At 34.6% G+C, this 56,700-nt stretch overlaps 5 protein-coding genes across 6 annotated transcripts in view; 1 reads left to right on the forward strand and 4 right to left on the reverse strand.

The window, feature by feature from the left end:
• Positions 1-3,730, reverse strand: part of LOC146158097 (uncharacterized) — a 9,646-nt gene extending 5,916 nt beyond the window's left edge. Inside the window, exons 1-2 of the mRNA XM_083383778.1 lie at positions 3,606-3,730; positions 950-1,067 (exon numbers count right to left, since the gene is read on the reverse strand). Of these exons, the coding sequence (XP_083239904.1) occupies positions 950-1,067; positions 3,606-3,730 (243 nt within the window). The remainder of the gene's footprint in view (positions 1-949; positions 1,068-3,605) is intronic.
• A 5,625-nt stretch (positions 3,731-9,355) lies between these two features.
• LOC146158098 (sorting nexin-25-like) lies at positions 9,356-26,427 on the reverse strand. Its single transcript, XM_083384193.1, has 19 exons — positions 25,874-26,427; positions 25,041-25,220; positions 24,410-24,585; positions 23,928-24,114; positions 23,470-23,563; positions 23,007-23,089; positions 22,182-22,254; positions 21,798-21,902; positions 19,448-19,642; positions 18,677-18,818; positions 18,129-18,253; positions 17,359-17,506; positions 16,131-16,267; positions 15,591-15,716; positions 14,063-14,295; positions 12,474-12,605; positions 11,556-11,682; positions 10,274-10,429; positions 9,356-9,592 (listed from the first exon to the last, which is right to left on the reverse strand). Exons 1-19 carry the CDS (start codon positions 26,425-26,427, stop codon positions 9,509-9,511), a joined length of 3,057 nt encoding a protein of 1,018 aa, XP_083240319.1. The 3' UTR covers positions 9,356-9,508.
• A 36-nt stretch (positions 26,428-26,463) lies between these two features.
• Positions 26,464-28,166, reverse strand: LOC146158099 (vacuolar ATPase assembly integral membrane protein VMA21-like). The gene is made up of 3 exons (XM_083384194.1): positions 28,103-28,166; positions 27,213-27,326; positions 26,464-26,617 (listed from the first exon to the last, which is right to left on the reverse strand). Exons 1-3 carry the CDS (start codon positions 28,123-28,125, stop codon positions 26,464-26,466), a joined length of 291 nt encoding a protein of 96 aa, XP_083240320.1. The 5' UTR covers positions 28,126-28,166.
• Positions 28,167-30,738: 2,572 nt separating this feature from the next.
• LOC146158100 (glutathione hydrolase 7-like) lies at positions 30,739-50,464 on the reverse strand. Of its 2 annotated transcripts, XM_083384092.1 has the most exons (15): positions 50,330-50,464; positions 48,479-48,511; positions 43,780-43,948; positions 43,244-43,352; positions 41,765-41,919; positions 41,041-41,253; positions 39,838-40,042; positions 39,455-39,599; positions 38,806-38,921; positions 38,065-38,150; positions 36,237-36,389; positions 35,653-35,779; positions 35,094-35,220; positions 34,609-34,716; positions 30,739-32,849 (listed from the first exon to the last, which is right to left on the reverse strand). In XM_083384092.1, the coding sequence occupies exons 3-15, from the start codon at positions 43,845-43,847 to the stop codon at positions 32,686-32,688; spliced, it is 1,776 nt and encodes a 591-aa protein (XP_083240218.1). In that variant the 5' UTR covers positions 43,848-43,948; positions 48,479-48,511; positions 50,330-50,464; the 3' UTR covers positions 30,739-32,685. The 2 variants fall into 2 exon arrangements, with proteins under 2 accessions (XP_083240218.1, XP_083240217.1); XM_083384091.1 differs by lacking the exon at positions 48,479-48,511 and having other exon boundaries at positions 50,330-50,457.
• Positions 46,934-50,026, forward strand: LOC146158101 (CMP-N-acetylneuraminate-beta-galactosamide-alpha-2,3-sialyltransferase 1-like). Its single transcript, XM_083383512.1, has 4 exons — positions 46,934-47,467; positions 47,963-48,092; positions 49,220-49,376; positions 49,654-50,026. Exons 1-4 carry the CDS (start codon positions 46,934-46,936, stop codon positions 49,907-49,909), a joined length of 1,077 nt encoding a protein of 358 aa, XP_083239638.1. The 3' UTR covers positions 49,910-50,026.
• Positions 50,465-56,700: the final 6,236 nt, after the last annotated feature.

The following is a 56,700-nucleotide window of genomic DNA, read 5'->3' on the forward strand; positions in this document are numbered from 1 at the left end:
ATTTCTTGACAGTTTTTATTACATTGCCAAAAATAAAAAATAAAAAAGTGTTATAAAATATATGTCCGATATTTTTTTAATACGTTTTCCGTTTTTCCGAAAAAATTTCGCACTTACGTAGTTAAAATGCTCAAAAAGTATTTAAAATGGACTCGTGTCTATAGTTTGTCAAAGAGGCGGCGGGCCGTAGGCTGCCGACCCCTGGGCTATACGTTTCTCAAGTCATTGGTCAGTTAGTTAAAGATTCAGTTTAGTCTATAAAACTTTGTACAACAGACACCTGGAATCGACAAGGAGTCCGAGATACATATCTCAGATACGTCACTTAACAGCTTGTGAAATGCGGTTAGTTCCTGTGACTTGAATGCTAGAGCAATTATTTTCTTCTTTGAACTTTCCTTATAACATTGGTCTTTATTTTTGTTCAATATTTTATGTTGAATGTACTGTATATCTTGCCTGCTATTAGTGCAGCTAACCTTTCTGTACTGCCAGACTTAACAGTTCCGACTGTTTTACGGTCTTGAGAAAATATGGGACTCCAAGAACTCAAAAATATTAATTCCATACTTGCAAACTTAAAAGCAAAATTATTGGCCCTTTAAAGCGCTTTCAACGCATTAGTTGACTTTACCAAAACAGAGTAACACTGTCATGAAAAACTAAGTTTTTAAACATAGGAGGGCCCACCTTTAAAAAAAAATTGAACCTTTTAAACAGGTGTTGTTGTAAACCCATTTTGCGAGAAATTCTTCGTGGATTTTTTTTTTCAAATGATCTGATTTTTTTACCTCGGTAGTTTGATTAGATCCATTTCTCTATTTCACGTAAAAAGCTTTCACCGTTTCATTAACTAATGATAATGCAAGTTCGTATTGAAATGTCTTTATTAAGATGAAGTTGGTTTCTTCGAACTTTCAAGGTTTTTAAGTTTTAATGGTTCGTTTACCTCGTTATTTTGATTCGATCCGTTTCTCCATTTCATGTAAAAAGCTTTCACCGTTTCCCGATCTGAGATGCTTATTGTCACATCCTTTCGGTAAATGTCTTCAATCGTTGTCGGCCCACTACCAAAAGTTGAAACACAAGTTAATTTGCATACCGAGAATAATGATTAAACATCCGGTTTAAAGAGAGCAATTCGTGTTAAAAGTTATTTGGGGTTGTTTGGCAAATATAGAGCTACTGGCATATAGGGGCGAATCCTGAATTTTGTTGGGTGGAGGGAATGACAATTTTCAGAGATTACGTCAAGTCATTTGTGAAATAACGTAAGTTCAAGTCAAGTCTTTTGTAAAGTAACTTAAGTCCCAGTTAAGTTATTTGTGAAATAACTTAAGTCGAAGTCACGTCTTTTGTGAAATAACGTAAGCCCGGGTCAAGTCTTTTGGGATAAATAATTGAAACAAGTCATGTACCAGTCCATGTCACAATTAGAGCAAGTCATATAACTGATGTAATAACAAAACGATAAACCATTAAAACTGGCAAACTCGACGATTATGAGCAATAATTCAACTAAAACATACGAAAAAAACAACAACAGGTAGCAATCAAAAAATGGCCTGGCGCCCCCACTGGATCCGCTCCCTGACCGACTTTTCGCTTAAAATTTGAGATGTTTTAAACGTTAACGTGTTTTCCGAGAAATAACGCGACCCTATTGCTTACTCACTGATATTTTTGCGAATGTTGACAAACGAATTAAACTGCTTAATTATACCATTTCGAACACAAAGCATGACGTTGGTAAATTTGCTGTTTCACAATGACAATGATAAACGAAAAAGTGATGAAAAAGTGATGCAATCCACCTATTTTAGGGTGTTTTTCAATCAAACAGCGACACACAAAACAATCTAAAAGTTTAACTGTAGATATTTAGGAAGCGTGATTAACGCAAATTCGAAAATTTGAATGTAGTTTCACGTCATGGACTATTGTCATGTGATGTAAATGAAGTCAGTTTTATAAATACAAATTAGATGACAAGAAAAATATGAATGAAGTAATGTGTAAGTTTTACATAAGGCCAGTTGTATTTGTTAGTGTTCAAAAAGCACGAAAAGTGTTGAAATTAATTTGCCAGTGTCACAACCCCGATACTTTTCGAGAAACGCCACACCTGTTTTTAAACCGCCACGTTGCTCTCTTGTTTTAACTTGCACATTACAATACAGTACCATAGTAATAATTTTACCTGTTCGAGCATAAATATTATGTCGTTTTGTATCGGGCCGAATCGTGATGCTTTTTTGTCCAAAATATCGTGTAGTATTGCACTAAAAAGCATCGCACATTGCGAACTTGAACCTGGTCCCCGTATAGCCACCGATCCGTTAAAAATTAGAGCATTTTTAAGCAGAAAGGTCTACGACAATTAGTGCATCCAAAGGATCAAAAAGTCCGACTTTTAGACTTCGAGGTCTCGGACAATGCACTAATTTGACTTAACAATGTGCTTCAAAAGATTAAGTTAAATAATACTTGACCCACCTAAACCCAAACGCTAACCAGCACCCTAACCCAAATAATGTGCATTGAATTATCAATTTGTGACGTAACAATCCTATGGTACCATAGACGAGAAACTATCTTATGCCCACCCGAGTTTGGGCTTTTTCACCAGCATTCAAATAATTATTACATTAACGCACATTATTTGGGTTCGGGTTCGGGTTAGCGTTTTGGTTAGGTAGGGTCAAGTGTTATTAATGCCATCTCACACTTTTTGTAATCTTTTGTGAATGTTCAACGAATATTTTCAATTTATCTACGCCGGGAGTTTACCTAAAGGTCCAAATTAGTGCATTGCCAGGACCTCAAGGTCTAAAAGTCTAGACTTTTCTGCCATTGGATGCCCTGATTGTCGTAGACCTTTTTGCTTAGAAATGCACTGATTTCTAAAGGATCGGGTAGTATAGAGTCAAAATCTCGGAATAAACGTAATTTTCTTATTGCAGCCAAAAGCGGGCACTTTTCATAATGCGACCAAAAGCATGAAATTCGCACGCGCTAAATGGTTATACCGGAAACACATTACTCATTCTGTAGAGAACGGCAAACAAACAAAATAACTAAATTAGAGCAAGCCAAATCATTGTTACAAAACTATAACGTTTAACTCTTTGAATGTGTAAACTCGTGGGATTATATGACCAATAACTCAACTAAAACTCCACAAAAAAGCAACACAAAGCAAGCAAAGTGTTTTACATTCAAAAATTAAGATAAATACCCCAAAGAGACTTAAGTCAAGTCAAGCCATTTGTCCAAAATACTTGAAGTCAAGTCAGTCATTTAAAATCAGTGACTGAAGTCATTTTATGAAGAATTTTACGAAATTTGTGTTGTCTAAAAACGCCACACATAGCAAGCAAATTGTTTTATGTTCGAAAAATAAGATAAATACCTCAAACAGACCTAAGTCAAGTCAAGCCATTTGCCCAAAATACTTAAAGTCAAGTCAAGTCAATTAAAAATAGTGACTTAAGTGACCTTAATTAAAATCAGTGACTTAAGTCATTAAATGAACAATTTTACGAAATTTGTGTGTTCTAAAAACTCTAGTCTGGTATAATTAAAGCGGTTTGATTTCTACTTACGGGTCTGTGTGATGTTCTGTCAAATATTGCAGAGCCATGCTGGACTTTCCGACCCCTTTGGCGCCAAATATTCCGATTTTGATTGGTCGCTGGCAGATGTGTTCCGATGTAACGCCTGACTGCATCTTGCAAAAGCTTTTTGTTAAAAAACCAACGTGCAAAAAATCATAAAAAAATAAAGGTGCTAGAGTTAGACTGGTTAAAATAATTTGCGGGTAATATTTTTAACTTATAATTATTCGAAACAAAACCTGAAACAATTGTTTTTTTCAAAGTTTCACAGATCATGTTTAAAAAAAGCTGATGATATACAAATAGGTGTCGAAACGTCTTTATCAAAATGATGTCGATCTACTCGACCTTTTTTGGCTTTGAGGTCCATTATCAAGCTACATGAGAGATTCGTGCAAAGTGGACCTACGTTTAAAAAATGAAGGTAATAAATATAATTTATACTTGCAGCATACTGCCTTGAACCCAAACAATAAATCGGCTCTTGTATAATTCAATGTGGTCTGGTTATTTTAACAAAGATAAACTTTCCTAATCATTTTTAGGTGTAGTAACCTTTTTTATAAAACAGCTACAGTCTCGCGTAATATTTTTTCTAAATTCTTAATCTTGGTCAGTCTCGTAATTTTATGCTGAACTTCAACATTGTCTAGATCAGGGTGGTCCAACTTCTTTTCATCGCGGGCCAAAAACTAGGTTTATTTTATTTTCCGGGCCAATGTTTTTAAATTGCGATTCTTAGGCTTATTGCTGGCAAATTATACATAGTCTATGTCTATGGCATATATACTAACTTTATGGAATGTATACCTTTGTTCAGTTACGGAAGTTATGAAATAATTTCAACACCAAAAAATTAAAAAAACAAAAATTGAAGTGATATTGCCAGATTGAACCAAAGCTGACTATCAGTTCGCGGGCCAAAAAAGCTGAACTCGCGGGCCAACTTTGGCCCGCGGGCCTGCAGTTGGACCACGCTGGTCTAGATACTAAAACAACCGGCTAAAAGCAAAAAAAAAGGTAAGAGCAAATGTAATTAGCATTAAAATAAAGGTAATAGCCCCGTTTTTTTTAACCAGCTGATTGATCTAAGTTAAATTATTTTCACGGAACTTATTTTACAAAACTTTAATTTGTGCCCGAATAAACTATTCGTATGCCGCTAACTTTACGTGTAACACAACTTCTGTGCCACTGACAACCATAAACAAGATAAAAAGAAAAGAGCGCATAAATGCCTGTAGACCAATATTTGAGATTGCGCCGCCGTTTGATTTTAGTTGACTGCATTAGTCTAGCTCAGTGGTTCTCAAACTTTTTTAGAAAAATTGCGCAACGGTCCCTCAGCAACTTTTTAAATTTCTCACGGTCCCTTAAGAATATACACAAAATAACATTTGTTTTTAATGGCATCAATGGGATGGGTGCACTTGCTTCTTTGCTATCAGCTCGGCTATGTTAACCTCTAACGAATCACTTTTTTGTGTGAAGCAATCACGAACAGTTTTAAAACCGTGACCGTACAGCTCACAGTGACAGTGCAGTAAGATGTAAAAACGTAACTTTCATTAGCACAATGCAATACTATGACGTCACAATGGACAATTTAACTCAAAGTGTACAATAACGTGAAAGAACAACTGTGGAAAAGCAAGTTTCCAGAATTTTTTTGCACAAGAGACAGCGGACCCCAGTTTGAGAACCACAGGTCTAGCTCTATATGCTTAGATTCATTGGGGTCAGTTTTAGGAAAAATCTTTTCAAAATTTTGAACAACAAGACTAATACGAAGGCGTGGCGAATAATGCCTTACATTCCTTTCACGTTACGTTCAGTGAAGAAACTGGGTCGCCAAAGCTTCGTTGTTGTTACGCTTAAAAATGTTGAGAAACACTGCGCTAAACGTCTAATTAATATGACTAGACACATGGGAAATTCATTGGTTTAGCTATCACGAAAATCCTTGACTGATCAAATAATTTCGTTTGGAACCAGTAGGCACCTGATGTACTATGATACGTGGCCGTTTATCGTTCGCCAAAAGGGCGGTTTATATGGACTTAGATCACATTAGTATTATACATAAGTCATACCTGACTACAAATTTTTTCAGGTAAGTGACTACACTATTAAATGTAAATTATTCTGACGTTTGCAAGCTTGGAAATTAAAGATTTTTACTGACTTTTTTTAAGACATTAAATTAAAAAAACAGCAATTTATCGATTTTATAAACGCACAAAACACCCAAAATACTAAACTGAATTAGTTTCGATGCAATCGGCTACACATTTATGACAGAGAAATAATTGACGCGAAATTACTTTGACGCGGCAAAATATAACATCATTATCTGCCAGCTATTGCTAGCTCTGCAGAAAAAACAATGGCACCAGCAGCCCGCTATACAGCATTAGTATTGAAACGAGAACAATGAAAACGGAGCATTTCTGTGAAGTCAGCGCACATATCGCACCGGAAAGGCAAGGGTGACGTCAAAACACGTAACCACTACAAAGGGCCCTGCTGTTTCGCCGCACGCGAGACACACTTTATGACGTCACTGACGTATAAGGCCAAGCCATTTCACGCTTTTTGCATTGTGCTGGGGCTGGAAGACGTTTCGGTGCCGGCGTATAGCAGCGCTTTTAATCCGTGGGTCGCAAACAGGGGCGGATCCAGGGGAAGGGGGGAGGGGGTTGTGGCTATGCCCCCAAAATTTAAAACCATTTTTTATATATTTAAACTACGTATTTGCACAAAAAAATATATTTTCGGAAATGCAAAATATAAAAATTAAATTTGAAGTTTTTTTAGGGAGTCTGAATTACGTTTCAATGATGTCTTAATATACCTTTTGTATTAAAAGCAAGTATATATTTTTTTCAATGATGTCTTAATATACCTTTTGTATTAAAAGCAAGTATATATTTTTTTTAAAAAGTATATTTATTTTGACGTTAAAATCATCTGCCAGAAATATTAGACTGACTAGCCTTTGGTATATCTGCTGCACTGTTCGCAACAAAAAGATCAGCAAAGAAAGTTTACAAAATCTTCACTGTTATATCTACGCCTAAGATTTGGGTGGCCGCGAAAAATAGTTCAGAAACACTGGCGTGTAGGAGTGGCAGGAATATCTAAACCCATACAGAAGTATATAGCATATTTTGAACGTTACGAATAGCTCTTTATATATTTTCAACATGGTTAAATAGATATTCGAAACGTTCAAAGGGCTATTCTTACTACGTCTTACTACAGCCTCCGACCATTACGCTTCAAATTTTAATGTCAGCCACTGGCGCACAGCGTCTGTGCATAAAGTTTGTCAGAGGTTATATTCCTGGAAATGGCCTAAAATTTCGTGCTGGTTTTATTGGCGCGCTGCGCGGAGTATTTTGGTGTTAGATCCGGTTGCAACGGATGAAAATGTCGGATTTAAAACCTGTGAACGGAAATACTTGCTGTGTTTTCAGAATGCCGCGCGTGACAAAGTCCCACTTTTAACGTTTGGCTAACATTAAGCTTGTTTTGCTTAAATTATAGTACAAAGCACAGCGGTATGCGCGTGTTTTGGTATGCCTAAATTTAATTCAGCAGAATACTCTAGCAAAGCTAGCATTTCAAGTCAGACATTATTAAAAAGGCCTTAAAAGATATATACAATTCTCCAGAAAAAGCGTCGCTAGTACATCTTAATTCGAATGAAGATATACTAACGATGTCTTTGCTCGCGAAATATATATCTCGATCTTCTGATAGTGTCTTACCTGAATTACTAGCTTTGCTAGTTAAGGTCGGCATTTATTTTGCAAGGGTCAAGGTGATTTCTATTATAACATATTCAGTGCAGCATTAATTTTTATTCTATCTTTTTTTGGTTGAAAATATTTAATAAAACACTTAAATATCCGACAAATTAAAATCGGTATTTTCTAAACGCATCAAATAGAATATGTTAAATATCATTTCTAATCCCTGTGCATTTTGATCTGCCATTCTTTTGTTATAGCCACACAGCGATAAAATACATGTTTTTAAAGTAGAATAAAATGATCAATAAATGAGTAATAAAGTTGTGTTTTATTTCCTACTGACAAATTTAATAACCTACAATAGTTGTCTAAATCAGCTGTTTTCGTTAAATTTGCGGAACACTAAACGAAAGTTATAATACAATGCAATGAAAACACAGTTTATTCACTTTCAGTTTTTCCTAAATTCCAATTAAACATTCAAACTGGCGATTGCTTTCATAAATCACCAGTGATTTTTGACCTCATTCCCATTGAACATTAGTCAAAATAATAAATTTCTCGCAAAACACCAGTAAAAATGTGTCGTAAAATACGCTACACTAATGTTCCGTGGAACATTGAAAACAACTGGTCTAAATTTTGTACAATTGTGATGTAAAAACGACTCTCCTTAAGACGAAATCTGATTAAAACAAAATACACTTGGCAACATATTTAAGCCCTTTGTCTAAATATAGGTGAAAAGTCTGCATAGCTAGATAACGGCAGACCTTTCGTTCGTCGTAAAATTAGCAAATTCTTGCAAACTTTTGTGGAATACCACGTAAATGGCATAGCATTAGTAAGTGCCTTTTTGGTTTAATGTCCATATTATATACACTACACGCGAGCTGTTATGTAAACCAGGGGTGGAACCAGGTTTATTGTTTGAGAGAGGCATAAAAAAGGTTAGATATGACGCCATATTTTACATAACAATTAAGTAACCTTTAGAAGCGTGCTGTTCTCGAACGAACTGTTGTGCAATTACGCAAGTGAAGTGCGAGTTTGGTGCATTATCAACAGATCTGTAAAGTAGCTTGATAATGAATTTCAAAGATAAAACGGTCGAATAAATCGACATAATGTTAATAAAGACATGATGATGATGACAGTGCGTAGCGATCAACTAGACTTTTTTAGCTTTGAAGTGCAAGTTAACGCAAAAAAACAAACAATGGGGTTTAATCGATAAACGATTATGTTTAGCTTATGACTGGGGTACTTCAACTGTCGCCATTTAACCACTGAAGTTTTAGAGGCGGCGTCATAAAGTAGAACTTAAAAATCTGACTTTTTCGGTCCTAAAAATAATTTTGAAAAATGGTATGAATTTCTTTATAAATTATAAACCCTTATTTAATAAGGTTTTCGTGGAACCCTTAAAACTAGTTCATGACATTTGGTTTAAAAATCCGCTTAGAAGTTGACGCAGTGGCCAACTAAAAAGGTTGACAATATATTGAATGCACAGCTGAATGGCTGTACCGGATTTACGGAAAAAGGTTAGCGCAAAGCGTAAAAAAAACATTCTCATGTTGTTTTAAAACTCCCATTATTTTACTAACAACAGCCATTTTGCAAAGCTTTAAGCATTTGCAAAACAACAAAACTATGAATTTTTGACCACACAGCGCTAAGGTAAGTACAACTACACAGAAAAAAGTAAAATCATTACACTGCGCCTTTAGGCCTGCTCTTAAAATGGCCACACCTAGTATAAAATCAAAGAAATAAATCAATAACCAGGTAAACAGTTTTTATTATTATAAATCAAAAACGGCTCCTCTGGTGTTTATGATTTATATTACTATGCCTGGTAGAAACAGTTTATATAGTTTTTATTAATTTTAGAGGAAAATATGTTGAATCTGTCCCTGTTCTTAAAATATATCACGACGCTGCTTTCGTCACATTGATCACGTTTATTCGACACAATTTGCAAAAAACAGAACGACAATAAAATTTCGAACAAACCACAAAACAACCACGACCAACAAAAACACAAATTGCACATTGGAACTCGTGTTCCTTGAAAGACTCTTCGAAAAAAATTCATTTATAAAGTTGCGTGACGTCACTACATGACGCTCAATTTGATGTGACGTCATTCGATGACGATTCGGGGCGAAGTATTTCGGGGAAAAGTTCTTCGACCGTTTCGGAGAGAAGGTGCTGAAATAAAACGAGGACAAAAAAATTGATTTTTTTTTCAAAATCAATTTTACCAAAAATCCCAAATCCACAACTTTGATAAAATTGACATTCTTTTTTTTGGCGAAACATGAAAGAAAAACGTCGATTTAGTAAAGTATACAAAACGTTTTAACAAATTAGCGAAATTTTTGTAGTTGATCTAACTAAGGCCAAAAAATTAAATCAAGAAAAACAAATAATTTATAATTTTGTCTTTTTAGGCTCTTAGTTTAAGATGGATAAATTTAGAGTCTATTCAAACAACTTTGGAAAGGCGTAGGGTTTTATCGTTTTTTTTTTAAATCGAATCAATTCAAATACTTTTAGGGATATTCAAAGACTTTCGGTGCCGCACCACGTCGTTAGAGGTCTACAGGTGTGCCATGATGTAAAAACTCACATTATGTGTCACTTAACATTCAGATAGGGCAACATTCTTAGCACCTACACTCCTACAGAAACCATTTAAGTAATGGGTTTGGATTAATTTAAGGCCATTACTCAACAGTTGTTATTAATATGAAAACTCCTGATAAACTGTGGTGACTGGTTGGGTTTCAACTCACCTACGGACCCAACTTATCAACACTGCTTTAATTTACCCCCAATGTAAATAAAAATGGGCTAGATTACAGTTGTTGCAAAAGTTCATAAACTTACGTAGAAAAGGTGCTTGTTTAGTCTCGCGTCCTGCAGAGCGTGGAACAAGGTTAGCGTTCCCCTGCGAGCGTTCTCATGTCCAACAAGCGCGTTCAGTTCTTCTGGAATGTTCTGCAGCAGTCGAACCTGCACTTCAAGCTTCGTCTGCGTCTTCTCCTGAAGCGTAATGCGTTTAAATCAGGGGTTCTAAAACTTTTTTTACCGCGGACCCCTAAATTCTCTTTTTGCCTCGCGTGGACCACGGAAGGCAAAACAAATCAAAATGACGTCATAGTACAAATAGACTTCTTAATCTTCTGATTTCGGTCCAAAAATGTGAACGTGGAATAGAGTCTAAATACATTCAGTGCAAAACCGTTTTAATTTTAATCAAACCGTTTTCTTTAAAAAATGGATTACTTCCTAAAAATATTTACACTAATATTTCAATTTGACCTTCATGACCCCCTAAACTAGTTCACGGACCCCAGTTTAAGAATCCCTGGTTTAAATGATGTTTAAAACGAGATATAGACCTATAAAGGGAGTGTCCGGGAACACCGGAACGGAGTCGATACATGGTTGCCCGCACAAATTTACTACAAAAAAATTCAAAACCATTCAAAGAATTTTCAAAGATCTAAAATTGGATCGCTCGACTTTTTTTGAATATAATTCGAAAACAAACCGGTACAAATGCGTCGGTCGATAATTAAAAATATTTTTTTACCGGCACTTTCTAAATAAAGGACTAAGCCGCATACAAAATTTTATAGACTATTCAAAGAACTTTGGAGCATAATGGTTGGAGGTTGGAGTAAGAATATCAAAGCCCATACAGAAGTAGGTAGCATTTTGAACGTTTCGAATAACTCTTTATTCATTTTCAACATCTGATGTTGCTTTGATATTCTTATTACGACTATTCAAAGACTTTTGGAAAAAACATTTTTAAACACTTTTTATAACGTAAATCAATTCAAAGACTTTTCAAAGGTTCATAGAACCCTGCGGTACTAAATTCAAAGTGGTAGTATTGGTACTCGTCCGATACTAGGCGGTGTCCGTGACATGTATGAGAGGTTTAGCAGAAAACGATCAAAAAGGAGGTTTGAATTTTCTTTTTCTTATTTAGTTACTTAAGTATTCAGTCAATAATTAAAAAAAAAACTTTTTTTTCTTACTCAGTCAGTAATTTTTCTTTTTTTATTTCAGTTACAAAAATAATTACGATGACTTCAGTTTAAAGCATTGTTACATACAGAGATTAAAAGAGATTTCAAAAACGTAAAAAAGTACTCACGTTGTTTGATCGAGCTGGGGAGGCCTGGGCCAGTTTGCCCCCCGGCCACATCGAGTCCACGAAAGTTTGAAGGTACCAGACCATCATCGGTTCCGACACAAGCCATTCTGAGGTCTCGCGCACTTGCCTGCAATTACATGAACAAAGTAACTAAAACGTACATACTACATATACGCAATATGTATTCAGTGATCAGGCCCTTCTAAGGAGTGAAATCAGTCCTGATTAATTAATCGTGGAATGCGTATTATGGGATAACCTTCGTATAAATATAATCTAATATGTTTTAAAGTGTCAATTGGGCAAGCGGCTAATTGAAACACACAATAAACCCTATAAATAAACACTAAAATCAAAAGAACCACAAAGGTTAAAAAAAGAACTCAAACAACTTTAATAAAATACAGAATACTGCAGTTACGCCGAACAATGGCATTATTAGTCCTGCTGAAATCATTTTTATTTTATTTTTGTTTGGCAGGTCTGCGTGAAGAAACCCAGCATTCACACGATTTTTTAGTAAATTCTTCGCTCGTTTTTTCAAACCGGCTTTACATTTTGGGAACACAAAACACGTTATTTTGAGTAATAATAAAAATAGTGAAGCCACAATATTCGATAAAATCGACATTTCGCAATTTACAGACGTTTCAACAATAACTCATGCCATCATCAGTGTAAAAATCAAGTGAAGATAAAAGCGATAACACATAAAAAGAAAGGAAAAAACGACAAAAACAGCAGAAAAAGAACGTCTTGTCGATTTTATCGAATTTTACGGCTGTACATTGTTTGTTTACTAACCAAGCATGACATCTAGCGGACATTATTTTATCAAATCACCTTGGTAAAGAAAATTAAAGTTAATTCAGATAAAAAGTTTGATCTGTCCATTAAATCCCCATTGACGACAATTACCTGTTGATGCTCCGGCCGAAAGCTACACGCACGAAAATAATCAGGCTTCTGCGGAGAAACTTGAACAAGCCTTGGAGTTCGAAGACTTCTTCGATGAGTCGGTAAAGTGGGGCGGCGACCGAGTCCTTTGTTCTAAGGATTACAAATCGTAAATTGAAATTATTTATGTTTTCTCGATTAGCCTTTGACCAACGATTACAGTTAACGTATCATTAGTACACCGAAAGCCATCGCCGACTTACGAAATCTGTCGATCATTGATGCAAGCAGGACAGTTTAGAAAAAACAATAAGCCTGCAGTGAGGTTCGAACTTACGACCTCCGGTACAGGGACCGGCGCTTTACCAACTCAACGGGCAAAATCCACCTTCAGAATGACCAGGTGCGTATTACAGTGTGGGCCTTAATTAAAAAACTAAAATGCTAAAATTTAAAGTCTTATCTAATTCTCAAAAGCTAAAAAAACACGGAATTGATTGGGATAACTGTAAAATTCCAGACTTGGAACCGCACTATCACAAAGACGGTTTCATTGAAACATTTCGGATTGACAAATGTCTTAACAACATGAACAAAAAGGATTCGTGGTATCTACTCGTCGTTGTAGCTATAACGCAATAGCTGATAAACGCTCGTTGTCCGTCGGCGCAGTTCTGTACCGAATGACTTCGTAGCGTCACAGCTTATCGCATACTTTAGTGACGTCTAGATTTATTATTTTTATCTATAGTCTTTTTATTTTTTACTTTTTAGTATATAAGCTGGTTTACGCACTTTAGTTTTAATTATTAACCCTGACAAGGTCTTCGTTTACACCAGAAGAACGATCTATCTATTGATATGTTACCTGGTGGCAGACTTTTTTCTTTTTTTACAACTAGATTTATTTTAGCTTTTTAAAATTAGATTAGAATTGAAATTAGAGCATTTTAGTTTTTTCCAAATTAGATTAGAATTAGATCGTTTTGAGTTTTTTCAAATTAGATTAGAATTAGATTGTTTTGAGTTTTTTCAAATTAGATTAGAATTAGATCGTTTTGAGTTTTTTCAAATTAGATTAGAATTAGATCGTTTTGAGTTTTTTCAAATTAGATTAGAATTACCGAATTCCTAAAATATGTAATTTTAACTAGAATTTTAACTAGAATCACGCTTAATTATTTACAACCAATTTAATTTAATCGCAATTTATTGTTATAATAACATAAATGGTAATTTTGTGTGTGGTAATGTTTATGCCTTTTTTGAAATTCCGTGTTTAAACTGAGAGAGTAAACATGGCGTTGGACAAAGTAGCATTTTTGGTAAAATCCGAATTAGATTAGAATTAGAATTAGCCACATTTCGCTCTAATTCAATGAATTACAAAACTAGAATTATCTACTTTGTGATCATGATCATCAGTGATGATGGCATTAGAAATTGCCGAAACGTTTGAAAATAATATGTCGCTTTTAACGTCTATTTGGGCCGTTATTTTCACCATTAAACTTATGAATAGAATTATCTAGTTGTCCAAGTCTACCTGGTGGACCTAACTCTATTTTTAATGGTAAACTATGTTCGGTAATTACAACTAAAAACCCTACCCGTCCTCTTCCTCCTCCGAGAGTAGCTCCTCAATATCTCCTTCCTCCTCTTGAGCAGCTTGCGTCACAACTCGGTCCATGATGTCCCTGGGAAGTCGACGGATGAAGCTTCCCAGGCTGGAGAGCGTTCCTCCGCTCCCGTCGTCCTGTTCTGCACCCAGTGAGCTTCCAGGAGAGTCCGGAGCACTGCTAAGGAAGCGGTAGAGGATCTGGCTGCAACGGAGGATCTCATCCTGGAGAAGAAGAGGGGTTGGGTCTTTAAAAGATAATAATAATTTAAGTTCGCATCCCAACTTGAGTTGATCCGTAACCACTTAATTGGTTTATTCCAGATATTTTTGCAAGAAATGTAATATCCGAAACTACCAAAAAAAGAAACAAGCAACCCCACCGACGCAGTGGTTCGTTTAGGCAAACTTATTATCTCAAGAATTTACAACCAGCTTAAACGGGAATTCAAAAAATTTATTTCGACAAATATTGTATTTCCTATACTGTTCAATTTTGGCTTGAATGGGACAACGAGATCCTACAATGACAGTTGAATTTTAATGTTGCAATGAAAGTTAAACCGAAAAGTTGAAAATATAAATTTAGCTGTTTAAACTATTGCCTTTAGCTATTTGCTAGGATAACCACTTTCTGAATGCACTCTGACATTTATTTGAAGTCTAAACGCATTTTTAGCTTTTGAGGGCAAGCATTTGCTTTTAAAATGATTTTTGTAACAATGTTTTAGAATTAATAAATGATTTTTATTTTTATATCTCTGGAATACTAATTAACTACCGTATACCATGTTTGCCAGCAATATTTAGATATCAGCATTTACAAAATGTTCGTTGGAATTAATCTGCGACCTGTTATCGATTCAGCGCACCTTGAAAGGTAACAACTGGAGGTAACCAAAAAAAAAATACAATATCCCAAAACAAAAATAGCTAAAAATGTTTCAATTTTATAACTTTTCTTGTTTGAGCATAGTAATTATGTTATTCAGCATGCGTTTTTGAGAAAAAGTCACGTGTTTTTAATCATTTATGGTACACGGTCGTTGACTGCACATCAAAATGTGAATTACGTGAGTACTCGTCTATAAATGCTAGTGTATAGTAATAGTCGGTTTCCAAATCGAATTAAACAATTTTCTTACTTTGGTATCATCTATTGTTAAACCGGAAACAAAGGTTGAAAACACGACAATTTTTACACATAACTTTGCAGTCAATGTGTTGAGGCAAAAAACTTGGATTTTAATTTTTTTAATGCCAAGTGGGGGCATATATATATATTTTTTTAATTTTTTTTTTTAATCCTCATTTGTTTTATGCCTCTTACAGAGCAGATCAAAAAAAGGTATTGACGTTGTGAAGATCCAGTCGAACTTTGCCAAAAGAAAAATAATAAAAACTTATTGTAAAAAGAACATAGGATGAAAAGCAATTAAAGGGAGACTGATTTTTTATTTTGAATCGAGTATTTTTTGTAAATATTTTTTTTTCAATGTGGTGAGGCAAGGATGCTTTACCTTCATTATGTCCTGGAGGTATTGGTCGAGGGTTGCTTTGGACTCGGCGAGGAATTTACTGTTTGTTCCGCGAAGACCGAACAATGGGATCTTGGGAAGATTCCTCTTCTTCAACCAACCTGTGCACTGCGCCACAACAAACAACAAACTAACTACAAAATTAGAGAGACCGATATTTTAGTTTACCGATAATATCGGCTGATATTTCGCTCCTACTGATATAGCCTTATTTTTTGCCTAATTTTGTTGTAGTAATCAATTTCCGATTTTATTTCAGGCAAAACAAAAAATTGTCCAGCATCATGCAAAGAAAGGGATAAATAAAAATAGATCGATCAACTGAGCTGTTATTTAGATTTGATTTTCTATTAATTTAAATTATTGTATCCAAGGTATATAAAAAAAAATCGGTTATCGTTTGGCAAAAACGTAAAAATGCAGATATCGGGAACAGTTCTTTATATATCTTTCGTTTAACAAAAACAATCAGTTTAAATTAAGTTTGGCAAAAAAATTAAATCTTTATTTTAGTCAATTTACCTCTTTCAGGTTCTGGTGCAGCTCGTGAAATTCGGTGAGTGTTCGTGAAACTACCCAACCGGAAACATCGTCCTGTGATTGGTGGAAAGGGACACCGGAACATTGGACCACCAAAGTGAACACAGGAATTGGGGGACCTAAAAAAGTAACAACATGAACACTTTGAATAAAATACATCTTTAAGAGTGTGTTCGCATCGCTGTAAACAAATAATAAAAAAAATAATTTGCATAATGAGTTCAGTTTTACACTAAAATAGTTCCCTTATTCGTAAACAGGATTTTTTTTCATTTCGGTATCAAGTTTACATGACTTTTGTTTAGATATTTACTTCGTCCCAATTATTATATTACTAATGCTACTTAAACAAGTAAATTTCTCAGTGGTAAATTAAAAAAAAAATTAGCAAAAAAAGAGACACAAGGTTTCCTAAATAACATCAATTAGGTAAGGGGGTTAAATTTTCCTTTGAAAAAAAAACCTTCAACCGGGTTCTATCTCAATTAAAATGTCTTCCTTGTAAAATGCATAACTGAAAATTAAAAAAATTAAAAAAAGTTTAGGACAGCATAATTAAACATGTTATAGATGCATAAAATAAACTGCGTGACAAAATAAAATCTTTTAAATAGTGATAAAATATATAGTTATTATATTTCTAAAATTAAGATTATTGGATTCCTTAATCAATTTGACAGCACAAAGTAAAAAAAAATATTAAATTATCTAAATCAGTGCTTTTCAACCCGTGGGATGGTACGCACTTGTGCGGATGAAAATAAATTTAGTGCGGATGACTAACTTTGTGCGGATGAATGTGCGGATAAAAATGGCGCATGTTTTTATCTCCATATGTGTAATACAGTAATCAAATAAGCTGGTGCGCCCACTTATGCGTTACAGGTGCAGTAATATAGTCTCGCATAGTGGTTCATTGCAGCTTAAGCTATCTATTTTATATCGGTAAAGGTTTAGTAGGCACAAGGTTTCAATACACAAACCCTTTCATTGTTATTTCACAAATAAAACTAAAGGTTGCAAACTTACTGAGCTTGTTTCGTGCGGGTGAATATTTTCCGAAATAAAAAAGTGCGGATGGAAATTTTAAAGGTTGAAAAGCACTGATCTAAATTATAAAACCTTGTTGAACAAAACAGATTGTCCTAAAAACGCAAAAACTAAACTGTTTTAAAAAGGCAAGTCTTTCGAACAATCTACACAAAATTACCTTCAGTGTCGCAAATGGTGGCCACATCAATAGAAGCGTTCCACTTTCCAATATTATCCCACCAAGCGTTGGTTCGTTCAATGTAAAGCTGCTGGGACAACTTGGCTTGCTGGAGGCTGTGGATCTCTTGACTCAATTTGCTGCGAATCTGCGAGAATTATTAATTTTGGAAATAAATAAACAGAAGTTCGAAACGTTTACAAAATATTATCTACTTCTGTATGGGCTTCGATATTCATTCTACATCAACTACAACCACCAGTCATTATTTTAAGATTTATTTGAAACGTTCAAAATGATTTTTATACTTCTGTATGGGCTTTAATATTCATTCTACGTTAACTACAACCTTCAGCCATTATGCTGCAATAGGACATTATTATTTTGTAAATACATTAAAAAGCTAAGAAGCATTAAGTTTACAACTAGACTTTACACACTGAATTTTTTTGTCAAATTTCAGTTAAAAGAGTTTTTAAGTCAATTAAAAAGTTACCAGAAAAATTATATCTCAATTATACACGACGATGTTTACCAATATGAGCTTTTCCAAGATTTGCATTAGCTATTCCTTTTGATAAAAAAAACCTCTATAACAATGGTTAAGAGGGTTGTGAATTTATGAAAGCTGCTAAAGTGATCATCCAATCTACTTACAAACGACAACGTTTAGCAAAAGTTTTGGTATCAGTAAAAACCGAAGTCACAAGTTTAAAACAAAAAACACCGGTTAAATGCTAATTAAGTTAAACATTTTAAGGCATTCTCACTTTAGGATCCAGTTTTGAAGCGGTTCTTAGGCTCTCCAATGCTTGGGCCTTGAACTCGAGTTTTTCTTCGATTAATCGAAGTTTTTCCATAGAACTGTTTGTGGATATGCAGGCACTTCCAAATGCTTTAAAACAAGAAAAACAATTAGAGTTATATTTTTTTAGTTGTCACACAGGAGCAAAAAAATCTTTTCAGGCTGTTTACTCAAAGAGAACTTATTCTGATTAATTTTTAAATGCTGATTGCAAAAATAACGTCAGATTTTTTACAAAACCTAATTCGTTATTTTAATGATAAAGAGAAAATAGCTACCGTAAAGCAAAGAGCTGCACACCAGAATAATATTTTGCAGAAGTGCAAAAAACATAAATGATGTTTTCAGGGCATCAGTTTTTGTCTGTCAATTTGAAGGTTTTGAATAAATCTTTATTCATTTTTAATGATGTTAAAAATGAATAAGGAGTTATTCGAAACGTTCACAAACAGCTACCTACTTCTGTATGGGCTTTGATATTCTTAATATGTTTTTTATTTTCCTAAAACTTACCAGCTTTCGAAATGTCAACTTCCTCGTCGCTGTTTGTCGTTCTCGTCAAAATCTGGTCGGAGATCTCTGGCGCCATCTGCTGGGTGTAAATGTCGCTCACCACAAACGTCGGGTAGTGGTCCTTCTCCATGACACTGTACACCTGTTACGTCACAAACGCAGTGTTACGTCATACACGGAAAAGCAACAGCGCTATATAAATCAATAGCACAGAATTAACAGGCAGTGTTGCAATGTTTAAATTCAATAAGAGGGTTGTACGATAATACCAGATCAGAGCAAATACTCTACACCAGTGTTGTAATGATTTTTAAGTGCACTGTCACTGTTTTTAAATAACTTGACATACCTTAAATCTTTTGGACAAATGAATTTGCTTAAAACGAGGGGTTTTCATTAAGCTTTTTTTGATAAAATTCGGTTATATATCTTAATTTTTAACATAGAACAATTTGCTTGCTATATGTTGCGTTTTTTTTGCTATATTTTAGTTGAGTTATTGCTTGTAATTGAGCTAGTTTATCAATTTTACTTTTTATGACAAAGATTGACTTGAGTCGAACTCGACTTTGTATTTATTGAAAAAGACTTGACTTGAGTTATTTTTACAAGACTTGACTGGGACTTAATTCATTCTTAAAAGACTTTACAACACTGTTCTATACCTAGTAGTAGTATCGGCATTAGCTTGGTTGGTGGCCGCCAAAAAAGGTTAAAATACACTGGTTTAGATAAATAACTATAATATCGAGATTTAAACACAAAAATCACCTGTTGTTGAACAGTTAGAAAATCGGTTGGCGCTTTGTTGCCGAGAACACATTCTTGCATGCCCTTGACCACCGATTTGTCAAGGTCAAAGCTCAGCTGTTCAGGAGACTCCGGAATGACGTATTGCTTGTAAATGTGGCTAACCAGCTTGGCTAGGTCCTTACCGCTGGGGTTTGTGGAATTCAGTATATCAACCTAGAAATTAACAAAAAAATGGGTCAATTTTTAACAATCTTTTGTGAACTGTAAAACGAAAGCCATCGCTGACTCACCGAGTCTGTCGATCAATGATGCAAGCAAGGCAGGCGAGAAAAACAACTAGTCTGTTGGTGAGGTTCGAACTCACGACCTTCGGTCATACCGGAACGGTCGCTCTACCAACTGAGTTACACAGGCTTAAAGGGGAGCAAGTGGAGAAATAACCATAGCACTGTTGCCTGCCGCTTGCTGTTGTCTGAACCAGCCTGCAGTGAGGTTCGAACCCACGACTTCCAGTTATTCCGGGTCCGTCGCTCTACAAACTTAACTACGAGGGCTCAGAAGGTATCATTGCTTGCATCATTGATCGACATATTCGGTGAGTCTGCGATGGCTTTCTGTGTGCTTATGATACACAAGCCATAGTATTTGTGAGTACCTTTCTTTTCTTAACTGTTATGAAACCTACTGAGCTATGTATGTGGCGGATTTTAAACTTTCATTTTTTTTTAATTTTGCACTTGTGAAACACAATTGGAGACTTTAACACGAGACACCGGATTCTATAATGATTAAAGATTTCAAGCTTTCTTTCAATTGTGAGATTTTATTGTAGAGAGCAAACTTTTATGAATTGGCCAAACTTAACAAATTGATAAAAATTTCTGTGGCTGATTTTTTTCCCAAGAAGCGAATGAAGCATACATTATTTATATTCTGCAATTAAACAATTACATCACAAATTTAAATGTAAAAGGCAAGATAAAAAAATTCAAATTTAAGAAAAGTAAATAATGACAAGAAAAATATAAACAGTTAAAAAAGAATTTGCAGACGGTTATTATTAAAAAGACCTTAAACCCAAAATTGTGTTTTTTTAAAGTTTGTTTGACTGTTTCAAGAAAACTCTATCAAACTCCATGAAATTTTTACAGCTATGTAAAAAAAATCTGGATTATAAATCACTTGAAACCTGCCAGAATATGCTTTCTAAAAAGAGGAAGCCAGCAGTGGTGTCAGGATGCGATAATGAAGTCAGCATCAAATTACTGGGACACACTTCCAGTTTGGAAAACACGCCATGCTCACACTATTCGTAATTAACGTCAATTGAAAAACAGAGATCAGATGAAAAGCAAATATTTTTTATATACTTAGATAAGTGTGGTTAACCACAAATAACAAAATTTTGTTGAGCCAAGCCTACACTTTTATTTTGTTATTTGTTTTTTTTAAATATTACTATTAAAAATTTAAGTGTAACTATTTTTTTTAATTTTATTGTAGTAAGGTTTTTTTTTTAAAGTTTGGTTTGGGTGACCGCTAAGTAGTTTTAAGAGACCGCAAGTGTTTTTTAAATTTGGGAAACCGCTGGAGAAATTTGGAGGACTGTTTCGGTCCCCCAAAACACCTTAAAAAAATTTGTAGTAACTGCTAGATTTTATAGTTAAAGTATGTTGGTATACCAATCACCATTTTTAGAGGCAAATAATTTTGTTTGTAACAAAGATGGGTTTTATAAATCGGAAATTTTGTAATGTTTTGTGTACCTGAATCCAAAATTTCAACAGCGGGGACTTAAAATTAATTTACTGGCCAACACTTCCAGTTTGCTAACACTATTTGTAATTAATGCCAATTTAGAAAACATTTGCCGAATATATACACTTAGATAGGTGTGCTATGGTTAACCAATTACCTAATTTTGGGCAAAGCACACTTCTATTTTGTTATTTTTCTATTAAAAATATTAAGTATTAAACTTATTGTTATGGTTAAACTATGTTAGTATACCAATCACCATTTTTTAAGGTAAAAATTCGTTTTGTTTTTTATTATGTTTATAAGTAAGATGAGTATCAATTATGAAATTGTTCGTCTAACAAATAGTTTTTATTAAACATGAGTGTGATAATGTTTTTATTTTGATGACCTACTCAAGAAATCTTCATCAGGGCAATGAACTTGCAACTTCACAAAATTTTTTACGTGTATGCAAACCATAAAAACACAATAGAACCTGGCTTATTCTTGTTTGTGTATAAGTTCATTCCTCTGATGGAGATTACCTGAATGGGTTATCAAAATGTTGGCACACTTAATAAAAAAATATTTGTCAGGCGTATATTCAAAAATGGGATGTTTTTCTAACCTGACTCCAGAACTTCAACAGTGGTGACTTTCCAACCTTCTTTAAGTATTTGAGAAAGTAACTTCGGCAAATCGGAGAGCTCATTATTTCCTCGAAGCTCAAAAGCTGTTAAAAACAAAGCAATGTTTTCCAAAAAATTGAAGGAGTTACTCTGCCCTCGATTTGTAACAAATTCGAACAGATATATTGCAGTTAGTTAGTTGAAAACAATTTAGGTTTTTTATTAGCATAGGACTACAAAATAATTGTTTGCAAAAATAACATAGGTTTTTAAAATAATTATTAGCAGAATTTTAATCACATACTTCAGTATAATAACAGGACATTAGGACATTTGACAGAAAAAAAAAATCACAAAAAAAGGTTCTATCGATGATTAGAAACCTGGCTTTCCACTGCACCGGTATTTCCCTCGATTGCAACATGACGAGAACCGTAGCTGTCTCCACCCAGCGATCTGCAGATAACAAAAAAACAATATTTAGTAAATTAGTGTGCACAAACAGACAAAGTAATTTTTTCCAATAAGGCAGTGGTTCTAAAAAATTTTTTGACGCCTTTGGGAAATTTTTTTTTAACTTGCAACCCACCAAGCAATAGGAATTTCACTATTTTCACTTACATTTTTTTTTGTTTTTCCACAAAGCCAATTTGTTGATATGTTGTATTTCAGAAGAACTAAATCAATTGTTAATCAATTGAATTTTTTTAAATTTACCAATGTTTAGTATATTGCAGTGAAGACAAACAGGTATTTTACACAACAGGAATTATCTGCCTTAACCCTTAATATATACAGGGTTGTCAGACAGTTTTACAAAAAAATCAAAGACAGTTAAAAAACTTCAAGAAAATTTCTTTTAAAGAGCGAAATTGAATTGTTCGATATTTTTGAAATATATTTCAAAACAAAGCAGTATAAATGTTACGGTCAACACAATTTTTTTTATTTCTTATATATCACACCTTTTTAACACATAACATAAAATGAGTTTAAAAACTTGGTAAAACACAAGACTTTTCAGTATGCAAATTAATTCAAATCCATTTTTGGCAAAACGATTGTTGCAACCCTCTTCAGTGCATTAAAGGTAAGTTAGCTTAAGAAAAAACGAACAAACTATATACGTAAGGCACGAAAAACTAGTAAAAAAGCTTTTGTGCGTAGTTAAAAAATGTTTGTAAACCCTAACAGCAACCAAACGATACCTGATTTTTCTTTCGCATTGCTGCTTGGCAACCTGGCATTGGTTTATGTAGCGCCTTAAGTTCCTGGTCATCAAGAGCTCCCCCTAAAACACCACAAGTTGTTGTTTCTCTTCAGTTAATTCCAAAAAAAAAACTGTGAACCAATGACATAGTAACAGTTGTAATTTAAAATATATTGCTGTAAAATCTTTTTCACAAAACAAATTGGCATATTATTCTTACTGCTTTATCAATTACACGTAGGGAGTTTTGTACTGTTATATTTTTGTTTCTTATATAATATTGTTGTTTTGAAACAATGCAAATAAAAAAGGGGGTTATCTTTTTTTATTTTAATTCTTTCAATTCTCTAGAAATCGCACTTAGAAAAAAAGCAACTCTCAGTTTACAAACTTTAATTCAAGAAAACAATCTATTTTGTCTACGAAAACACAAAATGAGAATTTTGCTTTTACAAAACCACCTTGTCAAAACTTCTTGCTTTTCCAGCCTTGGTGTGATCTTTCTTCAAACTGCTGATTGTTGTAGCATGGATTATTTCTGTCATTATGCGATTCCTACAACAGTATAATATTATGATATATGTTAATCAAACAGTCGCCTAATTTTATTTTAAAAGGTCTGGAAAACTTGGATTAAAGTTCGGTGGAAACTTTATTGAATAATCATTACAAAGAAAATAAAACAACTAAATAACAAAAACTGAAGTAAGCTTTCAAATAAATTCTAAAAAATTAGTTTAAAATTGGAGAAAAAATAAAATAAAAAATTGTTTGTTTTTCAGGAACAACTAGAAATATTTTCATGGCAAAATATAGGCCGATAAAAAAAAACATCAGAAGTTCACAGATGCAGATATATCGTTAGAATATCATTTCATTACTGATAAATCGATTAAGGCCAAGGAACAAGCAAACATACCGAATCTGCTGAAGGACGTTCAAGCTTTTGCATTCATTAATGATTTTGATGAAATCTTCATAAGTTGCGGCGTAGGCGTACGCTTTTGCCTGTTCGTCCTGAGAATTGTCTCGGCCTTGTAGGTACATAAGGATCGTCTGATTGATGTAATCCGGATCACAAAGCATGTCCACCATTGGCTGGAATGCTGCAAGTAAAATATGTGTCAATTTAAGGGTAAAAAAGTGGTCCCCTAGCTTTCAAAATAATTCTACCTATGCTGCAGGCCTTTTTTAGGTATTATAAGATTTGCGATATAAAAAAATATATCAAAAGGAAAAACGTCATTAAATGAAGTTAAAGACAGAGTCACCAATATACAGTGAGGTTCACTTGCTTCGCTTCATTCCATTGTATGATTTTGGTTTTGATTTATCACTAAACTTTTCAGCTTTAAACTTTTTTATTTCTCAATTTCAGCAATTTTTATTCCTAAAACTTACCGAGCCCAGCGAGGACTTCTCTCAGAATGTAGCGGAGACTGGATATTCTCGCCGACTCGGGGGGTAGATTAAGGATAATGATGTATTCGCTGATCTGACGCAGAAACGCAAGTTCGGTGTTGCTATCTCGCAAGCAAGGGTGAAGCGAAAACGCAGGGGCTGGGTCTTCTGGGGAACTGAAAAAAAAAAAAAAGTTTTCCCTGTGCTACTAACCAAATCATAAAGCCATATTTTTCTCGATTTTCTTGATATGTATAATACTGTGTGAAAAAATAGTTTAAAAAAAATTAAGAAAAACTACAATCTTTCGAATGCTCACAGCATATATAAATTCAACGACTAGAGGGGGTTTTAGAACACCTCAAATATAGAAAGATACATATCAAAGCTAAAATTAAGTTACCATTTTGGGGGTCAATGGTAGAAAATAAGTGATAAAAACAAAAACATTTAAAAATATATAATTTTTAACTTTTTTTTAGCAACAACTTCTGTACTACAACTAAACCTGTTCAATAACCTTTTCAACTAAAATGTTCAATAACCTTTTTAATGGGCATCGCAAAAAACAACAAAAAAAAGTTTTTTTTTAGACCCAAATAACCGTATAAAAAACCTGTTCAGCACTCACGTTTTCGCAGTTGCCTTTAGTTCTTTAACATGTGACAGCACGCAGTTGACAAAGCGGTTCATCATAAGGTTAACAGTGTCCAGTTTGGAGAGGCGCTCGGTGAAAGAACGAGCTACGTCCCAATAATCGGCTCGCACCATTTTGTGGAAGTTTCCGTGGTCTGCGCTAACCTTGCCGTACCTTAAAACATTGCAGACCGCTTTTAAGGAAGTTTCATTTTTTTCTGCTTATGCAAATTGCCAGTCACTGGTTTAACAGACTTTATAAAATAAACAGATATATAAAAGAGTGTTTCTAAACCTTTTTTGCCAGGACTTAAATACCAAGATCTTGGTAAAACATAAAAGTGAAGACTTGGTGATGAAATTCTGTTCATTGAACTTTTTATAAGTGAGCAAAACAAACCACTTCAGCATTAATAAAAGTTTTAATTTATTAAGAGCCATATCTTTATATTGCTTCTAATTTTTCTGAATTTTGCCAAACTTATCTCATTTAATAACTATTGTAGTTGGTGACCCAACCAGATCAGTTAAATAATTGCTAATTTATTAATTTTTGGTTGTACGCCAATAGATTGAGAAACACTGATACAAGTTTGCAATGCATAATGCTACTAAAACTTTTTACTGTTTAAATAAAAATAATTGCATACAGTTAAAATTAATTATTATTAAAATAATTGTTTTTTATATATTATACAATTTTCACACACAAAAAAAAAAAATTTACACATTTAACACGAGTTAAACAAGTGCTTTGAACCAAGCAAAACGAAAGACAACAAAACACCAGTCAGAGAAAACTTATGTATTAACAAAGCACAAACATACCAGACTTCGACGAAATCCCTGTACGTGTATTCGAAAATGCGATGCATGATTTCGTCAATATTAGGCGACACACAGACAGCTGATTCCGAACCATATGCTGTCGGGCCGTAAGCACTGGCCAGCATTTCGTGAGGCGTCAAACCGTACGGACGAATAGTTTCGTAAATGCCCTGGCTTGGTGGGCGTGAGTTTGACGATAAGGTCCCCAACTGCATTTTCACGATCGGCGATTCGGCAAGTCTTGACGTTATATTGTGCAGTAATTTTCCGACGACGTCTTCAAAATAATGCAGCCAGTTTCTCCATAAGGATTGACTTTGCAAATCTGGCGCAGCAACGTCGTTTGTATTTTCAACAGAATCATCGTTTAACGCATGTTTTTCAATGTAATTAAGCAACAGTATAATGGCCCACACCCCTAAAACGCAGCCCAAAACGAGTGCGATCAAAGTGGTGACGAGATTAAACAGAAAAACTAACAGCGAAGGCTTGGCGACAAAAACAGATAAAAGGGCCACGAGTCCCGACAGTTTCATAAAGTTTTCACGAGTCATAATTGTTTGTGGTCCTTTTGTTTTGTCGAAGGATTTCTAGTCGTGCTTCGGTTTGGCTGGAATGTCTTCCGTGTAAGCTGCGTAGACGAACAAAGCCAGAACGATGTGGACCATTACAACTGCAGTAAGGGCAGAAGGGACAATACTTGTATCCACGGTGTAGCCCAAATAACCCTCGAATAGGTAGCTCCTGCAAATCAAAAATAGAAATTACCATTAATAAACTGTTTAAGAACACAAACAATTTCATAATAATCTGCTTTAGGTATACATTAAATTATAGGGCTGAATAAAGTGTTCTGCATTTATCGACTTTTTTATTTTTTATACAGTAGCGTGTAAACAGCAAAGTAGTAATACTAACAAAATTTTACAAGACAAAAAAATTATACTCAACAGCGGAATCCTATAGCACTATCGAAAATCACCTCTAAAGCTGCACATAAAATCGATTCGTAGACTATTCAACGACTTTTGAAAAAATAAAAGGTTTTTTAAAGACTTACCAATATACCAAAAATCCAGGCGCAGGTCTAGAATCCTACCACAACGAAACACCATTTGGGTTAGGGTACAAGTTAGCGTTTGGGTTAAGGTAGGTCAAGTATTATTATTAAATTTGGAATATAATAATACTTGACCCACCCACACCCAAACGCTAACCCGCATGCTAACTCAAATTTTGTGCGTTGATTTTAGAACTGTGGTAGGATTATAGACCAGCGCCAAAATCCATTCTAAGACTTCATGAAAGGCTTTTCATTAAGTATGGATTGTTGACTTACTTGGAAACAAAGTAAGACGAGATTGGAAGTGTGACCATAAGGAAAGTGTAGAAGAGCATTTGCATTATAGTCTTGCCAGAAATGACCGGGTATCCACCTGCAGGTGCTGGCTGTCTGCAATAGGAAGCAAAAAAAGATTTAGGGAGTGTTGGGCGTTTTTATTATGCAATATAAAATACAATTGACTTAATTGACCCAAAATAACGTTTTATTAAATCATACCCAGGTAGGGCTTTTTCTGTTTTTGAGCTTTAGTTGTGCAAAAGCTATAAATTGTAGGCGCTGGTCTAGAATACCAGCACCACAAGGTTTAGATAATTATTAAATCAAAGCACAATATTTTGTTTGGGATGCGATTTAGCGTTTGGGTTCGGGTGGGTTACTTATTTTTATGTTTATTATTTAATAATATTATTGCTTATCCTATAGGCCAAACCAAAACAGAACATCTGGAAATTTGGGCACTCTTTCACTTATGTACGTGAAAAGCTATGCAAAAAATAAAACAAAATAATACCGCATACCACAACGCATATTGTGTGGGTTAGGGTTAGCGTTTGGGTGAGGGTGGGTCAAGTAATATTATGTTTATTATTAATAATAACTTGACCAACCCTCAACCAAACGCTAACCTGCACCCTAACCCAAACAATATGCGTTGTGGTATGCGGTATTTGAAGAAAGTTTTTTTTATTAATTTTCACGTACTTAAGTGAAAGAGCGCCCTATTTTGTTGTCCTTCGTAGTTACTAACATTACAGCGCACATATTGGCGTAACACATCAATCAAAACAACAGTATAATTGCATTTAAACTTTATGCAACAAACAGAATGAGCATAATTTGTTACAAAGCTATTTACTTTAAAGCAATTGATAAACATTACTTACGCATTTTGCGGCTGAGCGGGCATCTTTCTTTACAAATAATTTAAAATGTTGAGTCAAAATTTTGTTACGAAGCAAAACACATGACTAATACGGCTAGGGGGCGCTGTTCATACTTCCGTTCTCACGAGAATATTTTTCAGGACTGGGGAAAAACATTTTATGAAAATAATTCGAGCTCATATTTGTTGTATATAAGTATTCCAATGACCTAAGTCAATAGAGTGCAGGTAAGTCATACTTTTCAAATAGCTTGATTTGACTTAAGTCGTTTCGTTAAGTCATTTTAAGTCAAATGACCTGGTTCAACATTATTTAACATTTTTTGTCAAATTGCACGTGAAACAAATGGATTGCTATATGTTTGGCTTTGTTATTTGACTTGCTCTAACAATTAGTTTTATTGGAATTTTGGATTTATTAGCCTTTTAAAATGAGCCACTATCTACATTTACTACGTTACTTATAGAAGTCAATCATAGTACTTTAGAATATATTCTGGTTATAGATGAACTATTGACCTAATTCATAATAATCTTGGTGGCAAGTATCAGAGAAGCGAGGCCAAAAATAATTCTTAAAGTATTTCTTTAAACGTTTTTATATTACTTATATTTATTTCGCATTTAAAATGATGTATAGTTACTTCGCATGTAGATAGCCTAAATGCAAAAAAGAATCCCGTTATCTATCAAGCGTTGGATCATCAAAACCTTATCCAAATCACAACAAAATACGCATTTAAGCAGTTTATTACTGGTCACCAACAACATAAAAGCAAAACAATCATCTAAAATTCTAAGTGTGCAAATATATATTAACTTTATATTTTCAACGCATAGCATTACAAGGAACTCAATATTGCATTAAAATCGTATCGACATATTGGTCGATTTGAATAACTTGATTTGCACGAAAATAGCTGCATACAAAACACAAGTGAAATAACATTAAAAATAAATTCTTCGTTTGGTCTTTGTGCCGTTTTTTTAATTTAACATAAGATGAAAATAACAGTTAACAGTGCAATTATGACAAAAGTAACAATTTTTTTATATTTCATTAAGATATTTATTCTGCGTTTACGAATAGACACAAAGAAAACGGTTAGGCGTCCGCAAAGCATATTATTATCCTTTATAATATTAAACATGTATTTAAATATATATACGCTAACATAGTACAACAAATATTAGGCAAATAAATCATCTACATACTATTTAAGTTGAGATCAACATGTATACCGCAAAGTATATTATTATCCTTTATAATATTAAATATGTATTTAAATATATATATACGCTAACATAGTACAACAAATATTAGGAAATAAATCATCTACATACTATTTAACTTGAGATCAACATGTATACAGTAGCGCTGAGAAAAGTTTGTATCGCTCTTTACGCAAAAAAGTGACGATTTCCGAAAAATTTCGCTCAAAAATATATAAATATATTGCTCATGGAAATAATAGTATTCGTAGCAATGTTGATAACGTTCAGCAGGACAACAAAATAAACAATTCCAATCTACATTTTTGTTTTTTGTAACTTAAAACGATTAACAAGTACACAGCAGTGTCACGAAACGTTTCTTCTTGTGTTGATCTATTTATAATCTAGACCAGCGGTTCTCAACCAGTGGGCATACTGGTGGGCCATGGAAGCTTTTAAGGTAGGCCACACAGCAATTTAAAAAAGCTAGATTTATTAAAGAATCAAGTTTCATTTGTGTCACTAAACCTGATTTAACAGAAATAATGGTTTGGGGACAAATTGATAATTTAGGAAATGTAGATGAAACGTCAAGTTATTGTTCAGAAGCAACTATTTAATGCAAGTTGAAAAATAATTTGTTGTGATATATGCTTCGTTATTTTTTGTTCTAAACCTTTTTATAGTTTGTGCTTAAATTATTGGGCCATATAATTTTTGTGCAACGAAAATGGGCCACGAAAGAAAAAAGGTTGAGAAGCACTGATCTAGACGCATTAAGTTACAGTTGCGTAAATAAATCCGCTAAATGGCAATATCTAACGAAACTTTAGTATCTGTTACCAAGAATTCTTATTATTGGCATAAAATTTCAACAGTAGAAAATTGGAATTTGTTAACAGAATACATACGCCAAATAGATAACAATTCTGAATATTAAATCGCCGAGAACTGTAGGCATACCTGTTAGAAAGTAGAACAAGCAAGACTAGGCTAAAAAACAAATTTGCGATGAGGTTCGAATTCACAACCTCGGCCATAGCAAGTTTACAGGTATTAATCCATTTAAAATAACATTGTTTAATTTAATTTGTGTTGTGGTTATAAAAAATGTCTTCCTAAAACAAAGTACTGGAATATAGGTAAACTAAACTTGAAAGGTTGCGAGCAAGTGCAAATAAGGTTGACGGTGAATAAAGTGTGCAAAAACAACGCAACGAGATAAACTTGTGGCTTGCTAAATTTCAACACTTCAGCGCATGAAAGATGATAGCATTGTGAATTAAATCTTAATATGAAAGTGCTATGACTGGAATTTGCTAATTCGGACAAATATATTCGCTTAAAGTAAAAGTGGATTGTATATTGGCAGTGAAATAGCTTGTAAATGGAATGCTTTAAATTTAATATGACCGAAATACCGTGTTTTCGTTTGCTGGTATTTAAAAGGACAGAAAATATTTAGGCTTCTTTTATGAAAATTTTCCGAGGAAAAAATACTTAAATAAAATAAAGGCGATAAGCTAACTGTATCATGTTAACAATCAGACTGTGACGTCACAAAGTGTAACAATCAGTTTCGGGCAATAAGACCCGCAGGCGCTTGTAGCAAAATTAGGGACGGCCGGGCAGAAAATAAATCAGTAATATCGCCGCTAACAAGGCAACACGAAAACAACTAAAAAACATTTCACACAAAAAACTCCGCTGTGGAAATGCCTCATCATAGGCGTAAAACAAATCAATTTTAAGTGTGAAGTAACTAAAGGTAAAGAAAAAAAAGCTGTTTTTCCTAAACATTTGTGTTAGTGTTTCCCAACCCATGGGATGCGACCCCAAAATTGTGTCGCCGTTAATTTCGTGAAAAAAACGTGAAAAAAAACTAATCGCCATATGTACGAACATTGCTTGGTCAGACTATTCCAAACGATAATTGAAAATTACAACATGCAAGTCCGAAGTATTTTAGCAAAACTAAAAACAACATAAAACGCACGGAAAAATTATTGCACGATAACTAATTACCGGACTCCGTATAGTGCATAAGTAACTGTATTATATCGTTTCGCATAGAATAGGTATATTTGAATCTGGGTGAAATATATGTGGGTGGAATCTTGACTCGTACAAAGCACGAAAGTTACTTGAAAACTGTGAAAATATGCCAAAGACAAGGGAAATAGCAGAATGAAAATGCGGACTTCAAAATGAAAATCGCGGTGAGAAGGTTTAAATATGAATAAAGTGTTTAAGTGTGCTGAAATTTTTGTAGAAACGCTCGTGCCGAACAGTAGACCGCTATTATGCAACTTGTTTATCAGGGGTCCCATATTTTTTTTCATGAATGGTCAGACAATTAATTAGTGTTGGGCTATATGGACTTATTAAAACGGAAAAACTATAAAAAAGGATGTAACAAAACATTGCAAGCTTTAAAAAATGTAGTTTAACTTAATAGTCTATCATAATTAAGCTTGGTTTCGTATCCGATAAACATTTCCGGTAAAACAGTTTTAAAAAACGTGTTTAAAAAATTATACCCCGTTGGACTTGGTGGCCCCTGAGTTGGAGTGATGAACTTAAATTAAACACTTTTATACGAATTTTGGTTCAAATAAACGCACGTATTCGCTATTTCAACACAGGTTTGTTTCAGTTAGTTTTTAACAAGAACGCGTTGCGTTCAGCGGCGCAGCAGAATTTTACACGGGAAAATAAATATACTTATTCACCTAAAAAACATAAAATGCTCTTGAAAACAGAAGCAATGCAATAACATCCCTAAACCGTCCTGGATTTAAAACTTTGCTCCAGTTTAATTATGTTTAGAGTTATCAACCGGATTTAATTAAACCTTTTAAACGAATTTTATGTTTTCAATTAGCACGTGTTCGCTATTTCATAACCGAGACTGCTTCAGGCTTCTAACAAGTAACGCAGGGAAAATAAATCTATCAATTTACCTAAATACGTAAAATGCTTGGAAAAACTAAAAGCTATATAATTACACCCCTAAAGCGTCCTAGATTTAAAGCTTGCTCAAGTTTACTAAACCTAAAACAGAATAAAAACAAAAAATGACAAAAAACACGAAAAATGCCATACGTCGAACGCGAGAGTGGATAATTAGATATTGTGTAATTAAAAAAAGAAGGACAATGTAAAGCTATATAGTTACACCCTTAAAGCATCCTTGATTTAAAGCTTGCTCAAGTTTACTAAAACTAAAATAAAGTAAAAACAAAAAAAAGGACAAAAACACGAAAAACGCCAACGTCGGACGCGAGATAAATATTTAATTAGATCTATATTGCGTAAATAAAAAGTACGACAATGTGACTACAGTTTAATTTACGAATCAAACAGAGGTTAAAACGTCGCCCCCACGTCATTTGGACCCCTAGGGTCAGCCACCGCAGTTACCCCCGTCGATGTCCACTCGAGCAAATCCACTTCGCCCAATGTACCGTTGAGTGACGTCACTTCGTGGCCGAGTTGACGAAGATACGTCATCAGACCTTCGGGCGCCGAAGCTGGTGACGCAATATAATGGTTATACATCTGTATTTGCGAGAGACCAGGGCGAATAGTTGACTTAACCTCAAAACGATTGGTATATAGGTTACAGGACCATTCAGAACCTGGGCGTATGCTTTGGCCCGACGCTTACGTGCGGTCAAGTGCTTAACCAACGTACGTAGTCGTGACGATTAAACTTTTTAGTTATGACGGAGCACTTGTCCCGATTACATTTCCATTAAACTTAGACCGAAATCTTTCCAGCCAAATATAGCGAACATGAAAATCAGGAATTGACAATCACAATTAAACAGAAATATTCGTCTTGGTATTTTTTTATCTTCAGAAATCTTTTGCACCCGATGCAAACACGGGCTGCAGGCTGCAGGGTCTAAGTCGCACATTTGGGACTCGAGTAATAATTCGTAAAACTACCCCAGTTCTGATTCCGACGTGCGCATGCGCAGTACAAAATTCGAAACTCATATTGCCCAAACTGTAAAAGGTGTAAGAGCCAAGAGAAATTTTTCAAGCCATGTTGTGGGTGGATTATTAATAGGACGACCCTATAAGTGGATTGCTGAATATCCGCCTTATTTCGTTACGTAAATGGATGAACTACAGGTTGTAGAGTCGGAACCGCACTCGGGACTCGACGAAATCAAACATTTGGCCGGAGGCGGATTTGGACTCTAGTCGTTTTCAACCGACTCCGCAGCCGTGGTAAAAAATACGGAGATTTATAGTATTGAAAAACCGCATACATAATGGATCTGTGGAAAGATAAAGTAGCTCTTATAATTGACCAGCTTTTGAATCACAGTGTTTTATTAGTTCAAAGTAAGAGATTTTGACTAGTCTTTTAACAGTGCCAGGTGATACTACCGTTTTATTATTAGGACAAATACGACAACGGCCCATGAATAGAATAGTCATACGTCTGACTGCTATCCGGATACAGCGTTACAAGACTAATTACGACCAGTCGGAAAACCGATTATGGTGAGATTCGAACTCATAATTATTACACTATGAGAAGTTGCTCTCTCAACTAAGCTCTGAAGACTTAGAGATACAGTAAGTCGATAACGGACGATGGCACCCTTGCCGGCTGACGCATTCGAAAAAAAGTGGAACTTCATTTGGAATTATTTAACAGTGCTCCACCAAGAAACCCAAACACCGTATGTGTGCTGACTGAGTTACTTCGCGAGTGGCACTGTCAGTGTTAAAATGACTTTAAGTCATTGACTTGACTTAAGTGCACTTTAGTCACTGTTTTCAAATGACTTGACTTGACTTAAGTCCTTTGACCAAAATGACTTGACTTGACTTAAGTCATTTTGTTAAATAACTTGGGAGTAAATTAAGTGTTTTTCATTAAATTTATCTCAAGTTTTGCACAATAAACATTTTTATCGCTGTATATTGCGTTTGTGTGTTTTTTTAGTGAATTTGTTGCTCATAATCGGACGAGTTTACCAATTTTAATAGTTTAGCAGTTCACTTTGATGTAATTGACATGACTTTAAATTGACTTTCTCTCATAAAGACTTGGACTGGTACTTGACTTGTTATTGTTGCAAAAGACTTTACTTGGACTTTAGTTATTTCAAAATGACTTGTTTACAACACTGGGCACTGTTGACAAAATGTATTTTTAAGTTGACAAACTTTTGTATAACCTTCATCGGGACAGAGTTATATAAAAAAAAAAACGGTGAAAACAGGAAAGGCGCACGAGTAAAGACAATGAAACCACATAACTCTTACCTTCAAGTTGCACAGGGTATGGAACTAGCTGCTGATGGGTGCGATATCGCTTCACACTGTCGGTGTAACTGGCACCCTGGCCCTTGTCCAGAATGTACTGGACAGTGGCTGCATTGTACGTAATAAAATAAGTTCAAATGTTGTATAGAGCATATAGTCTTTACCACATACTACACCGATAAGTATGAAAGTAGAAAACGATATTGTTGACAGAAAAGTGACTTTAAAATAATAGATTTCGGAATACCGAACAAGCGTCTTGCCACCCCGGTTGGGAACAACTGCCCCAACCCAAAACTACAACTACCTGTATCTTTAGCATTGTTACCAAACATAGCAGTTCTGAAATAGATATTACGGACAGCTATAAGATATAATGTTTAACCACTATCCCTAAAAGCTATAGATTCGCTGCAATATTATCATGGCTATCCTTAATTAGAAAACTATTTTCACCAACTTTAGCACAAAGAAAATCTACTTGCCCGAAACGGAAATGTATCCAGGCCAGCTCCCTGGCACCACGTAGTGGCCACATTTGGACTTCTGAGGTATAATAATGACAGGAACGAGCGAAGATAAGGGCTGCTTGCCGCCAGAAATAAGGTTGTTCTAAAGAAATTTAAAGAATTTGACAAAGCCATCGTTAAAAAAAAGAAAAGGGGTTCTTACAAAAAAAAAATTCATGCAACGACCAGTCAAACAACGACAATTCTCTTTATCAAATATTAACTGGGCTCGCATCCACGTAACAACAAGGGTGATAATACAAAGCAATTCACCCATGGGGGCGTCAGATCTTACTTACCCACTTATGATGCAAAACTACCGCAACGATTAACCAAATTCAACAAAAACAAACAAGTAATGAAAAAATAATAATAAAAAAAAGCAATAAAAAATCAAAAAAAAATTCCAAAATTATTCAAAAATAAACAAAAATTACAAAATACATCAAACAACAAAACCCCCCCCAAAAAAAACATACCAAATATGTTTTTAGGTACCAACTACAATCTGGCCCTACAACAGACAACCACTAACCTGAGGTTCTTTTAATGTTGCGGTATCGACTTGTGTATTCTTTCCTTGCCAGTTGAAATCGAGAACTGCGTCGTTGAGAACAACACCCATCGACATCTGCTTCGAGCCGAAACTAAACCCAAGCGACCTAAATACATAAAAGATACACAATTTAAAAAGACTTGGATGTCAGACGCGGATACATTTTGTTTGGTGGGAGGCATAACGCAAATTTCAAAGATAACAAATTTTTTTTCGAATCTACGTACTTAATTTTTTCGCATTTACGTAGATAAAATAGGCAAAAATACAGTTTTTGGGGCCATGGCCACGTCCCCTCGCAATATATAACAATACAATTGTTTAACGTGCAAAACTTTAGATAAAAGTCCAACTAAGATCAGTTATCCAAAATTTCAAAAAATAGGTCTGAAAAAGACCGACTTAAGTCAAGTTAGGTCATTTGAAAGCAGTGACTTAAGTGCACCTCAGTCAAGCCAATGAAGTCACTACAACACTGGGCAACGTATAAAAAGTCACCAAATCACTTGAACAACGTAAGCAAAACTCAAAAACGTCTGCCAGTTAAGAATTAAAAGGCCTACATCGTAATGCTGATGACGAATCCATCTGAGCCAACGACCGACACGAACTGTTGACCACGTGAAGCGACTTGTACAGGTTGTGTTCCTTCCAAGTAGTGGTTTAAAGGGAAAGATTGGCTGTCGTTGATACGCGAAGCTGTCTGGGCCCCGACGCTGCAAAAATATTGCAACGGATTATGTTTTATAAAGCAAGATCAACAATAAAAATTCACAAAATAAGTAAAATAAATAAATTATTCAAAAAAAAAAAAAAAAATAAAAAAAAAAGGAAATCATTCGGCCTATTCAAAAATATTGCAACGGATTATGTTTTATAAAGCAAGATCAACAATAAAAATTCACAAAATAAGTAAAAATTACAAAATAAATAAATAAATTATTCAAAAATCAAAAAAAAAATTAAAAAAAAAAGGAAATCATTCGGCCTATTCAAAAATATTGCAACGGATTATGTTTTATAAAGCAAGATCAACAATAAAAATTCACAAAATAAGTAAAAATTACAAAATAAATAAATAAATTATTCAAAAATCAAAAAAAAAATTAAAAAAAAAAAGGGAAATCATTCGGCCTATTTAAGATTTTCGTACAATTTAGCCTGTGGTAATAGCTGCTCTAAAACTGGTATATAATGTACACTTAAGTGTAGGGATGTCTGATACAGATATTTAATCCCAACACTGATTCCGATATTATGGACAAAAAGTATCGTGATTCAATCTGATACCAAATTACGTTATAACTATGCTCAAATAGGCAAAATACAGTAAATTGAAACTGCAAAACGGATTTTCTACAAGTTATGACGTAACCATTAGCTTTATCTTGAAAAGTTTAGTTACCTACAGTTGTTAAGCTATTATTTGTAAATGAAGTCAACTTTCAAGGTAAAAAACTTTGTGTTGTATCGCAAATCATGGCGGAAATTCCTATATTAATGTAGTATCGGATCGGCACCCATACCAACCCAGTTTTGGACAAGTACCGATACTACAGCTTGACAATGTGTATAGGTGCCGATCCGATGTTATCGGACGAGTACCGATACTACCACTTGGCATCGGGTATCGGCTACGATCCGATATTATCGGACGAGTACCGATATTACCACTTGGCATCGGGTATCGGCTACGATCCGATATTATCGGACGAGTACCGATACTACCACTTGGCATCGGGTATCGGCTACGATCCGATATTATCGGACGAGTACCGATATTACCACTTGGCATCGGGTATCGGCTACGATCCGATATTATCGGACGAGCACCGATACTACCACTTGGCATCGGGTATCGGCTACGGTCCGATATTATCGGACGAGTACCGATACTACCACTTGGCATCGGGTATCGGCTACGATCCGATATTATCGGACGAGTATCGATACTACCACTTGGCATCGGGTATCGGCTACGATCCGATATTATCGGACGAGTACCGATACTACCACTTGGCATCGGGTATCGGCTACGATCCGATATTATCGGACGAGTACCGATACTCCCACTTGGCATCGGGTATCGGCTACGATCCGATATTATCGGACGAGTACCGATACTACCACTTGGCATCGAGTATCGGCTACAATCCGATATTATCGGACGAGTACCGATACTAACACTTGGTATCGTGTATCGGCTACGATCCGATATAATCGGACATTCCTATACTCAAGTGTATAGTGAATAAAAGCTCAGGTATACCACTGCTAATCAATTATAGAATCGATTTGGACAGAAAGTAACAGCCATTGATTTCTGGCCCTCCTATTGATTTGACAAACTCCAAATTGGAAAGACCTTTTTGCTGTTGTATGTTGTATTACCTTTGCGTGGAGGTGATATTCCACCGTGAAGAGTTCTGTCCGATACGGGAGAATCCGTATTTAAGCGCCTCGGCAAGCCTGTGCGACTAAAAAGAAATCGGGTTATTTCTGGTGATCTTACGCTAATTTTGGAAAGAACACGCTAAAAAGACGAACACACTAGAAGTCCAGGTTTTTATGCCCCATTTATAAACTGTATTTTTAATGGAAATTTTAGGATAACTCCTGGAGGTTGTAGTTAGGCGTAGAATGAATATCAAAGCTCATACAGAAGTAGAAAGCATTTGTGAACGTTTACAAAAAATCTTAAGATAATGTTTGCATGTTGTAGTTAGACGTAGAATGAATATGACAAGGCCCATACAGAAGTAGGTAGCATTTTTATGCGTTTTGAATATCTATTAATTAATTTTCAATGTTTGAAAATGAACAAAGATTTATTCGAAATGTTTAAATGTTATCCACTTCTATAAGGGTTTTAATATTTTTACTTCGTCTATCATCCTAAAACCTTCAACCGTTATCTGAAGAAAAATAAAGAAAAATAATATTTGAATTTGGACCATAGGAAAACAGTACTTCGCAAATTTCAGACAAATATACTATTACACTGGTTGCATTTTTGCGTAATATATTTTGTGTCATAATGAAAAAAGTATTAAAAACACACACTTACATTTTGAAATGTTAAGAGTAATTTATATATTCTTATATAGAAAAGTTTAGAAAAACAGTCTTTACCTGAAGAAATGCGTCTTGTTCAGTCGAGATGGTTTGATTGTAGAAGGCCATGGTTCCCATCACGGAATGTAACACTGGGCCAAATGACGGATGTGGTCCGGTAACAATCTTCATATCTACAAACATTCTTTCACTTAAACCAGTGTTTCTTAAGCTTTAACGCCGACTCAAAAACTCAAGCGTAAAAGGTATAAAAGCAAGGCTTTGGCGACCAAATTGTTTTTACAGAACTTTAAAGTGAATAAAACAGAAGAAACTACTATAAATAAATTCAGCTTATTTGATTTGAGCTTAGTCTTCGTATTGTGTCCGTATTTTTTTCCGAATTTTGTAGAAATCTTGATCAGAACCAATCTCTATAAATCTAACCATACAACACTACTGCAGTCGGCCACCTAACCAAATTAAACTTTAAAACAATTTTGGGCCGCGACTCATGGACCGAGAAACACTGACGCAACTTTGGTAGGATCATTGAATTTGAAAACATACTTTTTTTTCTATCGTAATTAAAATCAGTCATTTTTTTCTATCGTAATTAAAATCAGCCATTTTATAAGGATAAATGGCTAACTATGAAATGATTGACTTTTATTACAAAGTCCAAAATATTTGCAAATCGGTGAAAGTATGAAAAACAAAAAGTCACCTCTATAAGTTACTTCATCAACGTTGTAGGTGTCGATTACATTGTAGTCCTTCAAATCCTTTGCAGTGATACTCGATCCAAGTTGGGAAGCGAACTGTTGTGATAGCTCCCCACTATAAAATGCATCTCCTGAGTCCGCGATTTTCTAAAAACAGCGATAAAAGAAAGTCAAACGGGATTGTGTTGGTTTTCGAAAGAACGGCAATCGCTAATTATAGAAATTAAATAACATCCTGATTATAACATATTGAACTGTTTTTCAAAAATAGATTTAAAATTACCATATTTCAAAAAAGAACAGATACAGGTTTGAAAGAAAAATGAAAAAGTTTCAGGAAAAAAAAAAGTTTAAGAACCCCTGTTATAAAGACACAAAGACAAACCTGTAATGTTTTTGCCAGCGCTGGTTGTTTCAAAATGTCGCCTTTTTGTAACTTACTGCCACCGGCATTAGTGACAAGTGACAGTAAAGCTTCTGGCAGGTTGGCAAGACTCAGCTTGTCAATGGCAGTGGCAAGATCAGATGAAACCGACATGCCATCCTTGGCAAGCTTGACAGCCATCTCAACTATTTTATTCCATTTCATCCTGGAAATTGATTGAGGTGTTTAGGTAAAACCTTAATATTAGGTTAACTTAGTAAAATTACTGTAGGGCAGGGTCTTAAATGCCCTAATAAAGAAAAAGTAATAAAATACAGATAAAAAAAACAATTTAATTTTTGAAGAAAGGCCAAAAAACTTTCAGTATCCCAGAAATATTAATAGGTTTACGCATTTTGTTTTACTAATAAATAATAATAAAATTGGTGGGTTTAATTTATAAATCCTTTAGTTATGTGTGTTTAATTATACATCCTTAAGTTATATTTTACCAAATGACAATTTGATAAAGCCCACTAATATTGATAAAAACAATTATTAATATTTTATAGTTTGACATAAAGTGTAATATTACCAGCTCACGGTTGTTAGGCTTTACAGTTATATCATGGTCCTTTTGTAAAAAAAAAGTTTAGTGACCCCTGATCTAGACCAAATAAAAACAATATTCACACATTTTTAAGTTCTTTATAATAAATTACAAAAAATGTTTAGTATATTCATAACGGGTATGTGTAGTGTTTCCCAAACCTTTTTCGCAACAATCTAAATGTAGAAATAACAAGAAGTTAGGGCGACCAAATTCTATTTACTGAAATTTTAAGTAAACAATGTATAATACATTGCAATTAATAAGATCCAGGAAGAATGGAAGTGGTGAAAAAGATCTAAACAAATTTAGATAAAAACACAAAATACTGCATTAACGCCAAATCCAGCATCACCAGGTCTGATACAAACTTTAGTTAAATGAATAAGTTTGAATTTAATTAACATTTAAAAATTTGGAAGAATTCATTAAACAAGTCTTTTATATTAATTCTTTAAAATTTAGGAGAATTCTAGCCAAGAGCAATTGGCAAACAAACCAAATTAAACGACCATATAATTTTTGGTCGTAACTCATTGGTTGAGAAACACTGTCTTATTTCAACTGCATAGGTTAAAAATTATATGTAAGTAAAATCTCCTAGTATTTCATACTTTCCATGATGCTGATGGATCAGAAACAGCCCCTTGATTAATCCTGGAACCGCAATTGAGTCTTTTGGGTCAATTTGCGATGTGTTTTTCCCCACAAAGCGAGAACTTATTAAACTAGCGTTGCTTAAAGAGGAGGGACCAATCTCGCGGAAATTGTACAAGTGCGTCGCATTCTCTGCGACCCTTTGGTTGTGTACAAGCGAAAATCCACCTCTGAAAATAAATAAACAAAATTGTACACAAAATATTGAAAAAACAAAAGACAGTTTGCATGTTAGCCTGAAAAGTGTGTATCTGTATCAACTTTTCTTAATGCAATTATCAGGACGTTTAGCTGTTGTTAACTATCTTTAAGGTAAATGAAATAAAACAAGTTCTTTTAAAGGCTTTGGCTCTGAAAAGATCAACAACTAGTTTAGCTCCACACTTACCCGCCAATACTTGCAGCCTGTGGGTGACATTTTTTGAACGTTTCGAATAAATCTTACGATAAAATGGCTGGAGGTGTCATTAGACGCAGAATGAATATCAAAGTCCATACAAAAGTAGGTAGCATTTTAAATGTCTTGAGTAACTCTTAAGATATAATGGCTGGAGGTTGTAGTTAGACATAGAATGACACTTACTTAAACCCAAAAAACTTAAATACAGACAAACATCTTCACCCAAAACTAATCCCTACCCCAACTTATTACTTGTTCCACTGGTTTAACTTCACACTTACCCTCCAATACTTGCAGCATGGGGGTGGGCAACGCACAAGCAAAGTGCCGTGAAGATGGCCGCATCAGCCGTGGAAGATTCACTCGAGCGAAGCATCTCTTTGCCGAGCTCCGAACAGTTGCCATTGTTGGAAATGACCCCACCGTGTGGTACAATCTAAATAATACATCGCAAAGTTTAACTGGAGTAGAGAATGTGGTTGATCTATAAGCTGAGTTGTTCCAAGTACATAATGTTAAAAAAGGAGATTTACTCCAATTTAATATTTTGTAATGATAGAAAGAGAAAATCAAAACAAATTGTTAAGAATTAATATAAACACATAATACTCATAATCATTTATATAAGTATATAACAATTTCCTTTTACAAGATTTAGATGATAAACAAATCAAAGTGAATGCAATGTTTTTTGTTTTTCAAAATAAAAAAAAATGCAATAAACAATAAATCAAAAACAATTTCTGATTGATCTCTTTGAAAATATCCTTTATCGGGAATAGGAAAAATATTTTCGCTATGAAATGTTTTTTAAACCAAAATTCAGGTTTAATATTTTCTAAATGATCTAATTTCCACCAGCGTACTAAAAATGTTAATCAAAAATTGATTGTAAGTTTTCTATGGGATTTGTGTATTATTTGTGCTCCATAAAATAGGTGTGACTAAAAAAACAGACTGATGTTATAGTGGGTGGAGTTAGTCACCTTACTTATTCATTGCATGCTTTATAGCAGTTGTGGACGTTGGGATAACATATACAGAAAATCTTGAGCAGGGCAAACAACTTGCAACTCGGCAACAAAATACACATATAGCAATCAAACAATAAATAAAACCTAGTGAAACATAGAACAAAGTTTTCTATCGATTTGAGGGAAGCAAGTAGAGAAACAACAATTCGCACATTTGCCTGCTACATCTTGTTCATAAAACTAGCCTGTGGTGAGGTTTGAACACACTACCTCAGTGGTTCTTAACCAGGGTGCCAATTCTAATGCTATTCGAAAATCTTTAGGAATCTTTTTTGTAATGATTAGAGTGGAACAAATTCAATTATAACTTCCTATGTTGTGTAGAGTTGATGTGTGCTGTTCCAGTTCCGTTTATTGCGACATTCTAGTGAGTTACCCAAAAATCTTGTAGGGGTGTCGCAAACTATTTGTTATTTCTGAGGGTCTCTGCTGGTCATAAAGGTTGAGAAACACTGCACTACCTCTATGTCATTTTTAGACAGTTCCTCTACCAAGCAACTACAGAGGTTTAAAGGGGGCGTGTCGAGAAACAACAATAGCACCACTGCTTGTTTCATTGTGCTAGTTTAAACACCTTTATATTGAAGGAGATCTAACAAGGGAAGAGTTTTTGTATAAGTTTGTGCATTTATATTTTATTAACCTCTCACAAAAACGAAAACTTTATTTGGTGAAAATACTTTTGTGGTTACATTTGTGAAAGGTGCCGTAACGCCAGCAGCTTACCTGTTGTGCTCCTGTGCTTATGTGGATTACAAGGGCAACTGTGACTGCAACGGCGGCAACAACCATTGTGGTGATAATCATGCAGAGGCCATCTGTGTACCTTAGCCATCTGAAAGTAAATGGAAAATTGTATTTAGAATACAAGCACAGCAGCTAAAAACTTTAGACATACGGCATTAAACACTACAAAACAGTTAAAAAAAAATTTATTACAATTAAATAGGCCTCTTTTCTACTTAATTTCAATCACTTATACAAATCATCAACCAGCACCTTTGTGTTTTTAACCATTTGCATGAAGCCAGAATCTTTCATTTAGCAAAAAAAGAGTAAAAAATAAAAAAAACAAGAATACAATTTTAATTGTACTTGGTTCTACTCAATGTGCAACTAGAAACATATTTTTAACCTTATGCATGAAGCCAGAATATTTCATGCGACAAAAAAAGAAAAATTTTGATAAAAAACGGGAATATTTATTATTTGGTTGAATTTTTTTTATAAAAAACAAACAATACAATTTGAATTTCAATTACCTCGGTCTCTTAAATGGATCCGAGCTTGTTTCTCTCAAAGGTGAGCTTTCTTCGAGGGTGGTCGGCATAATGAGAATGTTACTCGACGAAGCTGCGTCCGAACTTAACGTTGACGAGTGTGACGGACTATTGGTGAGTGGATCACTGGTCACTGCAAGCACTGCGCTATCTAGAGAACAAGGCTCGTTAAGTATGTAGCGATTACATTTACCATTGTACAGGATACTGCAAGAGTTAAGTTCCAGTATTCAAAATAGTGATGTGCGCTAATAATGGACTGGAACCTGATATCCGATGCCAAAGTTGAAAATGAATAAAGACTTATTCAAAACATTCAAAATGCTACCTACTTCTGTATGGACTTTGATATTCTTATTATGTCTTATTGTCTTTAGTAATGCTTTATTATTCGATCATATACATGTTTTATGATGTTTCTTGTGACATCATAAAGCATCTATTATGCTGTACTACCTTCTATCAGCGAATTTGTCGCATTAGTTAGAAAGTTGTTACATTAGAAAGAATCATGACTGTGGTAGTGTACTACAAGAACGTTTAATTTTTATAGGGCCGCGAAATATCAAAATAATTGCAACGGGCCAACCAGGCAAAATTTTTAGAAAAGTTTGGGAATCGCTGTTCTAGATAACGGGTTAATGCAGAAATACTGACAAACCTACATTTTTTAATTAGGTCCAACGCTCATTAAAAAGAAAAAAACATAATCGATAAGTTACAAGATTTTTGCTTATAGAGTTTGGCTAAGTTGCTACACATGCTACTTTTAAATATAATACATCTTATCATAACCACCTTAGTGCATAAAGATAAAAGAATCCAATCCCAATTGAAAAGTTAAGATAAGGTACAACACACTACAGCAATTACTATAATACACATACCTATTAGCATAACAAATTTACAAGCTAATTATGTGCAAACACATATTGTATTTTTTTTAATTATATACAGGTACAATTGCATCCCAACCACATAACATGCAATTGGGAAAATTAAACATAAATTAAACCAATTTGTGCACATTTGTGAAACAATATTACCTTGATTAAACATAAAAAAAACTTTTACAAGCTCATAAAAGACAGACGTTGTGTTAGTTAAAATAAAAAAATAAAACTTAATTACTGGGTATATTATAGAGATCGACCAATATCATTTTATCATAACGAAAGTGATAACCATATTTTTTGCATAATACTTGAGATATAGTACTAACTTTAACTAATTCAATGTAAAATTCAAATCAAATTCAGTATATATATCTACCTTTCAAATTTTAGAATTTATCTATATTGCATATTAACTGTGCACAATGTGAAAGACAGTAAACCAAAACTATGTTTAGTATAAGCTATGAAACTGAAATAAACGCACAAATTCCGAGTTTGTATTTTTCAACGAAAAAATATATAAACTCTTTATAGTAAAATATTGGCAAAAATATCGGTCAAAAATTACTGATGCTGAAATATTAGTAGAAGTGGAATATCGGCCGATATATCAGACTATCTCTAATAGATTTCACAATTTTATTTTTAATTATTGCTGAAAGACACCAAATAGTTTATAACCTTGTAACAACTTTGTGGTATGTTCAATGCACATTAAACTGAATACCAGAAAAAGGTGTGCTGTTTGCATTCTTTAACTGCCTTTTCTGTCAAACTATCTAGACATGCAATGCTATTTTGTTGACACATTGCAAACAAACAGGTGATTTAACAAACTGCCGAACTGAATGCATGTTTAAACCTGGCAAATAATGCTGTTTGCAGACCGGCAGACAATACAACTAGAGATGCTTTCACTGCATAAAAATGTGGCATGCTGCAACTAAGTTGTAGAAAGGTTATAACTTTAGGAAATCTTTATTGTAAGCTTGTAAGGTTGTTGTACGGTATAAAATTGGTGCTAAACATTAGATTTTATTGCAGAAAAGTTACTTTTTCTTGTAGCACTATAGTTAGACCACTGTGCATTGTTCATACCAAGAAGATTTTAATAATTCACATGAAAAATAGGTTTATTGTAAGCTTGTATGATATTGGTGCTAAACACTATAGTTTATTGCAGAAAAGTTACTTTTTTAGTAGCACTATAGTTAGACCACTATAAATCGTTCATACCAAGAATGATTTTAATAATTCACATAAAAACTAGAAAAATTTTATTGTAAGCTTGGTGCAGTATACAATTTGGTGCTAAACACTATATTTAATTGCAGGACTTTTGCCAGCAGTCTTATATAACTAGACTTCTGTATGTCAATTAATTGAGGAAATTTTATTGTAAGCTTGGCTGGTATTTGTAGTGGTACAAAATTAGTGTTAAATACTTTATTTTATAGCAGAAAGGGTAGTTTTGCTTGCAGCACTATAGCTGGGCTGTTGTACATCATTTAAACCAAGTCTAAAATATTCACAGAAAACAAGGAAATTTATATTGTAAGCTTCCATGGTACTTCTGTGGTATAAAATTGGTGATGAACATTGTGTTTAGTTGCAGAAAAGTTAGTTTGTAACACAATATAGGTAGACTGCTGTATATCGTTCATACCCAGTATGATTCTTAACATTTACACAAACTGAAAAAAAATTATAGTAAGCTTGGCTGGTATTTGTATGGCATAAAATTGGTGCTCAACACGTCATTTTATTGCAGAAAAGGTACTTTTTTGTTGCACTATAGTTAGACCACTGTGCATTGTTCATACCAAGAAGATTTTAATAATTCACATGAAAAATAGGTTTATTGTAAGCTTGTATGATATTGGTGCTAAACACTATAGTTTATTGCAGAAAAGTTACTTTTTTAGTAGCACTATAGTTAGACCACTATAAATCGTTCATACCAAGAATGATTTTAATAATTCACATAAAAACTAGAAAAATTTTATTGTAAGCTTGGTGCAGTATACAATTTGGTGCTAAACACTATATTTAATTGCAGGACTTTTGCCAGCAGTCTTATATAACTAGACTTCTGTATGTCAATTAATTGAAAAAAAATTATAGTAAGCTTGGCTGGTATTTGTATGGCATAAAATTGGTGCTCAACACGTCATTTTATTGCAGAAAAGGTACTTTTTTGTTGCACTAAAGCTAAACTGCTGTACATTGTCATACTAAGTATGGTTCTCAAAATTCACACGAAACGTATTATCAGAATATGCTTTGTCTTTTTTGTCCTTGTTGTCTACACTGTCCTGCTAATATGGAGCACTTCAAAGCTAATGTCGCACATTAAACCAACCGAAGAACTTGCAAGCCAAAGGCAACTGCCTGAAATGCACAACTCTGCGCATGTTGAAAAAAAGCAGAAAAAAGTTATTAGCCTCGGGCAAATTAGAACACAAGAGAAAGTGGAGAAAAAATGTAGGCAAAAACCGGGCCAATTAGCAAACAAAAGATGGCTAATGGCTAGGTATGACCCTGAGGTTGAACTACAATGGACTGAAGCGAATATTGGTATCAATTCTGACACACATGACTGGTGGCAGGGGGAGAGTGAAATCGACTCTATAGGTGCAGTAAAGAAACTGTTTGAGCTCGGAGTGCCAAAATGGAATGTGTTGCGAAGAGCTGAGACAGATAAACTGGAGGATTGTAGGAAATGCGCTGTGATCGGGGAACATTCACAATTAAAGGGAACCAACTTTGGAAAGGTAAAAGGTATAATAATTGTTACAGAAGTCGTTTTTGCAAAAAAATGTGACATAAGTCGTTTTTCCAAAATGACTCGACTTAAGTTTATCAGACAGTAAATGACTTGACTTGAGTCTTTCAGACAAATGGTTTGACACAATTCTTTCACAGCAATAAATTTAACTTTACCAGCTTTTAAAAAATCTTTGATAAAATCCAATTAGTTCTCTTGCCAGTTTGCTCACTAAATGGTGTGTTATTGATTTATAACCTTATGACCGAACAAGTTTTTACTTTTCAAGTGAACAGTTAAAATTAAGAAAATGCAACCAGCGACAAATCGGTTTTCAAAATAATCCATGACACCACCATCTAAATGTTGTTTATTTAAATTTCCTCAGAAATTAGCAACAAATGCGCTGATAAGAAAATTATCCACAAAATAAAACTGTTAATTAGGAAAAATAAATCGAATGCTTCAGGCCAAAAACCAAAAGTTTGAATTATTTTGGCAGATTATTGATTCCCATGATTTTGTGATGCGAACCAATCGAGTTGTCGGAGGTTATGAAGAATCGGATATTGGATCAAAAACCACCCACCAATTCACATACCCCGAAACGACAGAAGAAAACATGCCAGAAGGTTTCAAACAAGATTAGTAGAAATAAATTAATATCTCTTTATATTAGTAAAAACAAACGATCCATGCTAATTTGTTAGAAGTTTGATTAGTAAAAAAAAGTTGGTAAACCATCTACATACCAGTGCTTTGACATTCAAGCATGAAAGTTTGGGTATTTAACACTGGGTGGATTACTAGAAAAAAAATTGGTTTAAACTTAAAAAATCTCTGTTTCAATTTAAGGAATGTTTAAGCCACTTTTGCCAACTGAAAAAGAATAACGCTACAGCAATTAAGCAGGGTTAGGTCACCAACATGCAAGAAATCATTACCAGGTTACTGCAAAGCAACACAGCAAATTAAATTAGCACTAACAGCATTGGTTACGGTCACCGTAGCAACATACCAGGAACAGTACTGGGATAAACTCTTTAGAAATCTGTAATGCAGATAGAAGGGTTACTTTTGTTGAAAGGCACACAAGCTAGAAATATCAAGCTTTTTGCAGTGGTATTGTTAGGTGGTGTAATAAGGTTGCTACACAATGTCACACTATATGGAATAAATTCAAAGACATTTTAATTTTTTCAAGAAAATTGATCTAATACTAAAGACCTTAATTTGGATTACACACAAGCTAAAAACTTCTTGAATGCTTTTGCAGTGATACGGCTAGGTATTATAAGATTGCCACAAATTTTATGAAAAAATTCAAAGACACTTCTTTTTTTTTAAATTAAAGAATACTTTTTTAATTAGGAAAAAAATACATTTTAAATAAAATTTATACTACTTAAAAGACCTGGATTTGGATTATTCGACCAATTTTAAATATAATTAGAAAATAAAACAGTATAAATGGCATGGCAAACACAATAACACATAGTTTAAAATTTGTTTACTGCGGAACTCTGCAAAAATCTTAAGTGATTTGAGCATAAAATAAATTTACTTAGACTTCGCAATTAAAGTCAATTAAAGATTAAAGGCTCCAAGACAGCCCTGTGTAAATGGGTATAAAATTATCAGGACACTTGGCTGACAAACTATTTGCACAGAATTTTATTTCTTATTTAGGAACTCATATATACTTTAAATACACTTTTTTTTTTAACACGGACTGGTTAATTATTTTTTTTCATTTCAGGTAAAACTGCCGTTTTCATTCCATTTAAACCACTGGATGTTGAATGGCTAGAAAATAGTTTGACTGGAAAAAGACTGCAACACACCAGTATGACAAACAGTAAGCAACTGCAATGGGACACCTCAAAAATCGTGATTATTAACCCAAATTTTATCAGGTAATTTCAACCATATTATAACATGCAATGATAGGAACATCGATTTCTGAATCTCTAGCTGTTTATTTTGTCTAAATAAACACTAGTAGCATTGTGGAAATTTATCGAAATACAGTTATAAAGAAAGTATGTAATCAATTGTAAAATTGGTATATACGCATACATGACTGTGAGAAAAAATTCACACCACTTCAAAATCAGTTCTAAACTTGTCACACGACTAGATTTGAAATAAATTTTAAAACCTTATATTTTATGCTTATTTTAATGCAACTAGATACATCCAAACAAGATGGTTGCGTTCACTCGGTCAATATCCTTCTGCCAAGTTCATCGCTGTGGTTTTTGCGATACATATTTGCGACGAAATCAACGTCTTTGGAATGGATTATTATGACCAAAACATTAAAAAGAAAAAATCAAAAGACATAACTGGAGTGTCAACAAATAAGAAAATTGACATAAATGCTGAAAATAAAGAGCTGTGGCTACTTAATAATCATCAGTTCATACACATTCATGAAAAACACTAGAAATTTGTAATTATTTTTTGATTTATCATTCTGTTAAACAGTGTCCGTAAGGCCATAAACTGAAATATAGGGTTAACGTTAAGGTTTATTGATAATGAGATTATGTTTTGTATCTAACGTGCTTGCCTTTCAAACATTTAATGTTTAACTATATGTGGCACACAAAACATAAACTATCAATGTAAAAATACACTAATTCCTTAACAAATTGCTGTTAATTAAAAAAAAAACAGCATTTGAATAGGTTGTGTTTTGCAACAAAAGCTATACAGGGCTCATTGTATTCTACAAGAATTTATTAAATTGTTGTGAATTTAACACAATGGAATTGCATTTCCATTTAAAAAAGGTATTTTCCACACAAAGAAAAGTGTTTTTCCACCAGTGTGCCTATTTCAATGCACCAATAAAATCCATTACCTTCGGTATGTTTGCTGCTGTCATCCAATTGCAGATCAATCGTGCTGGTATCCAGTGAATTCATAAGGTCGGAACTTCTGTTAAACGTCACAGCTAATCCACTGTCAATATTAGCCATAGTTACACAAAGAAAACTGTAAAAAAATATAAAAATAGTCAAATTTACTGGCCGCCTCTATTGTAACCAGCCTGCATCCTGAGACAGGTACACACTTTTCTACTTGAAACAAATTGGTGTGCACAGATACAACCAAATTTGTAAAAAAATGCGAACTATTTGTAAGTATCAGGACTGCAGTTTGCAATTCATGGCACATCACGCCAAGATAAGTGTGCAGTGCCAAAATTTAAGGCATGCAGGTGTGCAAAATTAAAACATAATGCACACCTGTATCACGCAATTTTCTGCGCTGTACACTTAGATTTTGTTGTGAAGTGCCATGAAATACAAAGGTGGGAAATCCGGCGCTCTTTCACTATTGTACGTAAAAATTAATAAAAAAAAAACTTTCTTTAAATGCCGCATACCACAACACATATTGTTTGGGTTTTAGGGTGCGGGTTAGCGTTTGGTTGAGGGTGGGTCAAGTTATTATTAATAATAAACATAATATTACTTGACCCAACCACACCCAAACGCTAACCCGCACCCTAACAATATGCGTTGTGGTATGCGGTATTATTTTGTTTTGTTTTTTGCATAACTTTTCACGTACATAAGTGAAAGAGCGCCGGAAATCCTACCACAATTGAGCTTTTTTCAAAATTTAAGCACGCAATCTACTTATTGACATTGTGGAAAGTGTGACAAGTGCATCCACGAGTTTTTTCAACCAAATCTGTACTGCACCCCAAATATGTAAAACGCTTGAGCGACAAACGTACAATGTATGCAATACAGAGTGCAAAAACATGAAATTAGGGGCATTCTTTTTAACTTTGTTGCACCCCGTCACCCGGATTTTTTCGGCTGTGCACCTCAGAAATCTCGTCGAGATCTACCAAACTTTTCAGACTGGCCTATTGAGGTGTGCACACATACTTCGGCGCTTCTTCAGTTAGGTACTTAAAAATTACCAAAAAATCGGTTTACAAATACCGCACCGCACATTGTTTGGGTTACTGACTTAGGGTTAGTAGGATTCTAGACCAGCGACGCAATTTATTTTAATGCCCCAAGCAAGCAACAATAAAATTTCCAGGTACAAACCAAAATGTTGCAGTTTCCTTTAAACGTTACGTAAACTAAGTTTTATTACTATTTTAGTTATCCTGAACCCGTAGTACAACTTAAAGTCCTAATAAAATTCGAAAAAAGTATTGTCATTTGTCACCGGGAACGTAAATTTACAGTTCTTAAAGGAAGCTATAACAGCTAAACAAACAATACAAATAATAATAGTGGTTTATCTTTCATTTATTTATTTGTTTGCAGATTGTAACAAAATTTTATTTTCGTTGACACTATAAGATTTCTATGTTGATCGATTGTAATTCGTTTGAAGTCAAACATCTGTCCTCAACCAAAGAGAGTTTGTTTAAATCTCTTTGCCTTAGCTTAAACTTGTGGTTATCAAACTTTTTCTTGCGACATTTTATGAAAGTTTGTTGGAATTGCGATACACCCAGCGATAGGTGTTTTGCTTATTTCACTAAAACTTAAGTCTGTAGCGTCATAAGTAATGATTAGTGGATAATTTGGAATTTATCGTATTGCATATTTTTACCCTGTTTGTTTTCACATAAAACCTGTCTTTTATCGCCATGACGTAATGGAAATTTACCGTTATTTTGTCGCTCGTAAGAAACGTAACCAAAACATTCCCAGCAAAACGCGCCGTTATGTAATGAAACACATTTCCGCTGCCCTAAAAAATGTTTTTCGTGCTATGACACGCAACCTGTTTCCGTCATGCGAAGTGTAAATATATTTATGTGTTGGCGTTTCGATATACTCAGTTGGTCGCCAGTTAAGTACAGAAAGGTTGTGTTGCTTGCCGGCTTCTGGCTGGCTTGCTAAACACCAGTGTGGGTTTTAAGCACAATGATAGAATATTTATTGCAATTAAACAAACGACCATCAGTACTTACACAGATACTTACGATACATACATACAATAATTACCTCCGTATAACGTACGCGATCTGGACTCCACAATGAACAGTATGCAAGACTGTTATTTTTGGTATAAAATGAAATCCCTTATATACAGCATTCCAGCTGGCGGTAATTAAATATCGTGACAATGCGGTTCGGCGACGCATCGAAAAAGAGGAAACTCGGACAAACGACGAAAACACGATCAGGCAATAAACTGTCAATTTGATGAATTCACAGAGGCTGGTGTGACGACGTCACAACCGGCCAGCCTGCTTCATTTGGTTGGCCGGGGTTTCAAGCCGGTAACAATATGGAGCGCAAACGCTACATCACTCCCCTTGTCTTTGAAGCAATAGGTCCGGAGAGACTCCATGTTGGACTTCTTCCTCCAGGAAGTCAAACATTGTTCATGGGATGATCATGTCCTCCTTGTCGATCGGCTCTTTGTAGAACAAGTCAGGAACGGTGGCGACCTCCGAAACATAAATGACTGTTGTCCAACGATGAAAAAGCTCGCTTCGTACAAAGCACGTTGGTAGTCAAAGAGCTGAAACTGAACTGCTCCTTCTAGTGTTCGAGAATCCCTCCGTAATTGAGCTGGTACTTTGTTGCTGAACAATCTGTGTAAAAATACTTACACCGGCGTTTAACAACATGCGAATACAAGAAATGCACAGCCTACAATCCAGAAATAGAGCCGTAAAAATCGTAATTTTAATGTAGAAAGACCAAAACCGTCAGTCAAATGCCTAGAATCTATCGTTCTAGAATACCGAAATAAAGAAAGTTAAACGGTGCTAATCTCTGAAACTCGAAAACAAAATAAACGCCTTGTCCATTTTAAAAGTAATCCCTAAATGACAGACATTTTAACCTTGGCGTAAAGGTTAAACTAAAAAGTTACACTATTGCAAGCCTGTAACTCAAATGGACATGCGACGGTACCTCAGCCGTCAGTAAGGTAAAAAGGCATCACGTGGCCTTGAAAACATCGGGAACTATGCCCGGAATACAAACAAAACGGTCAGGTTATTTTAGGTGTGATATCTCTGATCAAACACCGTAAACCATATAGGATCAGACTGCAGGTTAGCTGCAAACGGAAATGGCACTTTAGAAGGCGCAACTTCTGTAAGTGTGAGAGATAAATATATTTGTTCATAGGCTTAGAGAATAGTTTACGAGAGAAGATCATTCTCTTACGTAAAGTTTCACCTTTAACTTAACAAAAAGAGACGTAATTTTGCAAATGACCGAACAGCTATGCCGTAAATTTAGTTAGCTCAAAAGCGGTTTTAAATCTGCATTGTTCGACTGATATAGCAACATTAAAACGAGCTTATAATTACGCAACAACATACTTACAATGGCGACGGCTTAAAGAGAAAAACAGGCGTGGTGCGTTAAAAGGTAAACAAGGCATGTATCAATAACTGACAATGCATAGCGCGAAAAACATTACGAATAAACTATAGCTGCCATCCTACGTGAGCGTATTAGTGAAATTCAATTTGATTATGCAAGGCCCATCCCTGCGTTAACGACAACTTTAAGCCATTGACGCTAAAATTACCCAAAAAATGTTAACTAATCGTCTATCATAAAAAACTAGCAAGAGGCTGAGAAATAAGGGGAAACCATAGTTTAGGAAATTCGAAGGTTATAATAGTAAAAGGCCGTAGATAGATAAGGTAAAGTAAAGTTATGAAAGCTTACTAGGTTATCATCAGGTGTAAACGTCGTAAGAAGGTGCTGCTTCTGTCGCAACAGATTCGCAAGATGTGCTTGCAAGCTGTTAGGTCAGGCGGACGATACCAGTCATCGAGATACTTAAAATCATCAATCGATCGACAAGAATTCCTGTCTGATAAGATTAGGTAAAGAGAAAGGTGAAAAAGATAGGTTAAAAGTACCTTTCGAATAGAGTTTGACGTAGAGTTGCATAATGTCATAGGTGTTTCGTACGTAGTAGATGCAATAAACTTGCGTGGTTGACGAGGCGTCGCATCTCCAGTTGAAAGTTTGCTGCTGGGCGTTGCTGCAACAGGCTGCAAAGATTTTTCCGGAACATTTAAAGGTTTTGCCGTGTTGCAAAACGACGATGGAGCGGCTTCGAAAGTTGAATAAGGTAAGTCGTTGGTCATCTGCGGCTCAGCTGAAGAAGCTGCTGCAGGTTGCAAAACTGAATCAGTAGACGATAATGGCAGTGCAATCGGTGGAACAACTTGAACCGATGGCATTAGAACATCATTTTCTGTAAATTTCTTTTTAGAGAAAGGAGAAATAGGTTTAGAAAAAGAGCCTATTTTCGTATGAGGTAGCTTAGAAATGGAAAAGTTCGATTTAATTCCCTTAGGTTTCGGAAAAACATTACCTTTCCTTATATTACATAGCATGGCAGCTATACGCGTTGAAGTTTTGACGTTGCAAGCTTTAAATTTGCTTGAAACCTTTGAAAACAAAACGGAAAAGTTTTTCTTCGACATAACGATTTTAAGAATAGCACACGGTAAATAAGACTAAAAATAGGTACAAAAGCGTAGGTTACAAAATAGATTTAAATCAACACAATAGGTTAATATTAATTATTTTAGAATATTAGTTAATCAGAAGGAATTAATGCGTGTTCAATATCACGTCGGGGTCACCAAATTGTGGGTTTTAAGCACAATGATAGAATATTTATTGCAATTAAACAAACGACCATCAGTACTTACACAGATACTTACGATACATACGTACAATAATTACCTCCGTATAACGTACGCGATCTGGACTCCACAATGAACAGTATGCAAGACTGTTATTTTTGGTATAAAATGAAATCCCTTATATACAGCATTCCAGCTGGCGGTAATTAAATATCGTGACAATGCGGTTCGGCGACGCATCGAAAAAGAGGAAACTCGGACAAACGACGAAAACACGATCAGGCAATAAACTGTCAATTTGATGAATTCACAGAGGCTGGTGTGACGACGTCACAACCGGCCAGCCTGCTTCATTTGGTTGGCCGGGGTTTCAAGCCGGTAACAATATGGAGCGCAAACGCTACACCAGCCAACAAACACTGTGTGGATTTGTAATCAGACTCAGACAATACCCATTGTAGAAGTTGGTGATTGATCGTGGTAAAAGAACATTTAATTGAGACTCATTAATCAAAGACCACTTTCTACAAGTGACTGTTTTTAAATTACTTGACTTGACTTAAGTCTTTCGGACAAATGACTTAACTTGACTTAAGTCTTTTGAACAAATGACTTGGGTTAAAATAAAGAATTTCTTGAAGTATTTTTTTATAAAATTGAGCTATTTGTCCAAATTTTTGCACAACAAACCAATTGCTTGCTCTATGTTCCCTTTTTGTTGGTTTTTAGTTCAGTTATTGTTCATAATCATACGAGTTTAAAAATTCTAATAGTTTAACGTTTTATTTTTATGACAAGGACATGACTTGAAGTTGACTTTCTCTAATTATGACTTGACTGGGACTTGACTTGTTATTTATTCGAAAAGACTGTACTTGGACTTGAGTTATTTTACAAATAACTTGACTGGGAGTTAAGTCATTTTAAAATGACTTGTTTACAACACTGCTACCTACCAAAGTGAATTTATATATTTGTTTATTTCAAAGAATCAAATAATTAATTGCTGCGTTTTTTTCGCAATAGAAAGTTCGAATGGAAATGTCAAGGGCAATTTTATTTACCTAGACTTGAGTTTAAATACACAAAATCATTGTGCGACGCCCTTAATTAAAACGACGCACCTTTGACTATGCAGTCAAAATTATCGCAAACCGGATCTTTATAAACCGGTTGTAGGCTAATTTGCCCCGAACCATTGGAATCGCTAAACCATAACCGAACCTGAACCGAATAATTTGATCTAACCGAATATAAAGAAGTTGACCTTTAAGCGAACTCAAACCTTTCAGAAAAGAGCGCATTACTTAAGCTTTATATTATAAAAGGTATGGTGAGTCGTTTTCATTCTTGACACTAGGATTGACACCAGGGCTGCGGAGTCGGTTAAAAAAAACCCGAGTCCGACTCCGGCCAAAAAATAAACCCGAGTCCGACTCCCGAGTCGCGAGTCCGACTCCGGCCAAATGTAAGATTTTGTCGAGTCCCGAGTCCAGCTCTGACTCTACAGTAGGCCTAACATATGTCCTCTTTTAGGAGGATTTGTCCTCTTTCCTCAAGAAACCTGAATGATCCTCCGAGGACGCTCAAAAATGTCCAAATGTCCGCTCTTTGCGCAT

The sequence above is a fragment of the Ascidiella aspersa genome, chromosome 3, assembly GCF_963924565.1.
Source record: "Ascidiella aspersa chromosome 3, kaAscAspe10.2, whole genome shotgun sequence".
NCBI lineage: Eukaryota > Metazoa > Chordata > Ascidiacea > Phlebobranchia > Ascidiidae > Ascidiella > Ascidiella aspersa.

What these genes read in the sequence shown, in the direction of transcription:
- LOC146158099 (XM_083384194.1), bottom strand. Translation starts at nt 28,125, where the DNA reads ATGCCCGCTCAGCCGCAAAATGC. An exon ending in CCCGCTCAGCCGCAAAATGC is followed by an intron (nt 27,327 to 28,102) that starts GTAAGTAATGTT and finishes TTCCTATTGCAG; the next exon opens with ACAGCCAGCACCTGCAGGTG. An exon ending in TCGTCTTACTTTGTTTCCAA is followed by an intron (nt 26,618 to 27,212) that starts GTAAGTCAACAA and finishes TTTGATTTGCAG; the next exon opens with GAGCTACCTATTCGAGGGTT.
- LOC146158101 (XM_083383512.1), top strand. Translation starts at nt 46,934, where the DNA reads ATGGTTCTCAAAATTCACACGAAACGTATTATCAGAATATGCTTTGTC. An exon ending in AGGGAACCAACTTTGGAAAG is followed by an intron (nt 47,468 to 47,962) that starts GTAAAAGGTATA and finishes TTATTTTGGCAG; the next exon opens with ATTATTGATTCCCATGATTT. An exon ending in AGAAGAAAACATGCCAGAAG is followed by an intron (nt 48,093 to 49,219) that starts GTTTCAAACAAG and finishes TTTTCATTTCAG; the next exon opens with GTAAAACTGCCGTTTTCATT.
- LOC146158098 (XM_083384193.1), bottom strand. Translation starts at nt 26,427, where the DNA reads ATGACTCGTGAAAACTTTATGAAACTGTCGGGACTCGTGGCCCTTTTA. An exon ending in ACCTCCAGGACATAATGAAG is followed by an intron (nt 14,296 to 15,590) that starts GTAAAGCATCCT and finishes CTTCTTCTCCAG; the next exon opens with GATGAGATCCTCCGTTGCAG. An exon ending in TTCGGCCGGAGCATCAACAG is followed by an intron (nt 11,683 to 12,473) that starts GTAATTGTCGTC and finishes ATGTAATTGCAG; the next exon opens with GCAAGTGCGCGAGACCTCAG.
- LOC146158100 (XM_083384091.1), bottom strand. Translation starts at nt 50,447, where the DNA reads ATGGCTAATATTGACAGTGGATTAGCTGTGACGTTTAACAGAAGTTCC. An exon ending in TGATGAAGTAACTTATAGAG is followed by an intron (nt 38,922 to 39,454) that starts GTGACTTTTTGT and finishes GAATGTTTGTAG; the next exon opens with ATATGAAGATTGTTACCGGA. An exon ending in TGGATACATTTCCGTTTCGG is followed by an intron (nt 34,717 to 35,093) that starts GCAAGTAGATTT and finishes CGTACAATGCAG; the next exon opens with CCACTGTCCAGTACATTCTG.